Consider the following 72,089-nt stretch of genomic DNA (forward strand, 5'->3'; position numbering starts at 1 on the left):
CAAGGATCCATCCCTTCTTCTGATTACTCCACCAATGCCTCCAATAGTTTAGAAGGCAAGAAAACTCCATCAACATTGATTTTGAGCTGTTGTGTTATAGGTGAAGTCCAATATTTACCTGGATGAGCTGGTTTGTTCTGTTTTGACCTTTGTTGTGCTTGCAAGAACGGCTGATACCAAGTAGTAGTAGCAACAACGATCTCATGTGCACTCTTGTTTATGTCATTCCATAGCTTACTATTTCTATTCTTCCACAAGGCCCATAGAAGCATAATAAGTCGCTCCCAGTTCTCTAGAGTAAGATGTTGGCTCTGAAGTATCAACCAATCCTTGATACTGCAAGGTAAGCAATCTATGATCTGTATATTAGCAATTGCAATGGTTTCTTGAGCAACAGGACAATGACAGAAAACATGGCTGGTTGTTTCCCAAGTTTCATTACATAGCTTGCAATGCAACGAGCCTGAATATCAGTAGGAAGAATATTGTTGGCAGCCTTCCATATACATATTTTAACCGTGCCAGGAACCTTTGTTTCCAAATCTTCTTCCAGAGACTCTGATAAGGATCACCAAAGGATGTAGATGTCAGGAGATTGCCCATGACTTTCTCTCTTGCAATCCAGTAGGACGATTTCACCATATATTTGCCTCTCTTTTTTTTTTTTTCTAGCATCCATCTATATCTATCTATTCCAACAACTCGACTCAAATGAATGTTGAGGAAACATGTAACTACCTCCGGTTGAAAGTTTGCATTCAACACATCTTGCTTCCATGTTCTAGTTGCATTATCAATCAAGTCTGCTACATTGCTGATAGTAATGTGTACCGGTCTGTGTACAAGATACTTTGGGCAAGCAGGAATCAAACTATCCTGCCATACATCAATATTTTCACCAGTTCCCACCTTCCATTGAATGCCAACAACTAGAACTGGTCGGCTTTCTAAAATACTTCTCCAAGAATAGGATGGAGCATCTCCAAGTTCTGCATCCCAAAAAGAGTGGTTTGGATAGTAACTGGCCATTTACATTTTAGCTATCAATGAGTGAGGATTAGAGATCAACCTCCATGCTTGTTTTGCTAGCCTAGCAAGATTATAAGCATACAAATTATCACCACATATGACAAAACTTTTTTGCTAAATAATTATAGGGGATTTGATAAAAAAAAAGGGTTATTTATAATAATTCAGGTAACATAAAATATATCATGATAATTAATGTCACATCTTAACAACTTGCCACTAAAAATAACAATAATTACAAAAAGTGCCACTCGCTTTTCCTCCCGTTACCCAATCTCGGGTTCATTAGGACTCATTCATCTGATGCATATAAATATCAAATTTGATGCAATTAGAAGCTGGTGATGGGTATTGGTGGAGGTGTGGATTGGATGATGATGATGATGATGATGTATATTAGTGTTCTTATGCCTATGATAATCAAGATGATAATTAATATTGTTTCAGCTGCTTTAATCTTATTTTCCTTGATGCTTTTTGTTATTACTGATTTTGATTATTAATGAATGAATAGCTCATGGTGGTGTGTACCGCATCATCACATTATAATCATAGTCCTCTCGCAGTGTTCTGCTTCCTAAAGTCATTGCTCTGTTGTTAGCCTAGCATATGAAAATACATTGTGGTCATGTTCGATTTCATATGCTTTTTAGCTTCGTAATTCTGTAAAGTAGATTATATTTATATACACATGCCTATATGAAGTATGCATCCACTGTTAGTAGACTATATAATCTACTATCGTCTTGTCAAAGATTAAAGAACAGTTCATCTTTTTAGGTAGCATGGGATCAGCCAGATCTGCTCCAAAATGCGAGGTGTGATAGTCCGTGTTTGGTCGAATTGCTATCAAGCATGACAACTATCGATCTATCTCCCTACTCGCCTCCAAGAAAGAAGTTGCGTGGCTTCAACAAAACGAAGAATCTTTTCTTACTGGCCAACTACCAATGTTGTCTGTTTAAGGCTCTCTCTCTCTCTCTCTCTCTTTTTTTTTTTTTTTTTTTTTTGGCTACCTTGCTAGCACCCAATAGCTTGTATCCTTATTCAAATTTGTAAACACATCTTCAATTCACTTTGGCTCGGGTCACTGAAAAGAACAACCAAGACTGGTATGGATTTCTAATATGGGGCGGAGGGAAGTAGAAGGCTATATGGGCTCAAGTCTAGACAAAATTTTGGGCCAAAAACCCTTTAGTGTGTATATATATACACACACACACACCTTCAATTAATTTTGAAATTCCATCAGAACTAGCCAATGTGGAATTTCAATATGGGAGAGTAGAGGTTGTGGGTTTCTTTTTTTTATTCTTTGGGTTTTTGTTGTGGGTGTAATACGATGAACCCCCAAAAGTTCCAAATCTTCGACTCTGTTCTTGCCTAGCTACTCTCTCTCTAACCATGGCAAAGCTCATCTACCAAGTCTGGGAAGGAAGTAATGTAAACATCTGTTTTTTTTCTTAGGGCTCAAATTTGGATCTTATACTGGAATTCATTTGGATTTGTTGGGTTTCGGAGAATAATAGTAGGGTTTTGTGGATTTAAGTGATTTTTGTTTAGGGGTACAGTGGGGAATTAGGTGAAATTAGGTTTTTTCTTTTTGAAATTTCCATATCTGGGTTTCAACTTTCAAGGTTAGCACAACTTTTGGAATTATTCTGTTTAGGTTCATATCTTTCATGATATATCGCATTGGCTTGAAGCTGTGAGTATATACCCATGCACTTATAATTCAATTTTGTACAGAAAGTTGTGAGCTGTCGTCATTGTACCCAAAAAAAAATCTATAGAGAAAGTAGTCTAATTTAACTGATTGTCTAATTAGCCTAGACAGGTTTTGGATCCTGGATCCGCCACTGTTTCTAATGATAGTACGTGCATTTTGTTTTGTTAGTCTGAGGGTTTATGTAATTTTGTGATCTGAAAAGATTGGGGTTTTGTGTGCAACGGTTTCTGGCCGTCTGATGGTGAAGTTTGAGAGTGGGTGTGGAGATAGTGTTTTGATGGAAGCAAGCTTCGTATTGAGCCTCACACTGTTGAGGTTTTGCAAAATGGGGAGCTTTTGATTTTAGACTCTGCCAATGGTATCATTTATAGAATGTCTTCATCTCTATCTATATGCATGTGAGTATTGTGTAGCTTGGATATTACATTTATTAGCTTTGAATCAATTTTGCAGCTACACTCAGTTACAAGTTACACTTTTAAATTGGTTTTCTATAAAGTATTTTTTCTGCTTTTAATCGTTTAGGCTTTAGAAGTTTGTTGGGTTTGACATTATTTTACAATCTACAACTTCAGGTTCTTCTTACCAACTTTAGAAAGTTGGCAAATTATGCAACTGGTTAGCTCCACTATAAAAACTAATCAGCTATGAACTTGTGATTTAAAAGATAGCAAAGCATATAACACATGGGTTCTCAGTTTCATTTTCTCGGAACTTTTGGAAGTAGAATAGTCCACTTTTGGCTATATCACTGGCTAAGTCACTAATAATTTCAAGTCAATAGCTATGTCATTGGCCCAGTTTCTGGTCATTTCACTGTCAATCCCTTGTCAAGTCACTGGCTAAGTCATTGTTAACGTCAAGTCACAGACAATGTCACCGTCAATCCCTGGCCAAGTCATTGTTAAACTCAAGTCACTGACCATTTCACTGTCAATCCCTGGCCAAGTCACTATTAACCTCAAGTCACCGGTAATGTCACTAACCATGACATTGTCAATCCCTATCAAAGTCACTGACCATGTCACTGTCAAACCTTGGTCAGGTCACAATGCATGTCACAGTCATACACATGCCACTGTTAATCTCAAGTAACTATTAACCTCAAGTCACTTGACATGTCACAATCAAGCACATGTCACTGATCATGTAACTGTTAAAGTACGTCATTGATAATCTTCTCATTTTCACAATTTGTACATGATGTACAAACAGAAGACATGTGCTAATTTAACATAAAGTCGTAAATTTATGAATTGTTTTAACATAAACTCATAAACTTATGGACTGTTTTAATAGAATAAATGACTTTAACTTTGACAATAAAAAGATACAAAAAGCTAATTGATTTAGTAAGTTAGAGTTTACAATTGGTCAGTGACTTGCATCCTAAGCCATAAAGTCGTAAATTTATGAATTGTTTTAACATAAACTCATAAACTTATGGACTGTTTTAACATAATAAATGACTTTAACTTTGACAATAAAAAGATACAAAAAGCTAATTGATTTAGTAAGTTAGAGTTTACAATTGGTTAGAGACTTGCATCCTAAGCCATAAACAAATTTCTAAAATTTCTTCTGTCCTTGCTACTCTTCTTCATAATCTTTTTCTTCCTCGTTGGAATTGCTACTTCTTCTTCATAACCTTCTTCACTTTCTTCCCTCTATTTTCTTTTTCCCCGACCCATGTTTTATGTTTGTATATCCTGTATAAAATTATGAAAATGAGAAGATCATCAGTGACTTTGACAGTTACATGGTCAGTGATGGTGATTAACTGTAACATGGCTAGTGACATAGCCAGTGACTCGAGGTTAACAGTGACCTTACTAACTAGGGACCATCCCTGGCCAATGAATTCACTGGCCAGTGACTTGTGTATAGCAGTGACCTGGTCAGTGACATGCAATGTTGACTTGCCCAGTGACTTAACAAGTGACGTAACCAGTGACATAACCAATGACTTGAGGTTAATAGTGACTTGAGATTAGTGACTTGGTCAATGCCTTGTGTATAACAGTGATATGGTCAGTGGCATGCAATGTGCCTTGCCTAGTAACCTGGCTAGTGACTTGAGGTTAACAATAACCTGGCTAGACTTGAGGTTAACAGTGAAACGGCCAGTGACATGTAATGTGACTTAACAAGTGACATAGCCAGTGACTTAAGATTAACAGTGACATGGCCAATGACATGTAATGTGAGTTGCCCAATGACTTAACAAGTGAGATGGGTGAAACAGTGACATGCAATGTGACTTAGCCAATGACTTGGTCAGTGACATGTGCATAACATTGACATGTTGATGGCTGAGACATGGCGAATAACATAGTCAGTCACTTGATGTTAACAGTGACCTGGCCGTGTCACTGGTCTGAGTTAGCCAGGTTAACAGTGACATGGCCTGTGACTTAGCAAGTGGCATATCACCTTACGTGAAATATACGTATCACAAACATGTAAAGGCACGTCCAAGTCTGATATTTGCAGGTTCAGAGACAATGCTTTAGCTGAGACCCCATCCCTAAATTGCAACACGAAATTCAATATCAAGAAAAATAATGATCTTGTTTGTCCATAGCATCATCCTTGTCCCCAGGAAATACTTGTACTACTGTACAATGAATACCAATAAGAGGATGCTCCTCGAAACCAATTTTTCAAGGCTCAAATGTTGGAACTTCATCTAAACGGGAGTATAGTGCCCAATATACTGTTCTATTAATAAGATTCCTGTAAGGATCCTCCTCTCGCTTCTTGATTAAGTATGCTAAACTTCATTCAGTTTCAGATTGTATCTCCAAATACAATTTGTTTGCACTGTCTTTGTCTTTCAGGATCTCTTCCCTCCCTTTAGTTTCTATCGGTTTCCCAAACAAATGGTAATAGCGGCCTGGTAAGTTGGGCAGAATTCCTGGAAAGAAGAGGTCTTGGGTGGCAACTTATCCACTTGTATCCTCCCTATAACCAGACCACATTTTTGTTACGTGAACGATCAGAAGAGAATTTAAACTTACATATAAACATTAATATAGATTGTCTTTCAGGATATCTTTACCTCAATTTTATAGCATCATCATTAGCATCGGTGAGATCGCGACGTCACGTACCACAGGGATCTTCTTTATGTCATTGTAGTCGAGAATCAACTGCCAAATGCAATACAAGAACCAAGTTACAATGTGTTAAATTCAAAATTGTAGCTCAAGACAAAAGGAGCTGATAAAGAAATGATATTTCATCACAGATTCCAAAGTACATCATAAGATGTTAAAATTTGAGGTAAAACATAAATGTCTATTATATTATTCTTGGTAAAGAAGAAGATATGCCTACATATATGGCCACGGAAGAGACTACTAAGATGGAGTTAGGCTCTATCTATCAGAAGCAGAACAAAAAAGTGAACATCAAACAGAAGGATTGACAGAACTGTATAAATGATTTATACAAACATGTATTTTGGTTGAGGGATTTAAACTCTGCAAGGTACAAACCATTACTACATTGGTGATGGGGATGATACTCCACAAAGCACGGGTCTAAAGCAAAGGAACAACACCACACCAAAAACAAAGGAACAACAACTATAATATGCTGCCAAAGCTGCACTTTAATATTCAATATATCGATGAGCCCCAAGGGCTTACAATTACTAGGTTAAATAGAACCAACGTTCTACTTGAAGGGAAACTAATGAAAGCAAAAGATATCCAAAGATACTACTTCTATCTAAGCAATTAAAGACAAAATCTGCTATGAATCAAAACAATAAAATAAAAGATATCTTGCACTACTTTCTAACATAATCATTAAGATAAGGTGGGATTTTAACACTTCTCTTAGGCCTGCACGTTGCATCAGTAGATGCTCCTGCATCAGACTCCTGGGGTTGGAAAGGACTCGACCTCGAGTCAGAACTAGCAGTTGTGTTCTCACCATGGTAAACTTGCAAATCAGCCACATTGAATGTTGGTGAAACTCCAATATCACCTGGAAGGTCTAGTACATAGGCATTTTTACCAGCTCGCTTCAACACCTTGTAAGGACCTCCACCTCGATCATGCAATTTGCCATAATTCCCATGGGGAAACCTTTCCTTACTAAGATTAACCCAAACTAAGTCTCCCACTTGAAACTCGACATGTTGACGGTGCTTATCGGCAGCTTCTTTGTATTTCTTATTGTTCTCTGCTAGTTGCTTACGAACCTGCTCACGTGTCCTTTGTATAAACTCAACCATATCCTTTGCATCCCCACTGAATCGATCATTAATTGGTAAAGGGACCAAGTCCAAGGGGCTGCTGGGGTTTTGACCATATACTGCCTCAAATGGGCTCATGCCAATACTTCGGTGCTGGGAACTATTATATGCAAACTCTGCCTGTGGTAATGACACACTCCAGCTTGCTTTACTACCTCCTACTAGTGCTCTCAACAAGTTTCCCAAGGTCCTGTTCACCACCTCTGTTTGTCCGTCAGTTTGGGGGTGATTAGCACTACTAAACTGGAGTTTTGTACCCAACTTCCACCATAATGTGCGCCAAAAGTGCCCAGCAAACTTAGTATCTCTGTCTGAAGTAATGGTGCAGGAATACCATGCAATCTTACGATCTCCCGAAAATAAATATGAGCAATATGACTAGCATCCATTGTCTTCTTGCAAGGCACAAAATGCGCCATTTTTGAGAAACGATCCACCACCACCAAAATTGAATCATATCCCTGCTGTGTTCTTGGTAAGCCCATAATGAAATCCATACTCACATCTACCCATGGAGCTTGAGGTTCAGGCAAGGGTGTGTAAAGCCCTGTGTTTTGACTACGGCTTTTAGCCAAATGACAAACTCTACAACGTTGAACATACCTTAACACCTCTTTTGACAACTTAGGCCAATAGAATTTTTCACTAACCAGGGCTAGAGTTTTATCTCGTCCAAAATGGCCTCCTAAACCACCATGCTGTTCCTCGATGATCCAAAGCCGCAAGGAGCAATCAGGAATGCATAGACGGCTTCCCTTGAACAAGTACCCCTCCTTGACATGAAAATCATGTGTAGGATTTGATGCTAAACACTGTGCCCATATACTCCCGAAATTAGGATCTTATATAGCTCCTTTAATTGCTCAAACCCAACTACTTGAACTCCCATGATGGACAGCAAGGCCTCCTTGCGACTAAGTGCATCTGCTACTTTATTTTGAACCCCAGATTTATGTTTGATCACAAAGTCATACTCCTAGAGCTCTTCTACCCACTGTGCATGCCTTCGGTTTAGTTTATGTTGGCTGTTAATAAACTTTAATGCTTTATGGTCAGAGTAAAGAACAAACTCTTTGTAGATTAAATATTGTCGCCACTGCCGAAGAGCCTGCATAATTGCATAAAATTCAACATCATAAGTGGAGTACCGTCACCTTGTCTCGTTGAGTTTTTCACTGAAGAATGCTATCGGCTTCCCTTCTTGACTTAAAACTGCCCCCACTCCAATTTTTGATGCGTCACAATCCACCTCAAAGACTTTCTAGAAATCTAGTAATACCAAAATAGGTGCTTCGGTGATAGCCTGTTTTATTGCTTGAAAACTCTTCTCCGCTGCCTCGGTCCATTTAAATGTGTTGCTCTTCAAACAATCAGTCAAGGAGCAACAATGGAACTGAAGTTTCTAATAAATCTGCGATAGAAGGAAGCTAGTCCGTGAAAGCTACGAACATCGTGTATGGATTGTGGTGTTGACCATTCTAGAATTGCCTCAACCTTTTTTTTGTCTACTTTAATACCATCAACAGAAATAACATAGCCAAGAAATATTAAGCTCTCAGTAAGGAACTCACATTTCTTCAAGTTGGCATAGAGTTTTTGCTCCCTGAGCACTTCAAAAACCTTCTTCAAGTAGTCAATATGTTGAGATGCATCGAGGCTATAAACAAGAATATCATCAAAATACACCACAACAAATTTTCCGATATATGGATGAAATACCTGGTTCATCAAGCGCATGAATGTGCTTGGGGCATTTGTTAAACCGAATGGCATGACCCACCATTCAAATAAGCCATCCCGAGTTTTGAAGGCTGTTTTCCACTCATCACCAGGCCGCATCCTTATCTGATGATAGCCGCTCCTCAAATCAATTTTTGAAAATATTTTTGCCCCTGATAAATGATCCAACATGTCGTCCAAGTGAGGGATGGGAAATTTGTACTTCACTGTAATTTTATTGATGGCCCTACTATCGACACACATACGCCATGTCCCATCTTTCTTTGGTGTGAGCAATGCTGGGACTGCACATGGGCTCATACTCTCACGGATCACCCATTTTTGTAGCAATTTTGTCACCTGTCTGTTCAACTCCTCATATTCCTGCGAACTCATACGATAGTGAGGTCTATTGGGCAAGCTAGATCCTGGGATAAGGTCAATATGGTGTTGGATATCTCTCATAGGGGGTAACCCTGCAGGTAACTCATTCGGAACAACATCACCAAATTCCTGTAGAATGGAAGTTAACTCAGAAGGAATATTGCAATTATCTAGACCTGTGTCTTTTACCATTAGTAAGTATAATTCTCCACCACTTTCTTCTTATTCTTCAAGAAATTTGCTCATAGATAGGAAGTTGCTATTCTCCTTTTTGATTGCCTTGGGGTTGTTCTCAGACTTTGATGGTCCCAAGATTACTTTTACATCATTCTTGACGAAGCTATAAGTATTTTTATATCCATCATGCATTGCTCTTCTATCGAACTGCCAAGGACATCCCAACAACAAGTGACAGGCATCCATTGGAGCCACATCACACCACTGCACATCCTGATACTTGTTGCCAATAGAAAATGCCACTAAACATCGCTGGTTGACAACCACATCATTCCCTTTTTTGAACCATGAGAGCTTATAAGATTCTGGCTTTCGCTCTGTCTTCAAGTTAAGTTTATCAACCATCTCTTGTGACACTATATTTTCACAACTTTCCCCATCAATAATAACATGACATACCTTCCCATTAGCAGTGCATTTAGTATGAAAGATGTTGTGCCTCAACCAATTGGGACTGTCTTCTACTTTTGCTGTATTCATCACTCTTCAGATCACCAATGACTCACCATGGTCACTCCAGGTGATTTCTTCATCAGCTTCTTCATTGTAGTCATCATACACAGGTGGTCCATTCATTTGATCACTTGTCTCACCAAATTTGTCTACTAAGCTGACAATTCGTCGATTAGGACATTCAGATGCAATATGTCCTAGTCCATAGCATTTAAAACACTTGACATTCTTCCTACCTCCATCCTTAATAGCGCGGCTCTCTTGGGATATATGTTTCTGTACTTCTGCTGGCTTTCCAAGCTCTACACCTGCTGTCATCTTTGTGGCCCCAAACCTTTTGCTCTAAATCATCTCCACCAGGACGCTTATAGCGTGGCCTTTGTTGTTTCTCTATTTGAATCACCAACTTATACACATCATTGTAGGACCAATATGGATGCAGCACCAGAACATCATGTATTTCTTTCCTTAAACCTCCGAGGTATCTTGCAATAGTCTGCTCTTCAGTTTCAGTCACAGCACATCTCATGGTTAAGAGATCAAACTCTTCTGTAAAGTCATCAACAGATCGTAGACCTTGCTTCAAGCCAGGCAATTTTAGAAAGTTATCTTGAATATAATTGTCTGGTAAGTATTTCTCCCTCATTGCTTTCTTCATCTTTTCCCAGGACTTGATCTTTGGTTTTCCCAAGCGTTCGTATAACGTCCTGAACCTAAATTCACTGGTTTACTAGTTGTTGGACAGTGAACGACAATTTGTTTTACCTTTACTCATTTTCGGTAACTTTAGTGGCCCTAAATTGTTGACTTTTGTTCGGGTCAAAATTTGAGAAAGTTTTCTTCATGAAAGTTGTAGAGGGCGTTAAACCGAGCGTGTGCATATGTGGTACGTAAAAATCGGAGTTCGTATGCGAAAGTTATCAGAGAAAAGGTAAAGTTACTGTTCATGGTAGAAATTGGTATAAATAATGAAAATTTACTGTGGTAGGTTTCCAAATCCGGAAACCCACCTTTCTCTCTCCTCTCCCCCGATCTCTCCCCTTTCCTCTTCGGGTGATTTCTTCTCCCCTTCGATTCGCCGCCGTCCGGCCATTAACCGGTGGGCAACAGGCCACCACGTGATCGCCTCTTCCTCCTCTTGAAGCTAGTGCCCTTGTGTTTCGGCGATTTGGCCGGAAAACTCCGGATCGAAGCAAGTAACCTCATGGGGCAGTTTGAGCTTTTCCGGCGATTCAGCCATTTCCGGCCGTCTCCGGCCACCAAACCGGCGTCGAAGGTGGGGTTTTTGCCAAGGATCATTTCCCCCCTAGCCTTGAGCTGCGATTTGCAGCATGGAAGGAGAATCAAGGAAAGCCCGATCCTAGGGTTTGGGATTTTTCTGGAAATTTTTCACCGGCCGAATTGGAGCTCTTAAAGGTAAAATTGAATTGTGTTGTGGTTGAGAAAAATGTTGGGTCTGATGAGTAGGTGGCGCTGCTGAAATTTGGTGACCATTGGAGGTGGTGGCCACCGGCGCGTGAGCCCCACGCGCCGCCACTGTAGGTGGAGCTTGAAGGCGCGTAAGGCAGTGTTTTAATTACGGTTTTTAGCCCATTAAATCCTATAAATTGTGTAGAGCTTGTAAGTGAAGTTTGATAATTTTTGGAGAAACTTGGAATTATTTATGAATTTTGAAGTTTAGGGTTTCGATTATCGAATTACGAGAATCCGACCGTCGGATATCTCTCGGTTCTGCCTTGGAACCTTTAAATTAACGAATTGGTATTAGTGGTATAATTTGGGCTAAATCTGAGGAGAATTGGGAGGTGAAATTATGAGGAATTGATTTTAGGAATTGTATTAAATTATTGAAGAATTATTCACGGAATATAATTGTGTACAGGACGACGTACCGAGCTATTGCTCGATGACGGAACACGAATGCGTGATCGTCGGAATAGTACTGTGAGTGGACTTTTATTTTTCAAAGAATGATGCATGCTTTTATTTAATTGGTTCCGAGGTTATAATTTGTTTATCGTATTAATTTCCCGAGCATATGGTTAATTTCAGGAATGGTTTTGGATATTTGATTATTTGAAGGTTTTATGGCGTGCGGGGTCATGTCATTGGATTATGCTTATTTTCTTTTATTTATTTATTTCCGATGTGATTTCCGGATTTACACTATTTATATTATATTTATATTCGGCGATTTGAGATTTTTATGAGATTTTCGAAATGAGATTTCGATGGAGTAAATCTTTATATTTATTTATCTCCTATTTATTTTGAACTTGAGATTATCTTGGCGTGTGGGACACGTCGTTGGAAATTCATTTACGAGAGATGGGGAAGCTTTATGTACTTATGGATTTACTTGGTTTTCGGATTTTCTGTTGCCATACTTTGGGTGACTTATCATTGCTAGCATTGATTTTTCGCCTTTGTGGCGCGGTGATGGGATCACCGTAGCCCTCCGCCTTTGTGGCGCAGGTTACTGTCTATGTGACAGTAATTCTGTAGCCCGGTATCCTATCGCTACACTTAGTGGCGTAAGGGTATATTACGGGAGTAATGGGAGTATTTTAGCCTGGGAGGCTATCACCCGAGCCTGGGAGGCTCACTCGTATGGCTATCGCCTTCCCCTACTCACTTTACTACTTAAGCTAGCGGGGCTAGCTGATTTTCGTTTAACCAGCGGGGCTGGTCTTATTTTCCTTGAGTATCAGAGTTCCAACTTTTCTTTTAATCGTTTGTGACTAGCGGGGCTAATCGGTTTTCATGAATGGAATTCCTCTTGTTTTATTTTCGTTAATCCTTGCATGCATCGGGAATCTTTTTTTTTTTAAAGAAATAAATGTGGGAAAGTATAAAATCCATTGGGTTTAAAAATTGTTTATTTTTGTCCACTCACGCTAACGTATTTTATGTACTTTCCCCTGGGCCCTTCGGTTTCAAATGCCCAGTTTGCAGGCGAATTGGTTGAGGTCGGGCGTACACGGAGTTGAGGCATAGTTAACAGCATGGCTTCCGCATCTGTCTTTGAATTAGGTTTTCCTCTTATACCTTTCTAGTAGAATTGCTCTGATTACCTATGAGATTTATGCTATCCGAGTTGAGATGTGTGTTTTGTGAATTGGAGACTGTTGTTGATTTGGGGAGCAGGGTGGCTCCAGGAGCATAAGGATGAATTGATTGAGAAGTGTAAATGTTTTCTACAGGTTTGGGTAGCCCATTTTAGGGGAAGTTCCGCCAAATTTTTGATAGAATTTCTTCTAAGGTGGGCCCCGCAAGGTCACTTCGGATTTCAGGGTGAAATCCGGGGCGGGTCCTGTCAGTTCGTGTCGACCTTTCAGCTGTTCCCACCATGCAGAGGCATTTTTTATTAGTTTGATTACAACCATCTTCACCTTGTCTTCATCAGAGACTGCTTTATAGTCAAAGACACGCTCCACAATATTGAGCCAATTGATAAACACATCTGGCTGGATCCTCCCTTCAAATTCTGGCAGGTCCACCTTCATGTCAAAAGGTTTGTTGCCATGTCCCTCTTCACCCGGCTCACCCAACGGAGCACGGCGGTGAAAGGGGTTTTCCTCCCACTCCCCGTCAAAACGCCCTCTGTTATGGCCTTGAGTTTCGATGCGAGCCATTCGATCCGTAAGTTGTTGAAGCACCCTTTCAATCTCCTCCATGTCGTTGTTGTCATTGTCATGACCCTCCACTCGGAATCCTCCCCAACCACGCCTGTTGTGAGCCATGGAATCCACCACCTCCAATCGAGCTTTGATACCAACTGATGGGGATGATACTCCACAAAGCACGGGTCTAAAGCAAAAGGAACAATACCACACTAGAAACAAAGGAACAACAACTATAATATGCTGCCAAAGCTGCACTTTAATATTCAATATATCGATGAGCCCCAAGGGCTTACAATTACTAGGTTAAATAGAACCAACGTTCTACTTGAAGGGAAACTAATGAAAGCAAAAGATCTCCAAAGATACTACTTCTATCTAAGCAATTAAAGACAAAATCTGCTATGAATCAAAACAATAAAATAAAAGATATCTTGCACTATTTTCTAACATAATCATTAAGATAAGGTGGGATTTTAACATTTCTCTTAGGCCTGCACGTTGCATCAGTAGATGCTCCTGCATCAATTGGTTATCCTTGTTTTTCCTATTTTAGAGAATCGCCCCTGATACCAATTTAATCCTACATATTGGAAATGCAGTGCATATCTACTCTCCACGAACACCATTGGATTGGTAACATTACTTTTGTTATCTTTTTCAGAGATTAGAAGAAAATTATAAGAAATATTAATGAGAGCCATATACCCTGTCTGAGATTCCATAAAACTGTCATAAACCCTGAGAAAAGGTCCTTAATTTTACCACGAAAAGTTTGGAGTATAACAGTTACAAAAGCTTACTTCGAGTGAGTCATCTTCTCCTACAGCTGCAAATGGTACAATTGTGGCCCCAACAAATTCAGGTTGATCAGGCCAGAATAAGTTGTATTCTTCACCCTGCCAATTATAGAAGCACCCTATCATCTTGGGCAACAAAAAACTATGACATCTTTGATTACTCTGCAAAAACAAAGAGATTCTGTATATTGTGTTTGTATTCCTTTGCGACCCTGAATGTTCTAGTTTGGAGTTCCTTTGTTTTTCCGAATAAGCTGAAAACAAATTTACATATGCATATGTACCTTCTTTCTCCTTTCATGGTTATCCTTTACATAATAAATCTAATAGCTATGATAGGCACAATGGCCACTTTAGCTCTGGCTCAAAGATATCAAAAGAATATTATCTTATTCTTTTCTTGACCAAAGAAGCTTAGCTTATTCTAAATAAGCTCACACACAAATATGCAGTCACACACACACAAAAGTTTGTGATGGAATTTTTACATTTCCTATAATGAACATCTCATTAGTTCTAAAATACTTTCAAAGTTCTAGCGAAGCTTTTATTCATTGAATCCAAAGTAAGTTGATTGGGATGTCAACACTTCAACAAATGTAAATAATTAAATGCTTGATCATGAATCATGGCAACACACAAACCCACTATGCACAGTAGATGAAAGAACCTACACAAAAGGCATACTGACAATACTGATACACAGGAGAAACAGCTTCATATAGGCATAGCACAACCAAGCTGTTTCAAATTTCATGTCAATAGCTTCAAATTGAACAAGTTTTTACTAGAATTGAGTACTAATCAAAATATCAACCAAATCGATTTCAGAGAACATCTCAACAGCCTCATGTCATATAATAGGTCATAAAACACCAAAGTTCATAAAATGATTTTCACGAATCTTCACCAGAAATTATGTCCTCCACCACCTCTGTTTTGCTTTTCTTAAAAGCTTCTCTATCTTTACCCAAATCGATCTCTTCCTTCTTGAAACCCTTAAGGGCAGAATGGGAGAAGAAGAAGAAGAAGAAGATAGAGAGAGAGAATTGGCTTTTAAGGGCAGAATGGGAATCACAAAAATTAAAAACTGATATTTTTTAATATCAAATCATTATTCTTAACTACTAAATTAATATTACTAATATTTCATTATGAACTTTTTTATCAAATGAGAAACTATCTGATATGACACTGTAATATGACATTTTCCATCAATTTCTATAATTATATATTTATATATACTTGTTAAATGAAACAAAAAATATCTGAAAGGCAAAATTCTTTTTTTTTCTTTATATTTTGAAAGGGGCGAAAGACCAAATTCTTAAGTTATGAAAAGAGTTTTAAATTTTTTCATGATTAAATAAAGGGTGGTTCTAGTTTGACCTCTAAATTTGATATTTGGACCTCCAACTTTTTTCAATTATTAATAGACTTTATCAAGTCAAATGAAAAGACAAATAAGGACAAAGAGAGCAAAATGGAAAAGAAAAAAAAATACTCTTCTTACCTCTTCAAATATAACATTCAATTAAATTTTTTTTTCTTTCCGAAATTTCCTTATATTGCCATATAGTTTTATAATTTACCTAAAATAATTAAGTAAAAATAATAATTTCTATGCATGGCCCATCATTTAATAAAAAATAAATTCAAAACAATCTGATTTGGAATTTTCTTAAACTAAATTCATTGAATATTATGTGATCTCGATCTTCCAACCTAAAACCCTTAAAATCCTTCTTTTAGCAAATTCAAAGGGATTCCAACAACATATCAAGATCGAGAAGTAACCCTCTAATTAATTTTGGTGGAGGAGAGACCTACTCATAAGAGTAATATCATGTGATTTTGATTCATTCTTCTTGTCGTGATTGAAGATAGAGATAAAAAGTAGAGTAACTGATTGTATCTCATGTTCAATGGTGTTTTGGTAAAAATAGGGAGGTCTACTTAACTTTTCAAGTATTCTAAAAAGTAAATTAGAGGTGTACTAAGTATGGGAGATTCAAATAGCAAATTTGGAGGTCTAACTAGAACCACCCTTAAATAAAACAAGTTTCAATTATAAATAATAAAAACTAATTTCAAAAATATTTTAAATCGGGATTAATTTCATCACAGCTAGTCTATTGCCTCGGCTCGAATGTGGAACTCTCATAATTCAGTATGGCGAAGGTTGTTAGTGGTCCTCTGACTTCGTTCCATTCAAGTTTCATGATGTTGTGGCCCTCCTAGTTGGTAACTGTTTTTGTTTTTGTCTTCCTAGTTGGTCACTTTGCCATCTTGTTTTCCATTACTGTGCCTCTCCTCCACATTTTGTAAGACACAACTCCTCATGCTTCATTGCACTTTCATGCTTCATCCAAACATGAAACCAGCTCTAACAAATGGTCTCATCTACTATCAAAATCTAAATTCAATATCAATCTCAAATGTTGCATCGTGTTTGCAACCTTCAGTACAAAATTGAAGCGTCATATATACTCTTCCCGTAATCTGATCAAGAAAACAAGACTTAGAAAGTTTATTTTTCATGTTATAAGTCGAATCGAGTCAAAAAATATGACATATTCTCTAACTAGGAGTTTTGAATTGTGTCACATACAGGGGCGGAGCCACGTTGGGGCACGGTGGGTCCTGTGCCCCAGTGCGATTTTGTTATATATATAACTGGTTTCATCTTTAGCATTGAATACTGTCTTGATGTAGTGGTTGAGGCATATATTTGTGTGAGGGTAGTCTCAAGTTCGAATACTATTAGCAGCAACGAGCTATTTTTTTTTTCTAAATTCTTTTTTTTTTTCATTAATACTGTTATTTCTTCTCAATGTGCTAATATTTTTTTTTTAACATTAATATTTCTTCTTAGCAAAAAAAAAACATTAATAGTATTCTTTCATATAGTTTCAAAGTTCAAAGATAAATTATATTTCCATTATGAAAAATTGTCTAAAATCTAAAAACTATAAGTTTGATTAATAAAATATATAATTTAAAAAAATATTGATCTTTCCCTAACCTTATTCTAATTTTTATTTCTATTACAATTTTGATATATTTTAAGTATAAGTTTCAATTTAAAAAAAAAAAAAAAAAACTTTTGAGTGCACCAGTTGAGATCAATTTCTGGCTCCGCCACTGGTCACATATGAAATCGGGAGTAGAAACATGTGTTACTCCATTCAATTGACCTACAAAATGTTCCTTGACAAAAATATATATGAACTCATTTTCAATGCTTTCCATCGTATCATTCTAGAAACCAGACAAAATGTATACTAGACTGTCTAAAATGAAAACACTGCAGCATGTTTTCAGTTTAGAATGTTTTCTAGCTGTCTAAGCTAGGCTCTTTCTTTGCTTTTCTTTCTGGGCCTTTGGCTCCCAATGTACCCAAAAAAAAAAAAAAATGAAGTCACTGCAGCAAAAGTCCTTGGACTTTTTTATCCTAACTGTGGGATTTCAATTCTTCAATTAGCTTATTAAAATCCTCGTATGATGATCCTCCTTCTTCAACAGCCCTCCTTGCTTGCTTTCCAAGCTCCCTAGCTCTGCTTCTCCTTACCTCTGCTTCTTCACCCACCATGATCTGACTCACAGCTTTCACAATAGCTTCCTTCTTCACACTATCCCCAATAAGCCTAATCCATTTCTGAGCCCCAACCCCAACTCCAATCTTCAGCACTTGGGTCACCAATTTCTCATTGTAAAATTGCTCAGCAGACACAGGCCATGTCACCATAGGAAGCCCTGCAGAAATTCCTTCCAACGTGGAATTCCACCCACAATGAGTCACAAACCCACCAACACTTGGATGATCAAGAATCAAAACCTGAGGAGCCCAACCTCTGATGATCAATCCCTTGCCTTCCATCCTCTCTTCAAATCCTTCAGGCAACCACTCATCCTGATCCACCTCATCTTTGCCTTTCCTCACTACCCAAATGAAGTCCTGCCCGGCAGCTTCTAGAGCCATAGCAATCTCCTTGAGCTGAGTGGAATTGAATTTGGCCACACTCCCAAAACAGACATACACAACTGAATCTGGTTTCTTTGAATCAAGCCATTTCAAACACTCATGCTCATCAATTGAGGCTTCTAATCCTCTCTGTACTTTCTCCTCAGTCTCTCTATTGCATAGAGAAACAGGGCCTATATGCCATGCCTTTCTCCCCAACCCATTTCTGTAATAATCTGCATAAACCGGTTCGAGCTCATAGAAACTGTTAACAACAATTCCATAGCTCTTCAACTCCGATGCCTTAGCCTCTTTCAGCAACTGAGTCAAGTCATTTAAAACATTGTTCTTCATAAAATCAGGCACCTGGGATCTTGTCAATTCAATCTCACCAGGCAAATTGGGGATCACAAAAGTATCAGTTTCACCTGAAACCGTATTGTAAGGCTCATAGAGCCTCACACACTCTGAAGCACATAGAGAAAAGAAGCTCGTCCCATGAAAAACCAACCTCGGAATACCAAATTTCGCAGCGGCTTCAGTTGCCCAAGGAAAGAACATGTCAGCTACAAGGGAAGTCGGTTTGAACTCGTTGAGAAGCTCCTCGAGCGGTGCTTGAAGCAAGCGTGTGGCTTTGAAGAACGTGTTGGCTAATTCCGGCTTGGGTAATGAGTCGAGATTCTCACAACCTTTTGGTAGACCAGCCTCTTCACTTGGGAACTCGATGGCCTTGATTTGGATGTCGTAAGGTTTCCCCGATTGGGTCGTTTGAGAGAATCTGATGGCGTTTTGAGGGGTGGTGACTATGGTGATCTTCACGCCATGTGAAGCAAAGAGCTTGGCCATGTCGGAGACTGGGATCATGTGGCCGTGAGCCATGAAAGGGAACAAGAATATGTGAACAGAGTCATGGCTTTCGCTACCCATTTTGGAATTCACGACTTAGAATGAAGATGAAGAAGCAATAGGTTAGAGGGGGTAAGATGTGATTGTGATTATGATTCTATGGAGGTGAAGAGGTTGACTTATATATAGAAAATAGTAGGATCAATGGTAACAAGAAGACGAGAAGAACTGAAGAAGTTTTCTTCCTGCGCACTACTTTACTAAAAACAGAACAGACGGAGGGATATAGAAACCATGGTACAGGCCCTGTACTACAGGGGAAGAATCCGTGTTATTACGCAAATAAATTTCCTTAATTATGGGATTTTGTACATTGAAGTATAATCATGTATTAGTAAAATTTAAGAAAAGTAAATAGTTTATTACGGTAATGCCATTATTGCTCTTCTAAGTGGGAAAATTGAATTAATACAAAGAATTGAGGAATGTTAATAGTCAAACAAAATGGACCACTCGGGGTCCAACAAGGAGTCCAAGAAGTCCATTGAATTTGAACCTTAACGCACACGTAATTTAGGGATGTACAATCAATGTGACATCACGGCTTACGTTAGAACAATGGGATATTTTCTGGGAATCAAATCATGCGACAACTGACAAGGAAAAAAGAAAACAGAAAGAGCTGAGAGTGTTTCCCAAAAAATGAGGTAATTTTCGGCAGAATAGGTTAGTTTTAGACACGAAAATATGATGGAAACTTCTACAATTATTTTGTCATTCCTATAAATCTTTGAAAAATCATACTCAACTTATAGCACACAACATTTTGATATTTCTGTATGGAAATTTGAGTGTTTGATATTATCTTTGCTCTGGTTGTGTTTTTTAATATTTTGAAAACTTAAGTACTTAGTTTAACGTATAAAGATATTTTAAACTAGGCTTAATCTTTTGTGAGACTATACAATTTGAACATATGTTGCGATAAACTAGGCTTAATCTTTTGCGGCTCAATCCTATGAGAGAGTACATGTTTAAACTAATATTTTCAGTGATGCTTTAGCTGTAATGTGAAAAAAAAAAGTTGCTCTTTTTTCTCAAAAAAAAGTTGGCACTTCATTTTCTTGACCATTGAGTCCATTTTGTACCTTTAGAGCAAGTTCACCCATAGTCAAGAAATGTCAAGGTCGAAAAGTCAAGAATTCGACCAGTCAAGGAACTGTTCACTGCCACTGGACGTGGGTTTCCACCCGTTTTTTTTCTTGACCAGTCAAGACTGTTCATGGTTCATCAATTTTTAACTGTTCATTTTCATTGTTTATTGATTGTTTTAATTGTTCATTTGCTGTTCATTTTAATGTTTTTTTTTTAAATATTTTAAAATTAAAAAATATTTGATGTAAATAGATGATACTAATGGATAATTAATGTTATAATTATGCAATTTACTAAGAGGTGTGTGCTTTAATAAGAGGAATTTTCAAATACAACTTTTATTTCATAAAATTTATGCTTACATAAATGAAAAACTAGGAATAAGTACAATACAATTACACAACATGCATAATCACCTGATTATTCAAATCATGATCCTTATCCTCTCTAGAAATCCAATTAGCTATTGGTTTTTCAACTTTTTCTTAGTTGTCAGTGGGTTCCAAGTGATACACTAAAATGAGATTCATTTCACATTATTTTAGATTTAAAAACCCACAAATCAAAAAAAAAAAAAAAAAAAAAACCAACAACAAAGTGCACACAAAACTTATTCTCTGCTTTCCCCACATAATTTTGGTAAGTAGACTCGATATCACAGGTAAGCATAAGGCAGACTCACAGTTTAGTGCAGCAAATTCATGTCATCTACAAATTCTTGGAAAACCTGGGACAACAAGAAGGCAGAAGAATTTAAGTGAAAATTTAAGATTGACTGCAGCACACTAATACTAGTTTTTGAGAATTTCGACTAGGCCTCCAGAAGGTGGTTCAGCTCTCCAACTAGAGCAGATAAATCCAAGAAAGATGAGCCACCTTCTTCAACAGCTCTCCTTGCCTTCTCTCCAAGTTCTTTGACTCTGCTTCTTATTTCCACCGCTTCATCACCCACCATGATTCTAATCACAGCCTCCTCTATGGCCTCCCTCCTCACACTCGCTTCTGTTTCCGCACTTACATCCGCAAATGATAAAACCCATTTTTCAGAACCAACAGGAACGCCAATCCTATGTATCTCAGTCACCAACTTCTCATTGTAAAACTGCTCGCCGAACACCGGCCACGTGATCATTGGAACCCCGGCAGACACTCCTTCTAGGATAGAGTTCCACCCACAGTGAGTCACAAAAGCTCCTATTGCTTCATGCTCAAGAATCAGAACTTGGGGAGCCCAATCTCTTATAATCAGTCCCTTACCTTCCATTCTCTTCTCAAATCCTTCAGGCAACCAGTTTTCTACATCCTTCTCTTCTTTCTTCACAACCCAAACGAAGTCTTGTCCAGAAGCCTCAAGGCCCATTGCAATTTCTAGTAGCTGGCAATCAGCAAATTGGATCAAGCTTCCGAATGATACATACATAACCGAATGGGGTTTCTTTGTATCAAGCCATTTCAAGCACTCATGTTTCTCAGCAGTCGAGATTTCTATTGATCCCCTCTCTGCTTTATCCTCTGCTGCCTCATTGCATAACGAAACGGGGCCGATATGCCATGCCTTCCTCCCAAACACCTTCCTGTAATGATCTGCATAAGCTGGTTCTAGTTCATAAAAGCTGTTAACAATAACCCCATAGCTCCTTTCTTCGCTCTCTATGGATACTTTGACTATCTTCATGAATTCTGACTCACCATCTAGATTGGGAAAAACTGGTAATTGACTTCTAGGCATCTTGATCTCATCGGGGAGATTAGGAATGACAAAAGATTCTGAATCAGACGACGACTTCGTGTGAGGTTGATACATCATCACACTCAGTGAAGCACACAATGGGAAGAAACCGATTCCATGAAAGCACAGCCTTGGAATTCCAAACTTGGCTGCAACATCTGTAGCCCACGTAAAGAAAGCATCAGCAACAAGACAATGAGGACGATGTTCGTCTAAAACCTTCCCAAGCTGTGGTGCAAGTAAAAAGGTGGCTTTGATAAATTTTTCCACCGTGTCTTGTGTTCTAATCAAGTCTGCGCTTTCGCAGTCTTGAGGCAACCCAGCTTCAGTAGATGGGAACTTGATGAGAACAAGTTCAATCTCACCTTTTTGGATTGCTTTGGAGAAGAGCGGGGCATTGAGGGGAGTAGTTACTATGGTGCATCTTGCACCACGAGAAGAAAATAGTTTGGCTATGTCTATAAGGGGTATGCTGTGGCCACGAGCCATGTATGGAAGAAAGAAAATTTGAAGCTGTTGACATGAGTTGGTTTCCATGGCCATGGGGCTGCAATGCACTCAGCACAGAGTCTCAGATAATATATGATAATATTGGTGTTGAAGACGCTGATGACAACGAGTTGGGATAATAAAAGGCCAAAGTTTGATAGGAATCAAGATGCATATATAGACGCATCTCAAGGCCGCAGACACGCAGTGGTTTAAGTTTCAAAATAGAATTCCAAGTAAAACCTCAACAACAACCTACATCCAAATTATTCAGAAGAAAAGTCTGACAAATAGAAAACTCGGAACCAACTTTGAGCTTTAGTTTCTACGTCATGCCTTACTACGTCTTTTCTAAGTCTTCTATTTTTTATTATATGGTTTTAGTTAGGAAATATCATTACATATTTTGTGGTTTCTGGGCTCTGCTTTCATTTTAGTATTTTTCCAACACTTTCCGTACGTTAATTCATACACACCAGATTCTCTAATATTAATGTTGAGACTGCTGCTCATTTCTAGTGATCATTCACATATTTTAGCTCGGGTGGTTTTACCCCACCAGATTTCCCCAAGTAGGAATAATTAATGAGATCTTTAGGGATCTGCTTTAATTCCACTCTTCACTAAGTCAACTTCAATAATCTCCAAGACTCCAACAATAAAAGTCAATTTAGCCAAATATATATATATATATACAGATCCTATCCAGAGCGGAGCTCCGCTTTGAAAATTAACGTGTGAAGTTTGAGTTTTGGGTCACTTTTCGGTCGCATATCCACATCTCGACCGTTCAGTTTTTAGGTACTAGTGTATAGATCATCTCTGCAAATTTTCAGCCAAATTGATGATCGTTAAGGTATCTAACTCACTTAAACCAATGGACGGACTGAATCTGTCAACCTGAACCGTACTAGCTTTAAGGAAGTTTTCAATGCCTTAACGATCATCATTTAGGCTGAAAATTTGCAGAGATGATCTATACACTAGTACCTAAAAACTGAACGGTCGAGATGTGGATATGCGACCGAAAAGTGACCCAAAACTTGAACTTCACACGTTAATTTCAAAGCGGAGCTCCACTCTGGATAGGATCTGTATATATATATATATATATATATATATATATATATATATATATATATATTTAGAGAAATAATCAACTAATAATGAAGTTCAGCAAAATTACACATAGTGACCCGCTCAGTAGGGCTGTCAGATAGAGTCACTATCAAAATAATTTGACTTTTTTAAGGAATTAATAAGCACATCCAGAAGCTACCCAACATCAGCTATGAAGAGATAAAAACGCAGGCTTTGTGGGTAACCCTGGCGACAATCCTCAAACCTTAGGACCTACAGACTTCCCCCTTAAAAAATGAGAAGTCCTTACAAAATTAAGTAACAAAAAATAAAACATGCCAACTGGAACCCAAATCCAGCCCAAGAGAACCAAGCCTAGAAACCCAAGTCTCCAGCCCATTGCTCAAGGAAAACCCCTAAACCAAACAACTGCTAACACATTGGCATCAGCGCCGTAGCCTCCTTGACGCCGCTCTGGTCGCCAAATTTGCCAACCATCCATCGTCGCAGCATTAGCGGCCGCCTAGCCATTGATCACCTCCGGGTTGGCATCCTCAACTACTCCCATCACCGATTCGCTCAATCCAAGCCACCAAGATACACCAAGCATGATAGCCGATGCATAAGCACCACCGTGCAATACCACCAGCAGCCATTGATCACCTCTCGGCCACCAATCCCAACGCACAACGCCTTCCCGAATCATCGGGTCTGAACCCCATCCAAACCACCGAGACACGAGCAGCTTTCCACCAAAGACTTTGGGAATTTGCAATGAGAAACCACAACACCAGTAACCCCATCACCGATTCCCCCCTACACAATCAGGAGAGGGGAGTTGATCCCCTGCCCCAGCCTCCCATGCAGGCCTGACCGGAGATAAGTAGAAGCCCTCCCACCGCCGCCAACCACAGCCTCTCAAGTGAGAGAAGAAGTCATAGCATTTTTAGTTAAAAGTTAAATATACCTAGTTAATTTTGAACTTTTACTCTAGTAGTGTTAGTTAATTGCAAGTTAATATTTTTTCTCTAGTAGTGTTAGTTAATTGTAAGTTAAGAAATCGAACATGGGAGTATTTATTTTTTGTTATTTTTATCTCTTCTCGATCTCTATTTAAATATAGTTAGAAATTTTAGTAAAAGTTAAAGTTAACTTTCAATTTGATTTTCTGCTAGAGCAGTAATTTATCTCAATATTAATTAAGTATTTAACTTTATGTCAAATTAGCTAGTAATGTTCTAAATATTGTGTAGCATTATTAACGTACGTTACTATGGTAATCACCTACATGAAACCTTCTGGTCCTAACTGAACACAAAACAAAGGTCTGGTCCCAGAGAGATTATTCAGAGCACCGCCGTGCACTTGCACCAACATAAATGAATGGTTAGATTGCATTAAATACACTTTTTGTTTATTAAAAATAAAGTTGATAATAAATATCAAGGGTTGAGATTATTTTATGAGTGTTGGGTCACTTACACCGTCGGTGCATAGAATAATTTCCACTAGTCCCAAACTTCATCAGAGAAAAGAGCAGGTTTCTTTACTCCAGCATGTCAATCATAGTTGACATGAAATTAATTGGAGCTTGCATGGTTGGTCTGTTGGCCAGCCGCCAGGTAGTAGATATCAATCTGAAACGAAAGTCTTAAAATACATTGAATAGGTTCAACTCTATCACTATCACGGTCTGAAATTAGAGATGACTCATAACGACAAATGTAACACCATTGGTATGAAAATTAATGATCGCGTGGCCGGTAAACCATCAATCGTTAGAAAAGAAAGAAAAGAAAGATCTACAAACGTTGTGAGCAACCTTATCCAGCAAGGCTCGGTCTGAGGTGAGCTAGAAGTCAGAAGAGGTGGCCTCCTCAGGCCCGGGTAGTTTTCAATCAAATTAATGGGCCCAATTCTCTAGTTTTGTCTTCATATATTGTGCTTAATGTGAAAAATCGTCGTGATGCTTATCAAGTAGTGCATTTTTATTTTAAATTTTTTTAAAATATATATTAAAATATGAGCCGATTAATTTTAAGGACAGAAGAAACTCTCGATAGAAGTTGAACCTTGGAAAATTTTAAACGATAAACAGTCTCCTCTCTTTCTCAAGTAAAAAAAAAACATGTATATTTGACTTTTTTATAATGAGTTCTAAATATATTAAATCTCTAGTTTACTCGCAATGTTCTCCGACTCTAACGAAAAAGTAGACAGAAGTATTATATTTGACGTACATAATTATATATTCGGGCATTATTTGAGTAATTTGCTAGTAGTAAGTACGAAAGCATAACCTTTGTTGATATAGGAGAGTCTTCAGCAATTGTTGTTTGGCATCCGAGACTTTTGACTGTCTAATTTTACACCATTACAGGCAAAGTGAGTACGTAATTAAGTACAAAATCCAAGATAGCGGAGTATCTATGGTAACTGTATAGCTTGAAATTGGCTTACTAATGTATATATGGGTGACTCAAATTGCGTGGGTTCTTCTTCTATTGGAAGGTTTTGGAAGAAGACATACATGCATTTCAAAACTCACAAGTACATTTGCATGGTGACTTCTTCATGACATTCTGCCCAGTCTTTGTAATCTGGCCAAGAAGATGATTCTATTTGAACATGCATATCTATGTACTTTGTAGGTGTGCCTATGAAACAAGCTTTTGTTCTGTGACTCTGCAACGTCTCTGCTTGTACCTGGTTTTCTGCTTGTACCTGTTTTGTCCTCTAATGTTTTGTTTCTTTTACGGTGGGCAAACTAAAAAGAAGATTCTCTTAGTATTAGTCTAGCCAAAAAAAAAAATTTCACTCTAAATTCCAAGATTTTGTCTCTGCTTTCTCCACATAATTTTGGCAATTAGGCTAACTATCACAGACAAGCATAACACGGACTCACAGTTTTGTCTCTGCAGCAAATTCATGTCTTTTCTTCCGTTATACAGATTCTTAGAAATCTTGGGACATGGAAGGCAAGATAATTTAACCAAGGGGAAATGATAACTAAAGAAAATCTAAAATATAAAACCCCAAACGAATCTAAAAGGAAACCATAAAACTTACCCAAGTGAAGAAATAAGATTATTGCAACGATCATGAGTGTTGGGATTTCGACTAGGCCTCCAGAAGGTGGTTCAACTCTTCAACTAGAGAAATTAAATTCAAGAAAGATGATCCACCTTCTTCCACGGCCCTTCTTGCTTTCCCTCCAAGCTCTTTAACCCTGCTTCTCATTTCCACTGCTTCATCACCCACCATGATTCTAGTCACAGCTTTCTCTATGGCCCCCCTCCTCACACTCGCTTCAGTCTTTGCAGGTAGATCCACAAATGAAACCCATTGTTCAGAACCAACGGGAACGCCAATTCTAAGTATCTCAGTCACCAACTTCTCATTGTAAAACTGCTCATCGCTGATCACCGGCCACGTAATCATTGGAACCCCGGCAGACACTCCTTCAAGGGTAGAGTTCCACCCACAATGAGTCACAAATGCTCCTATTGCTTCATGCTCAAGAATCAGCACTTGGGGAGCCCAATCTCTTATAATCAGTCCCTTACCTTCCATTCTCTTCTCAAATCCTTCAGGCAACCAGTCTTCTTCGTCTTTCTTTTCTTTCTTCACAACCCAAATGAAGTCTTGTCCAGAAGCCTCAAGGCCTATTGCAATTTCTAGTAGCTGACAATCAGCAAAACAGATTATGCTTCCGAATGATACATACACAACCGAATGAGGTTTCTTTGAATCAAGCCATTTCAAGCACTCATGTTTCTCAGCAGTCGAGCTTTCTATTGATCCCCTCTCTGCTTTATCCTCTGGTTCCTTGTTGCACAACGAAACGGGGCCGATATGCCATGCCTTCCTCCCAAACACCTTCCTGTAATGATCTGCATAAGCTGGTTCTAGTTCATAAAAGCTGTTAACAATAACCCCATAGCTCCTTTCTTCGCTCTCTCTGGATGCTTTGAGCATCTTCAAGAATTCTGATTCACCATCTAGATTGGGAAAAACTGGTAATTGGCTTCTGTTCATCTTGATCTCATCATCAGGGAGATTAGGAATGACAAAAGATTCTGAATCAGACGACAACTTCGTCTGAGGTTGATACATCATCACACTCAGTGAAGCACACAATGGGAAGAAACCGATTCCGTGGAAATACAGCCTTGGAATTCGAAACTTGGCAGCAACATCTGTAGCCCAAGGAAAGAAACCATCAGCAACAAGGCAATGAGGACGATGTTCGTCTAAAACCTGCTCAATCTGTGGTTCAAGTAAAAAGGTGGCTTTGACAACTTTTTCCACCATGTTTTGTGTTCTAATCGAGTCGGGACCTTCAAAGTCTTGAGGCAATCCAGCTTCAGTATATGGGAACTTGATGAGAACAAGTTTGACTTCACCTCTTTGGGTTGCTTTGGTGAAGAGTGGTGCATTTAGGGGAGTGGTTACTATGGTGCATCTTGCCCCACGAGAAGAAAATAGTTTGGCTATGTCTATAACGGGTATGCTGTGGCCACGAGCCATGAATGGAAGAAAGAAAATATGAAGCTGTTGAAGGGATTTAGTTTCCATGGGGCTGCAATGCACTGAGCACAGAGTCTCAGACAACGATAATATTGGTGTCGAAGAAGAATTGACAACGAGTTGGGATAATAAAGGGCCAAAGTTTGATGGGAATTGAGAGGCATATACAGACGACAGCTCAAGGCAGCAGTTGTAGTAGTTGAAGTTTCCACATCTTTTCTTTTCTTTCTTTTTATATGACTCATCATTCCTTGCTAGTGTATGGTACTCTCTACTTTTTATTTTTTATTTTATCCGATTATTGTATTCTTTTCTTATTATTATATAGTTTCAGCTAGGAAATATCATCACGTATTATAATGGCTTCTAGTAGGCCTCATCAACGGGACGGGACGGGTCGGGCCTTACGCTATTTTTAAATAGTAGCGGGCCGGTGGGCTTTATTGAAAATTGAAGGATCTAAGCTCATTCATTTAATACGGGTCTTGCGGGCTTTTTCTGGCAGGGCCGGGCTAAGCCTTGCGGGTTTTTTAGGGGCGGGCCTTGCGGGCTTTATTTACAAATAAATCTTTAAAGATAATATTTTTTATAAACTTATATTTATATATCATACACTCCAAAGAGAAACCTCTATCAACTTAAATAAAATGGGAAAATCGACCGTTGGATGAGATTATTATAATAAATTATGAGTGTGGTAAAAAATTTAGTCAATTTCACCATATTTTCGAATCCGATCGAATTGGTCAACCGTCGTTACTTGTATGTTTTCTTGGTTGACCGATGGCATGACGATCACAAAACGTGCTTATTTTTTCACATCATGTCTGTAAATATTCCATCGATGGATGTGCGTGGACATAAGATAAAAATTTCAATTTTAATTGCAAGGATGTTGGCCTATATCAATTTGCCTCCTAAAGTTGTATGACTTGTATATTGCATTTAAATTGTTGAGGTTCATTATAAAGCAACCATGAAGTGGAAAATGAATTTAGAGAAATCAACCGCTCGATTGAGAGATTGTAATGTTTTATGGTGATTGTAAAAAATTCAGCAAATTTGATTCTCGTTTCGAATTCGATCAATTAGGTCAAATTTAGTTACTCTTATAAACCTATATCTATATATCATACACTCCAAAGAGCAACCCCTACCAATTCAAAGAAAATGGAAAAATGGACCGTTGGATGAGATTATTACAATAAATTATGAGTGTGGTAAAAAATTTAGTCAATTTCACCATATTTTCGAATCCGATCGAATTGGTCAACCGTCGTCACTTGTATGTTTTCTTGGTTGACCGATGGCATGACGACCGTGAAACGTGCTTATTTTTTCACATCACGTCTGTAAATATTTCATCGATGGATGTGCGTGGACATATGATAAAAATTTCAATTTTAATTACAAAGATGTTGGCCTATATTAATTTGCCTCTTAAAGTTGTATGAATTGTATATTGCATTTAAATTGTTGAGGTTCATTCTAAAGCAACCATGAAGTGGAAAATGAATTTAGAGAAATCAAACGCTCGATTGAGAGATTGTAATGTTTTATGGTGATTGTAAAAAATTCAGCTAATTTGATTCTCGTTTCGAATTCGATCTACTAGGTCAAATTTAGTTACTCTTATATTATATCTATATATCATACACTCCAAAGAGCAACCCCTATCAATTAAAAGAAAATGGAAAAATGGACCGTTGGATGAGATTATTACAATAAATTATGAGTGTGGTAAAAAATTTAGCCAATTTTCACCATATTTTCGAATCCGATCGAATTGGTCAACCGTCGTCACTTGTATGTTTTCTTGGTTGACCGATGGCATGACAACCGCAAAACGTGCTTATTTTTTCACATCACATTTGTAAATATTTCATCGATAGATGTGTGTGGACATGAGATAAAAAAAATTAATTTTAATTACAAACACATTTGCTTATACCAATTTTCCTCCTAAAGTTGTATGACTTGTACATTACATTTAAATTGTTGAGGTTCATTCTAAAGCAACCATGAAGTGGAAAATGAATTCGGTGAAACCAAACGCTCGATGGAGAGATTGTAATGTTTTATGGTGGTTGTAGAAAATTCAGCCAATTTGGTTCTCGTTTCGAATTCATTCCACTAGGTCAAACTTTGTTACTCTTATAAACCTATATTTATATATCATACACTCCAAAGAGCAACCCCTATCAATTCAAAGAAAATGGAAAAACCGACCGTTGGATGAGTTTATTACAATAAATTATGAGTGTGATAAAAAATTTAGCCAATTTCACCATATTTTCGAATCCGATCGAATTAGTCAACCGATATGTAGAATATATATATATATATATATATATATATATATATATATACACGGAGGCGTTCCAAAGAGGACGTCCGCACTTTCGTTAAAGTGCGGACGGCGCTGCTGCAGCTCGGCTCGGGGCGCGACGGAGCGGCGAGGGTTGCAGGAAGGACGCCAGGGGTCAGGCGGAGCCGTCTGCAGTAGGTGGAGTCGCCGGCGACGTCGTTGGAGGGCTACCCAGAAAACCTGCAGTTGCAGGTCGGGTTGCTGCCCAGAACCTGCAACCCCAACCTCCTCCGACCGTGAACACTGCCCAGAACAGTCCAAGATGCCTCCGGCCTCCCTCCTGCAAGCCGCGCGCCGCCGCCGCCGCCTGGAACGCCTCCGCTGCATCGCCGTCCGCACTTTAGCGAAGTGCGGACGTCCGCTTCAGAACGGGCCTCTATATATATATATGCACTAATGCACATATTCTATATAGAAATATAAGAACTTCCACACACACACACATATATATATATATAAACACACACACACACACATATATATAGATATATATATATATATATATATAATATTTTACTGGCTTTTACGGGCCAGGCCTAGAGGGCCTTTGGCAGGCCGGTCCACTACCCACCGAGGCCGGCTTTTTAACGGGTCGGGCAAGGCTTTTAGCCCTCAGGGCCAGCGGGCCTCCATCAGCCCACTTGATCCACCAGCTTTTTGATGAGGCCTAGCTTCTAGGCTCTGCTGCTCATTTTAGTGCTTTCCAATCCGTACGTTTTTTTACATATTAGTACGTCTATTGAAATTAATGTTCCGATTATTGTGTAGTATTATTAAGTATTAACAATTGGTATGGTCTTCACCAACATGAAAGCTTCTGGTCCTGACTTTGCGCAAAACAAATGTTTGGGTCCCAAACTTCAGCAGAGAAAAATAGGTTTCTTCAATCCAGCATACCAGTTATTTGGAAGAAATTAATTGGAGCTTGCATGGTCGGTCACTTCTTAATTGGCCGGATCGTGCCTCCGATGCTATTACTTTAAAGCATTTAAAGTGCTCAAAGCAAGCCTACGCTCTTAATACATTTTTTTTTAGAGAGAAAAGAGGTCATAACTTTATTAAACTTTTGGAAATTACATGGAAATAGATTCAACTGCTAAAGCAGCTAACAGGAAAGAAGGAGAAGAAAAATAAAAAAAACTTATGCAACTCAGTACAAGCTCTTGCTGTCATAAGGTGTGCAACCTTATTTGCACTTCTTTTAATATGAACCAACTTCATATTAGATTGACTTTCAAACACCAACCCAAGATCCTCATATAGCCGACCCAAGACAGATGTATTAATTCCATCCATCTAGACAATTGGCTCTGCATGATTTGACAATCTGTTTCCAAGAAAGCTGGAACAAAATTATTTTCAACTGCAAACTGCACCGCCATAAAACAAGCTAACACTTCTGCATGTTCAGGAGACAAAAGGCCAAACAACGGTCGACCTCCCCCAGCAAGCATCAAACGCTGATGATCCCTAATAACAAAACCAATGCCACCATTCTTTGTTATGTGATTAAAAGACCCGTCAATATTGATCTTATACTACACCAATTTTTCAATCAGACAACAGTGAAACCTCCCCCAGCAAGCATCAAACCCTGATGATCCCTAATAACAAAACCAATGCCACCATTCTTTGTTATGTGATTAAAAGACCCGTCAATATTGATCTTATACTACACCAATTTTTCAATCAGACTACAGTTTTTCACCGTCATCTGAATATAGAGTCTGCTGTTGTCTATCTCAATGCCGTCTGATACATGAATCAGACAATACCAGAAAACTGTCGTCTGATAAAGTTTACTACAACAGCGACTACTATACTGTCTGTTGTCTGAATACCATGAAGAACAACAACAATTGGTACCTTAACTCTTGTGCAAAGTAATTTGAGTTGACAAACCTTGGAAGAATGTTGACGTGTAACGAACATTTAGAGAACATTGATTTGTCAAAAAACTGTTGTCTGAAGGAAGCTTGTAGATCAGCAAAGTAATTGAATACTATTGACTAACTTTGAACAAGACAACAGCAAAACTATTAAAGCCATTGTGCGTCATTGCTTCAGACAACAGTTTTTTCTTTCTTTTTTCTTTATGTTCATTTGTTAGACAATAGTTTTTTATTGGTATTGAATTGTCTGAGATAGGAGAGAAGACATACATTTTGTACAATTAAACAACACATCCTTGATTCCAAAAACCATTTCATTCCATCAACAGTATTCATCCCAACATTTACACAGGAATTAACCTTGCCCAAGTGCCTATATCTATTTCATTAACTTAACAGGCTTTCAAGTTTCATGAGCTTTACATGATAATAAAAAAGAATACAATTTGCCCCATCTCTCAAGATAGTTGTAAGCAAAATCACTGCAAGCTTGAAGCTCATTCCTTTGGTATTGTACCACTAAGATAGTTGTAAGCAAAATCACTGCAAGGAAAGAAAAGTGGATGCAATTAATAAACTATCAGCGTATTGAGAGCATCATGATCAAATACTAAAGATCTTATAAAAAGTAGATTGACACAAGTCAATCAAATAGTTTACATACACTCGGGACTGATAAACTGGGGAAATCATATAAAAAAAATAACACAAAAGCCCTTGATAGTAAAATGCTTATCAGTTTGTGCTAGCTGCCTGGCCATTTTGATAATCACTTCCTATCCAGGTGCAAGCTTTGATACAAAAGGGATAACACCAGAACTGCTTGAACAGAATGGGCAAAAAGGGCAGTGTTTTTACACATTAGGAAACATAAGAAACATGAAAAGAAGCAAGTGGTGGTGTGGATTTCATCTTTTGAGGAAAAATTATTGAGATGCACCGACATTCACATAAGTTGACAGCAACAAACTGAAAAGGGAAATATTGAGGAAAAGAAGAGTCTACATAAAGGATAAAGAGAAAGCATAATTAAATCATTCATAGACCGGAGTACAAGTAGTTCCTAAACTCAACTTTCATAAAATACCCCAGAATTGGCTGGCTTTATAACTACCATAAATGGTAACTTCACACTTGGCATCCCGCAATGTTGCTGATTTTACCACCTAAACGAGGAAAGTTTACTTGTTTGTAATATATCTGAGTTGCCCTTAGTTAAAACTGCTTACAGAATCAGTAAGACATGCCCAATAGATCCATGAAAATTTAGGTTTTTAGTCCAATTGATGTCAAATGTAGTATGCAACTGTATCTTCATCATCCTATAAAAAGTATGACTTTCTTTAGAAGGATAAAACCAATAACCAACCTTTGGAAGATAATTATCAATTATACGGTGGAGGAAAACACTATGTCAGCACAAAAAATAGATCCAAAGCATGATGGAAACAAACAACTGCGTACAGGGTTCTATTACCTGTCAAAAGTTGCAAGGACTGCAGCAGCTGGCAACTTGAATAGATTTGAGCTACCAGAGCTTCCAGTTTGAAACAATGGGGCAACACCTTCAGAAGAACGAATAACTCCTACATCTCCTGGCACCAACAAATCTCCACAACCCTTAATGGTATCTTCTGGTGCACATAAAAGAAGCATATAATCACCAAATACTAAAAGCCTGAAAATTTTCAACCTCCTAATGCAAATTAGGCAGTGCATCCAAAATTAAACTCTAGTGCTCCAAAAGAGAATGAATAATTGTACCTTGCAGATAGGGGAAGGACTCTTCGGGTAAATATAACAGATCCGGACAAGACAGCTAGTGCTTCTTTAGTTGCATTTGAATCTAAGAATGCATTGCCACATAAAACAAGTGAAGAACGCTCAATATCAGCAGCAATAAGTGCATTATCTCCTTTTAATTCAAGGCCAATAATGTCACCAATGTCTGGACTGCATGATAAGATCAGACATACAAATTGGCTTAGGAAAATGTAGGTAGCAACAGTAATAAATTTCACAAAAGAGAGGGATCTTGTAAAGGTTGGCATTTCGACCACTTAATATATATATATATATATATATTTATATATCCTAGTTGACATAAAACTATATGTCAGTAGTTGTGGCTATCATATCATGTACATAAAAATGAGAGAATGAAAACACACCTTATAGAAGTAGCCACATAAACTGTTAAAGGACTAGAATCATGAGAGACTGCACGGGTGGGTGTCTCCAACTCTGGTGAATTTTATATCACATAAGCCGTTCGATGCCAGCACCCCTTCTTCACTTATTATACATCATACCAAAAACATACTGAAAATCCAAAAAGAGCTGATGTGCGGCATCAGTAATAAACAATTGCAGGGGGATTAAACTAACAGTTTACAGTTACATAGACAACCACCAAAACAAATGTCGACTGATCGAAGTCATCTTTTTTATGCAACTATAAGTTCTCATTTACTTACCTAACTACCTTGCTCACTTCAGAATAAGAGCTGATATTGAAGCTAAGTCGTTCCCTCCAAACCTTCCTCACAATTGATCAAATAAATGGGTTTGTGACAAAAAAAAAAGGCATAGAAGCATCCCAAAATTTCGTCGCTGCTCATAATAAAAAAAGTAAGTTGTAAAAATTTACGTTGGCTCTTCCATCCTCTAATCAATCAATAGAGAGAGAGAGAGAGAGAGAGAGAGAGAGAGAGAGAGAGAGAGAGAGAGAGAACCCTAAAAACAAGAGATTAGAGTTGATGAAACATTGCTTCACCACTGGGGCCTACAGAGATCAGTGACCAATAGGAAGGATCAAAAGCCTTCTGCGGAAATCCTGCAAATATATTTACTGGAATGTCATAAATGTTCACAAGTTAATATATTCAGTCCCCAAATCCTGAAAATTAAGTAGAAAAACCACCAGAAAAGTTCAATTCTTTTCTGTCCCCAATCACAGATATATCAAAATTATATGAAGCAAAACGAAATGAAAACAATTTAGATCTCCTTATCTTCTTAAAAAATGGAAAACATTCTTAGCAAAAACTCAGATATTACCCATCAACAATCTAAATCCAAAAATAAAACAAAGTAAAGTCACTGCAATATTCACAAAGTCACTGCAAAATACAATTGAGGGAGAAAGAGTGTCAGTACCAGGCCTTTTGATTTATACAGCCAGAAACGAAAGCAAGGAAATGTTCTTTACCTAATTTCTCACAAAGAGAAGCAATATGGCAAATTTCAAGCTTCAAATATTGAGAGTTTCCTCCTAGTTGAAGACTCAGGCATGACTCCATCTCCAAACCGTTTTCCATCTTCGAGTCCATCTCCAATTCGACTTGGCAAGAGTGCAAAGCTAAGCTTGTGTTCTAGTTGGTATTCGATATGAAATTTTGGGTCTCCTAATTAAAAACCCCCAAATTATAAAACCCACATCAGAAATCTAGGGTTTGGAAATTTACTTACATCGGGAGTAGAGATCTTCAACCAGTTTGTTGGGCTTCTGTATTGACCCTTTCATCTGAAACATAAATTGTTGGGGCGGCGGCGAGAGAAAGCTAGGGTTTTGCAGAAAGGGGCGGAGAGAAAGAGTAAGAGAAATTTGGGTTTCAATTTCTCAGGCATCATCTATTTGGCGCTATATGTTTTCTTCTTCCCACTTTCTCTGATTTTTGTAAAGGCGAAGGAGAAAGATAGGAGCTGTGAGAAGAGAGAGGTAGTTTTGTTGAGTGGAAGAGAGAGAAAGCTGAGGGGGAGAGTGGAAGAGATAGATGGCTGGTGAGATCGGGAAAATGAAAAGTGATTTTGAGAGAGGGAAGCACGAGCTCGGGTTTTGGTCGAAGGAAGTGAAAAATTGAAAATTTGGCCGAGTGTTAAAGTCAATTAAGAAGGGCGCCAAGCATATATTGAACCCTAAAACTTAGACAACATCAATTAAAGTACATTTGTCTGAAGGAGAGTGGCACAACAGATAACTAAAAACTATTGTGTGAATTCAACAATCAGACGACATCTTTTTCAACAATTGTGTTAATAGTAATTGTACAACAGAGAAGTAATAACTGTTGTGTGATTTAAAACAATCAGACAACATCTTTTCTCTACCATCGTATTAATCAATCTTGGACAATACCAAAGTAATCACTATTGTCTAAATCGATTGATTCAGACAACATCGAAAAAATAACCATTGTCTTAATTACAATTGCACAATAGCAATGTAACAACTGTTGTCTGATTCAAAAATTAGGACGACAGAAAAATTCTTGTTGTCGTCTGATTATTTCAGACGACAGTTAAAATGTTTGCTGTCGTCTTATATGTGTTGTCTGATTGATTTTTTGGCCTAGTGATATTATACCATCCCTCAGGTGGAGCAGACCAACGCTCTAGCCTTACAGTACGTACAACCCCCAATTTCACATTATAAAATCTGAAGGCATTCAACCTAGTCATGCACTTGATTAACACATCACAAGCAAGCAGACTTTTATTTTCCCAAACTCTATAATTTCGTTCCTTCCATACTCCCCAAAGCAGATAAACCAAGTCGCCCAAGTCCTTCAAAGCTAGCTCAAGAACACAATAACCAAACCAATCTAGTAATGCGTAATTGGCTATATGAGGATTAAAACACACCTGAGTCAAAACTCCATTAGATTGTAGCAGTTGCTTAGTGTAAGGCAATCTCTACAGATATGCAATGTTGTTCCAAAGCCGAAGAGCACAGTACACATACTTGGGAGTCCAGTACTACCCTTTTTTATGTTAGCCTCTCCATTGATGGTAGTATATTATGACAAACTCTCCAGACATGCACTTGGCAGAGTTAGGTATAGTAATTTTCCACAACTTTTTCCAAAAATTCACACCAACAGACAATTGGAATGGGCTTCTAGAGTTAGAAAATGAGAAATCAAACCTGTAAGCTGTTTTCACGGTAAACTTACCATTTTTCTCCAACCGCCACACAACTCTATCTGGAACAACCCTTCTACTCAAAGGGACACTCAAAATAGCTTCTGCCTCAGCTAAAGGAAACAAATGTTTAATCAAGGTAACATTCCATAGCCCTGCAGGAGTAATGAGATCTCAGACCTGTCTAACCTCTTCAACTGCCCCATTATTCCCCACCAGTTTAAACTCTGGCACCCCTAGCAGCCAACAATCAGCCCATATATTAGTTGTATTTCCATCCCCAATCTGCCAATAAAAACCTTGCCGTAACAGTTCCCTTGTGGAAAATAAGCTTCTCCATAAAAAAGAAGGGGTAGCATGAGGAGTAGCTAACCAAAAAGAGGTATCCGGAAAATATTTGGCCTTGAAAATTCGAGCAACCAAACAATTGGGATTATTCACCACACGCTAAGCCTATTTGGCAAGCATTGCAAAATTAAAATTGGACAAACTTCGGAAACCTAACCCACCTTCTTCCTTAGGATTACACAATGCTTGCCAAGTTTTCCAATGATAGAATCTTTCTCTTATCAAGAGAGCTTCCCCACCAAAACCGAGCACACATCTGCTCTAAGTCATCACAAAAATTCTTGGTTAATTGAAAAACACTCATTGCATAAGAAGGCAGTGCTTGAGCCACCACCTTGATGAGTATATCCTTTCTAGATCCACTCAACAATTTACCTTGCCAATTAGCTAGTCTTTTTGCCAAGTTATCCTTAATATATTGAAAAGTAGAAGTTTTCTTCCTCCCAACATAAGTAGGCAACCCCAAGTACTTCTCGTGAGACTCCACCTCCTCAAGACCCGAAAAGCTAGAGATTTCTTCCTTCATGTACTCGAAAACATTCTTACTAAAAACCACCGAACTCTTGTCAAAATTAACTAATTGACCAGAAGCCCTGCCATAAGTCTTAATAACATCTTGAATTTGATAACAATCATCTAAGGAAGCATTTGCCTAGAGCATGCTATCATCTGCAAAAAGTAAATGATTAACAGTAGGAGCACCATCACATACCTCAATCCCAGGTAGCAAGCTTGGCTCCTGTTTTTGTTGAAGCAAAGCCGAAAAACCTTCCGCCCCAATCAAAAATAAGTAAGGTGATAAAGGATCACCCTGCCTCAAACCTCTACTAGGAACAAGAAGGCCCCGAGGTTTACCTCTCACCAAAAAAAATATCTCACAGAGCATACACACTGCATCACCATCTCAATCTAACTGAGATCAAATCCAAATCTCTCCATTACCTTTCTAAGGAAAAGCCATTCCATTCGATCGTATGCCTTGCTAAGATCAAGCTTCAAAGCCATAAGACCCTCACTGCCTCCCCTCTTGTTATGCACAAAATGGGCCACTTCGTTAGCCACAAGGATGTTATCTGTGATCAATCTTCCTGGTATAAAGGCACTTTGGAAAGGAGAAATCAAAATTGGCAAAATCACCTTCAATCTGTTAGCAATAACTTTCGAACAAATCTTGTAAATAATATTGCATAAAGCAATAGGCCTCAATTCTGACACATGTTCCGGATTAGGCACCTTGGGGATAAGACATATGTGAGTAAAATTAATTTGCTTTAGTAGCTGACCTGAATGCACAAAGTTTTGGACTGCTTCAGTAACTTCCATTCCAATCGTTTCCCAATAGTGTTGGAAAAATAAAGGAGGCATCCCATCAAGACTCAGAGACTTGGTGGGATACATTTGGAATAACGCACATTTTACTTCCTCATAAGAGTATTGAGCACACAATTCCTCGTTCATTGCATGAGTAACACGTGGTTGAATAGCATTTAGAGTTGTCTCTATAGCTTCAACATCTATATCCGAGGCAGTAAACATAGAGTCAAAGTATTCTGTTATCACTTTCACCATCCCCTCATCATCCTCACACCACTCACCGTCTGCATTATACAGACCACAGATGGTATTCTTCCTTCTTCTGTTAGCTGTTTTCTTGTGAAAATAACCCATATTTCGGTCCCCTTCTTTCAGCCAAGCCACTTTAGATCTCTGCTACCAAAAACCCTATTCATGAGCAAGGAGAGTTTGTAGCCGTGTGAATAGCTACTTCGATCTTCTCCAACTGTACCACCTCAGATAGCTGTACATCAAGCAACTCTTCTAGTCTTGCTCTGATCCCAAGCATTTGTTGTTGTCTTCCTTTGAAAGCCTTTTTTGGCCATTTATCCAACTCCAACCGTGTCCGTGTAATCTTCTCAGTGATTTGAAACATCGATGAGCCAGCAATGTCAGTACACCAAGCCTCTTTTACCACCCCATCACACTCACCGTGCTGCAGCCAGTAAGCCTCAAATTTGAAGCGACGGTTATGTCGTTGTTTTGGCAAAGGAGCCGTACTGGCTTGTAACAGAATCAGAACATGGTCTGAGTCTCTTGGTGGTAAATGCTTTAGACGAGCATGACTGAAGATGTCACACCAAGAAGGAGTACAGACTGCTCTGTCTAATCTGAGCTGTGTCTCCGAATTCCACGAAGTAGACTGCGGGCCAGAAAACCCTAAATCTAACAAGTCACCATAGCCTAGGGCATCCCGGAACCCACGCATTTGCTGTTCTGATTGGACTGGCCCCTCTAGTTTCTCACTGTTATTGAGGATTTCATTAAAATCCCCAATGATAGCCCAAGGCAACAAGTCAAGGTCACTCAAATCCCTTAGCAATTGCCATGATCGGACCCTATCTGCTGTGCGCAAATAACCGTAGAAACCCGTCAACCTCCAATTAGGGTTTCCGGCTCCACAATCAATGATAAGGTCAATATGATGTTGCCTTCACTTCGTCACTCCAAAACATACCCATCCCTCCTGAATTCCCATCACTTAACACCTCACAAGAATTAGGAAACCCTAATGCAGCATGAAGTGCCTTGAAGTCATCTAAACGATTGATCTTGGTTTCACAAAGGAAAATAATTTGGCGACGATTCTAATTGATCAAATCCTTCAGCGCCCTCGTTGTCGTGTCATTGCAGATCCCTCTGCAATTCCAACTAAGAATCTCCACATCCATGGCAAGAGAAAATTTTGCTTCCTAGAAACCTAGAAAGTAAACCCTAGCAGAGCAATACTAGGTCACAATCAATCTAATCAAACTTAATTCTTACGCTGTGAATACATTAACATGGGATCATATCAAAATGCTATTCATTATTTATATTTATGTATTAATTTTTGTTATGTCCTCACTTTACCGAATCCCACCGTCTCTAATAAAACGTCATTCATATTTTATGTTTATGAATTAATTTTTTGATGTCCTCAGTTTACCTAATCCTATTACTGTCATGGTATATTTCTAACTCCACCAGACCACTACTGTCATCACTTTACCTAATGTATAGATCTGATAGCTAATATGATTTTTTTTTTTTTTGGTTAACTAATAGAAAAACGCTTGGGATTTCAAATGTTTTTATCAAATTGAATCACAAATGATGTAGCAGTTGCCACGTAATCATTTCCATCCCAATAGTCTCTAACATGTCCACTTTCATTTTTTGTTCATTAAAAAGAAGTTATTAATTTCTTTTCATTTGAAAAATCTTTTTTTTTTTTTTGAAAGGAAGACGACAAACTATATTAAGTGAAAATTTAGGATTACATGGAGTGATGCATAACACATCAAAAGAAAGCAATAAAACATAACAAGATGCACAAACGCATCTGTAATGAAGAAAAAACAATAAAGCATAATTAGATGCACAATCACATCGAGAATAATAGGTAACCAGGTAACCAGGTAACCATGTGACTTGATGCCGTAAGGCATTGCTGCACTGCATATGTCACTGAAGCAGTGTAAATAGACAAGTAACCGTAACTGTAACTGATGATATGACCACCTAGGAAAGGCGATTCGCTCACCAAGAGATCGGAAGCGACCAAGGGTGTCAGAACCTCGGATTTAGGCAAACAAACTCTGAAGAACCAGAACCAATACCAGAACAATATGAGCAGCTGTTTCGGATCCAAGATCCGGATTTGTAAGCGACCAGGATCCCAAATACGGATCCAGATTCGACCTAAGCCCAAAGTCAAGTCTGCCAAAGCCACCTTGATTAAAGCCCAAGCCCATTTGAAATTGATTAGGACACCCAAGCTCATGGGCACCCTAGCCTCATCTCCACTCCGGGCAAACAAAATAAGCCCATAAGCTGCAACCTTAGGCAAACCATTAGGGCCCAAGTCCAAGTCAGCAAAAGAGGCCCAAGCCCTAGCCCACTCAGGGTTGTCCTTTCCAGTCCTGTCGCCGCACCAAATGGCTTGAGATCTGGCCACCACGCCTCCGGTCTCCCTGCACTATGGCACCAGAAATCTCCTGAGCTCCGTACCACCAGATGACCCACGTAAAGAAAGGACGCCGTCATCCATCGTGCCGTAAACCTGTGGGCAATGAGGAAGTGAACCAATCCGTCCATCCAAACCAGCGCCGACGTCGCGGAAGTCAGACCACCCAAGCAGATGAACCAATTGCCTCCAGACAATCAAGGGATGTCGAGAAACCAGAAAACGTCCTCGATGGAGGTGCTGCCAGATAGAAGACCCAAACCGAGTGTGACCCCTGATCTCACACTCCGATCCCTTCCGCCATGATCGAATCGAAATTGCCTCACCCTCTAGCAACGCACCCTGATCTTTGAGCCTCGCCCTCCTTGGCCTAATCGAGCCACCACCATCAATAGGTAGAAGATCCGGTAGAACACAGGCCTTCAGGCCTACCAGCAATGATGGCACAGACAGAATCTGCGACAGAGAAGACACGGTGATAGCCGGTCTTGATTTTGGAGCCCCTAGAGAAGACGCCATAGATGCACTCCATACAGGACGGAGAGAGGTGCAGAGAGGCCAAACCCGAGGGCGGCGCTCTCCCAACCCTAGCAGAGCTCTGCTAGGTCGAGACATTGAGACATTTGAAAAATCTTCAATGTTCAGATTTAGGGAGTTACCGAATATTGATTCATTGAATCCAACCTAAGAGCACGTTGGCCTTTTCTCAAATTAATAACATTTATCTTTGCTGCATAAAAATGAAACCTAGCTCAATTTGAGATGAGCAAGTTTTTTTACCAGATGCTTAATCTTTGAAGAGGTAGTTTTGCATCTCCTGCCCATCAATTTTCTACCTAAAGATGTTTAGAATTTTTTATTTGTTCAATTAGAGAATGAGCATATCGGGAAGATAAGATATATGGAACCAATTAGAAAATTATTTTTCAATATTAATCGCTACAAGAACATAGTCTTCGATTCTAAACCCTGCATATGAAAGAAACTCACTAGGTTTCTGATCTTCAGTTGTTTCCCTAAAGAAGAATTTTTAGGTATGGCAAATGTACTAGCCCTACCTAAGAATTTAGTTAAAAGTGGAAATAATAAAAAAAATAGCCAAAAAGTGGAAATATCAAGTTAAGGTAATTATGTGGCAGTTGAGTTGACACATCACTTGCCACATCATTTGGGATCAAATTTTGGTAAATATATTTGGGGTATGTAGGCATGTAGCATCACTCAAACTAATATGATATCATGTAACAAGAAACTTGCCTCTTTTTTTATTTTTTTATTTCCTGCACATCCCTAATTTCAATCGTTAAATATAAATACAGTATCGTCTATAAAAATTATTTTATGCACCGACCAATGCAACTAACCCAACACTTATAAAGAGTACAACTTGAATGACAGAGTCCCATATTTCAAAGAAAAATCTTGGCCGACTAATTCTTCTCCTTCAGTGACTTGAGCTCTGAAATCAGAGCATCCACTTCTGCATATGATGACCCACCTTCTTCAACAGCTCTTTTGGCCTTCTCCGCAAGATCTCTGGCTCTCTTCCTCATCTCCACCGCCTCATCTCCACCACCCACCACCCTCCTCACCGCATCTTCCACCTTCTCTCTCCCAATCAACTCCTTCCTCTCCATATTCCACGACGCCCACTCTTTGCTCCCAACCTGAACACCAATCCCCAACAAATCAGTAATCAGCTTCTCATTCGAGAACTGCTCCGCCGAGAGCGGCCACGTGATCATCGGCACACCGGCGCAGACACTCTCCAGTGTCGAGTTCCACCCACAGTGACTCACAAACCCACCTACAGACTTATGCTCCAGCATCAAAATCTGAGGAGCCCATCCCCTTATCACAACCCCTCTTTGACTCTCCCTCATCCTCTTCTCAAAACCCACAAGCCAATTTTCCTCATCTTCATGATTCTCATTCTCAGATGTAAACACTTTCCCAATAACCCAGACAAAACCCTGCTTAGAATTCTCAAGCCCATGAGCGATCTCAATCAGTTGCTTATAAGACAATCGAGCCAAGCTTCCGAAACTAATGTACACAACCGAGTTAGGTTCTTGAGAATCCAACCAATTCAAACACCACTTCATGTTCTCCTCATCAACAGAAGCAGCTTGTCCCCTCTCAGATTTATCAGCTTCGTCTCTGTTGCATAGCGAAACGGGGCCGATCCCCCACGCCTTCTTCCCCAATTCCTTCTTGAAAAAGTCAGCATATTTCGACTCCAATTCATAGAAGCTATTCACCACAACCCCGAAGCTCTTATCCTCCAATTGCCCAAACTTATCAGGCCCAGATTTGTTTCTGGAGAAAATGGGCATCTGGGATTTCGTCAGTTCGACCCGATCAGGCAGACCCGGCACCACAAACGGCTCCGAATCGGAACCCAGTTTCTCGTGAGGCCGAAATCGGCTGACATTGTGCATGACGCACCGGGAGAAGAACCCATTTCCGTTGAAGACGATCCTCCTGATTCCGAGGGAGTCGATGAGGTCAGAGGCCCAGCGGTGGAAGATGTCGATGACGATGCAGTCGGGAGGGTATTGGGTGAGGAATTGCTTGAGGGGCTGTTGGAAGACGGAGGTGTCGGTGAAGGGGGCGGCGGACATGGAGGTGTCGGGGGGAGCGGCGTCGTTTGGGAGGTCGAGGACGTGGATGGTGATTCGGCGGTTGAGGGTTTGGTCGCGGTGGATGGAGTTGCGGAAGCGGAGGGCGTTGGAGAGAGTGGTGGAGAGGATGGTGGACTTGGCGCCGTGGGAGGCGAAGACTCGGGCGGTGTCGATCATCGGGATTTGGTGGCCGCCGCCGACGAAGGGGAAGAAGTACATTTCAACCGGAGGTTCTGAATCCATGGTGGGAAACTGAGAGAATGAGAAACAGTGTGGAAATGGGATTTATGTCAATAGAGTTTGAATTGGTTTATATAGGGGTCAGATAGAGACACAGTAGTATACAATTGTGATTCGAATTCTATACTCTAGAGAGGTTACATCAGATAATAACAGGAGAGGACCAGAAGGGTGTGCTTCATGCCCTCATGATTGTTGAAGATAATACAATAATGGCCGGTCGAGTAGTACAGTGGATATATGGATCACTTGCAGAATCAGCAATAGAAGTGTTGGAGGATAAATTTCTGAGGGTGATAGAGACAGCATTGGATATAAGTTTCACAACATAATAAGCAGTCGCCGCTTCAAATTTAGAATAATCTGACACTATAGAGGTTACATGAGTGAAGTGATAATAAAAGGGGGGTAAAATTCGCACACCCCTATTTGCAAATGGCACACCTTTTAATTTTTTTATTACTATTTCATCTCACAATTTTTGACACTTCCTAAAATACCCTAAAGCCAGATTTTTTATATTTTTTTCCCCTTTTTGGGTCCTCTCTCTCACTCCCTTCCCCTCCGACCATCTTATCTCTTTCTTCTCCATGTACGAGCTCAAGCTGGGTTCCTCTTTCTAGCTGCGAGGTTAAAGAACAGAGACTCATTTGCAGAGCATTGGAAGAAATCCAACAGCCATGGATCCGAGGGCGGCGTAGACGGCTTCGATTTGGGTGAATTCGACGTATCCAAGACCTAGACCCCATTTGTGAATCTTCTGGCAGAGGTTGAATTATTAATTTCACAACTGGACATAGCTATTAAGGATTCATTAAGGTTTACCTCAATGAATTGGCCAATTACACCTCCAGAAGCATTTGCCAAAGCCTCTCTGGTAAACTAACGATTGTGACTTGCAAATGTAGTTAGTACTTACTGACCACCTGCAGCAAATTCCTAGAATCCCTGAATTGAAAGAAAAACTCTAAAACCACCACTAGAGAAAAGAAAAATTAACTGCTTTAGTCAAACCCAAATAATATTTGAACCACTCATTGAATTGACGACCTGTTTCAGATATGCCTCAATATCTTCCTAGTAGTAACTGCTGGCACATAAGCTGGGTTTCTTCTCCAAAAGTCATTTTCTGTTTGCATCACAGTCACAACAAGACAACCTATCCAGTCACAAACAAGGTTCAAACAAACAGTCCCACATGCTATTTTCTTTTTCTTTCAAGATTAATTCAACCCATACCCGATTTTGGCAGAGATCGGATTCGAAGTACCTCAAAGACGATCGACCTTGCAGAACCAGACCTGCCGACGTCAAGCAACAGATTCTGAACAGAAGCTTCAAGCCGGAGCTTCAGAGATCTGAAAAACCCAGACAAGCGCGTCGACGCGGATGACATCGGTTTCTTCTTCGGACTCCGACCGTCCCAACTCCGACGACCAGGACCAGCGACCTCTGATCATTCCGATGCCAGACCGTTCAATCAGACAACCTCTAGACCAGAAGTAGAAGCAACCATTTCTTATTAGTGTTCATTCATTCTGGGGAAGAAATGAAGAATAGAAGTTTATTCATATAGATGAACCAAGTTGCTGAGGGCAGAAAGAGAGCTGGAAAACTGATTGGGAAGTGTTTATTGATACTCATCCTAGTTCTAACCAGCTTGGGCTCGTACATGGAGAAGAAAGAGATAAGATGGTCGGAGGGGAAGGGAGAGAGAGAGAGAGGACCCAAAAAGGGGAAAAAAAATAAAAAAAATCTAGCTTTAGGGTATTTTAGGAAGTGTCAAAAATTGTGAGATGAAATAGTAATAAAAAAATCAAAGGGTGTGCCATTTGCAAATAGGGGTGTGCAAATTTCACCCCCCTAATAAAATTGTTGTTTCTACCTTAAAAAATAAAAATAAAAAATAAAAAACAATCGTCAAAAGATAGGTAGCATTTATAACAACCTTGTGCTAGTAGACCTGAACACTGGTTAGTTCACGTTGAGTTTTTCAGAATGTGGAATATGTTAGGATTGTGATCAAATATATATGTTGAATATTGTAGCTTTTCTGCTATAAGCTTAATAAGGTCAGTTAGCAATCAGTTTCTTTGTGGCCAGTTCTCTTACACGTGTACCTCATATGTTCTTTTCAGCTAGTATAAATATGTACTCAGCTTTCATTTTGTAATCAACCTGATACGCAATACAATTTCTCTCTCATTTACTCTGTATTTTCTGGGCTTCTCTATTAGAGTTTTCATGGTATCAAAGCCAGGTTACCCACGTGTGCATGCCTAACAGCCACACGGGCTCCACGTCACCAAAAAATTGTCCACGTGTATGGCTTGAAGAATTCGCCACATGTGCGGGGGCGTGTTGAGAATATATACATCCCACATGGGAAAAATGGGACCTTGCCTATGTGTTTATAAGGGTTTGGGCCACTCCATCCATTGCCAATTGGTTTTGGATGTGAACCCCAGATTATTTTTTCATGGTATCAAGAGCCAGGTTCGATCGGGATCAGATTTTGTGCCTAGCAATTGAGGTTCATGGAGCTATCATTCTCTTCTAGTTCTTCCTGCTAGTGTTGATTTCTGCAAAATCGAAGATTTCAACCTTGAGATAAGTTCATTCTTTAGATCTGGAATTATGAAAGTTCTGATAGTTGATATTTGTTGCTGATTTTTCTTTTTTGTTTTTTTTTTTGGTTTCGAAGCTTTGATTCTAAGTTTGAAGTAGTATGCTACTGCTCTTAGTCCAAATTCATGAGATTTGTTGAAGTTTGCTTCAGATTGAAGTTTGATGAAACCCTAGTTTTCACTTGGTGAAGTTTCAATACTTACTTTTGTGCAATTCTCGTTGACTTACTGTGAATAGAAGATTGTGGAAGATCTAGTGTTGATTTTGGAAGATATGGAAGTCTACAAATCCTAGCTTCTCATCAGAATTTGTTCAAGATCATATTAGAAATTATTGAAGATCATAGAGCTATTTTGTTGGAATTTATTTGTTCCTAGTGTGAAGTTGCTATACATTACATAGGCTGGAAGTTGTTAGTTTTTGGTTATGTTCATCTGCTCATCATTGGAGATCATCAGTGGTGAATTTTGAGTGTTGATCTGTGTTGCCTATCATCATGAATACCGATATTTACTTAAGAAATTGTCTACTGTCCAACTTCTGCAATTTGATTCCGGTTCACTTAGATGGCTCTAACTATGTCACATGGAAGTTTTTGTTAGAGACAATGTTAAGAGGTTGTGACCTAATGAAATATGTCGATGGATCATTTCCTTGTCCCTCACAATACATGATCACAAAAGAAGGTGGTGTCTTATCTCAAATGACAGCAGAGTACCTTACTTGGAAACAAAATGATTATGCTGTTATGACTTTGCTTGTTGCTACTCTATCCAGTGGTGTACTCTCTTTTGTTGTTGGCAGTAACACTTCTAGAGACCTTTGGTGTTTGCTTAAAGAGAGGTATGCCTCTACTTCTTGGTTTAACAAAGAGCAACTAAAGAGCAACTTTTACAAACTTAAAAAAGGGTCAGATTCTATTGACAACTACCTGGATCGAGTGAAGATTGCTTGTGATCAGTTGGCTACTGTAGGGATTCATATGACAGATGAAGACATAATTGTTTCTGTGCTACTTGGTTTGCCATCAGCCTATACTACGATGAAGACTATAATCAGGGCTAAGCATAACCCCATTTCAATGCAAGAGTTAAGGTCTCTTTTGCTCATTGCTGAAGCTGAACTTGAAGAGGTTGACAAGTCTCTTTCCTTGCCTTCCACTACTGAAATCATAGCACAAGATGATAATATCAAAGGGTCTACTCCTGCACCAACTCTTATTACAAATGCCAAATCTGATGTTAATTCTATGATGCCTACAAGTAGTGTTGCCTCTTCTATTGGATATAATGTGCATTCCATGTCTAATTCAAGTCCTTCACAATCTGCTGCTAGTCCTGGACCTCAGCCTCTATACATGACAGATGCTTCATCACCTTGTACTCCCACATTTGTTGATTATTTGCAGACATCATATCTGGGATTTCCTCAACCAAGTGCAAATACATGTCTCACCCAACCTACTGATTTCTTTGCTCACAACAATGGTGGTATGCTTCAACGATTTGGTGCTCATATGCCTCAAATGCAAACCAATAGTTACTTATTGCAGCTTGTAGCTCCTTCTACTTTCACTCCTTGTCATGCCTCAAATGATTATGCTGTCATGCCCTCAGTTTCTATCAGTAATGGTGCACCTCATTCAATGCCTAACCCTGGATATGGGATGATTAATGGGACTGGTAATGAAAATTTCAATGGAGGATGCATGGCTCAAAATAGTGGTTACAATCATGTCCCTCAGTACAACCATTCACAGCAGCAAGGGTTCTTTCTCAACAAGGATTCCTACAATGGCATGCCACCTCAGCAAGGTTTTCACTCATTGTCAACCAATATTACCTACTCAGCTGCAGGGTACACTGAAGACAAGATGAATTGTCCTAACTTTTCAAACAGAGGTACAAACTACTTCAACAGAGGTTGTGACTACAAGGATGACAACAACAAACCAAGAAGCAACAACTCATCTCCTCACAATCCCATTGTGTGCCAAATCTGTGGAAAAAGAGGACATTGTGCATACAACTGTTATCAGAGAAATTCTCAGCCCCATAATATTGCTTTGAGCTCATATGTGAAATGTCAAATCTGCAGGACTTCTGGACACATTGCTAAACTTTGCAGATACAAGCAGCAGTCACAAACCTCCTCTCAACCCAAGTCTGCTTCCATTGCTGCTCAACCAAGTTCCTGTTCTTCCATGCCACTTATTTCTCCTGGTTGAAGTACACATATGGTGTGATAGCTCCCAGGTTTATTCACCATGGTTTTCTACTCTTCTTAACAATTATACATATGTTCCAGCTTGATGATAGCATCCTCCCATCAAGCTGAGGAGGGGTGTTAGGATTGTGATCAAATATATATGTTGCATATTGTAGCTTTTCTGCTATTAGCTTAATAAGGTCAGTTAGCAATCAGTTTCTTTGTGGCCAGTTCTCTTACACGTGTACCTCATCTGTTCTTTTCAGCTAGTATAAATATGTACTCAGCTTTCATTTTGTAATCAACCTGATACGCAATACAATTTCTCTCTCATTTACTCTATATTTTCTGGGCTTCTCTATTAGAGCTTTCATTGTATCAGAGCGGCAAAATGAATAGGTTAGGTTTCTTCGCATTTTCAAGTGTTTTTTTTTTTTTTCATTTATGCAAGTAGTTGAGGTTGATTATCTCTAAACTGATAAAAAAAAAATTTAGCTACCCTCCCTAAACTATTATGTCAAGGCCAATTTGATATCCAAACTCTCAAACGTACCAATGTGATACCCAAATTCTTATATTGATATCAACGACGTACCTCCGTACAATTTCCGTGACGGCCCCGTCAAATTAATGATGTGGCAAGTACGTGGAGATAAAAAAAAGAGGTAAAAGACCAAAATAACCTCTTCTCTTTTTTTTTTTTTAAATTGAATTTCTCAACCAATCTCTCTCTCTCTCTCGCTCTGGCTCTGCCGCACTCTGCTTCTTTGGCCGGAATCCGCTGCTTCTCTCCCCGTACAGATCATTGGAGCAACATTTGCATATTGATTTCTTCACATAATAAACACCTAATGGAAACTAAAGCCACCAAGAGTTCATCAGTTGCTTCTTCTACGACTTAGTTTGGGAGCTCGAAGAAGACGGTGTGGGTTTGGACTGAGAGCAAGCGACGGCCGCCATGGAGAGAGGCTGGATCACCTTCGTGTTTCAAACTCAGAAACTTGCCGATGACTGGTCTTCAATTGCGTTGATAGATCCTCTTTTGATCAAAGAGGGAGGGATTTTCGAAACCGGAGGTATACAATAAATCACCAAATTTCATATGGTACGTATACAATCATCAGGCCACGATTTCAAGCCTTCGTCTTCTCTGATTCCAAACCAGGTATGGAGCTTTCCAAATTCCCTAATTTCAGCCCCCAATTATGTTCATTCTATATTGCTTCAAATTTTTGCGATAAAGATTAAAGCTTTAGAACAAAACAGTGGTGAAATTCTAGTTTGTGAGTAATGTCGTTTGCTTTTAGCTTCATAGTGGTGATTTTCTGTTCCTCCCAAGGAAAAGGAGGATACTTGAGAGGATATAGCAGTTTATGGTTTAGATAGTGCTCGAAAAACCGAGAATAGTGGGCTGGATGATTCTTTTCATTCTATGGAATCTGGACAAGTCCAGGAAACAATTGATAATGGAGGAACTGTACCCGAAAAGATGGATATTGAGATGACAGCAACTGATGAAGATAATGTAGTAGAATCAGGAAAAGGGGGTGGCTGAGAATGTTGTTGTTGATTTGCTGGATTGGCAGGTGATACCGACGCACAAATTGTCTGAATCGATTCGATAATGAGAGAGTTGGGTGCTTATTTACTTGAGCATTAAGGATTCATGGAATTGCTTGTTTGGGTTGATTCCCTCTGCTAATTGCTCTAGCTGTTCCATTTATGGTATAATCATTCCAATTCCAGGTTCTTTATTCATTTCCTCATTGAGATTTGGAGGATTTCTAATGCTTGGATGAGTTACAAACAAAGACACCAATCTCTAATAAATGGTTCTTTGCGAGTCTGGGTTTGCCTGATCTGGGTTGGATCCCATCAATTGTGTTTTTGACGATGACCAAACTCCGCCGAGTCAACCTTCCTAATCGTTCACAACTGCGGTGGACTCATTCCCAAAATGTTCTCTTTCACTTAATTGCTACTCAGCCCTTTTCATTTCTTTTGGTTGTTGTTCCTATCATGTAACATCGTCGTTAATCCACAGGAGTGCGAGGGACATGGATTTGTAGTAGGAAGTGGAGAGGTTCTCGGTGGAGTTAGTGATGGTTTGGGCGGAGGAGAAGGAGAGTAGAGAGAGGAAGAGTGAGGTTAAAGAAGAAGAAGCCATTTTACTTTGATTTCTTGGGAGAGAGTCACCATCGTCATCGGACTGGTCTTGGGCTAGAAAAAAATCTCAGAAGAAGAAGAAAAAGAAATGAAAAGAAAAAAAAAATGAATTAACCAAAAAAGAAAGGGTAAAAAGTCTATTTTGCCCTTTTTTTTTGCCCGCGTGCTTGCCACGTCAGCAGACAGACAGAGCCGTTAGAGATTTTTGACGGAAGTATCACGTTGATACCAAAATACGTGTTTGGGTATCACATTGATACTTTTTAGAGTTCGGGTATCAAACTGGCCTTGGCAGCATAGTTTGGGGACAGTGACTGAATTTTTCTATAAAAAAAATAACTAATGTCTCTTATTGCCTCTTAACCCAGACAAAAAATTATATAATTCCAGCCTTAAATCCTTGATGTTTATGGTGGTGTATATGATGTTAGGGGTTTTGCCCTTCTATGAGAAAAACAATTAGGAAGAGGCAAAGAAAAAAAAAGAATCAATGAATGATTAAGGGTGGTTCTAGTTGGACCTCCAAATTTGATATTTAGACCTCTCATACTTAGTACACCTCTAATTTACTTTTTAGAATACTTGAAAAACTAAGTAGACCTCCTTATTTTTACCAAAACGCCCTTGAATATGAGATCCAACAATTGGTTGTTCTACTTTTTATCTCTATCTTTAACTACGAGAAGAAGAATGAACCAAAATCAGAGCAATCTTATGAGTAGGTCTCTCCTCCACAAAAATTAATCAGAGGGTTGATTCTCAATCTTGATATATTGTTGGAATCCCTTTGAATTTGCTAAAAGAAGGATTTCAAGGGTTTTGGGTAGGAAAATTGAATAATAATTATATCATAATATTCAATTAATTTAGTTTAAGAAAATTCTAAATCAAATTGTTTTGGATTTACTTTTGTATTAAATAATGGGCCGTATATAGAAATTATTATTTTTGCTTAATTGTTTTAGGTAAATTATAAAAGAGTTTTTATCGCCACTAGGGTCAAAACTTTCTTGCACCGGACAAAATGATACCTAACTTTCAAAAGTGATCAAAATGATACCTAAATTTTTAAAAACAAATTAACTTGATACTCAACTTTCATAAGTGATCAAAATGATACCTAAAGTTTTAAAAACAAATCAACTTGATACCTCGGTTTATTTTTTGTAACTTTTTGTTAAAATTGATCACGTGTATTGCGATGTTTTGTGGGGTTATAACAATATTTTACACAAAACTTGTTTTTCAATTATTTTTTATTTTACTTTGTTAATTCTCTTCTTCTATCTCTATCTCTACCTCTCTCTCTCTCTCTCTCTCTCTCTCTCTCTCTCTCTCTCTCTCTCTCTCTCTCTTCCCAGTTTTCTTTGTTTCTTAGAAGTTGGGAAACATCCGAATTTTATTTGTTTCTACGATCGATGGTAGAAATTGGAATTGAATAGAAGATTTTTTTTTAATTCTATTTGTTAAAAAAAAAAAAAGAGTTTGGAACCCAGCCTAACTGGGAGACTCAGCCCTACGCCCGTTATTATTATTAATAGTAGTAGAAATATTGTACATCGAGGGGGACATAAAACCTAAACCTCGAGTACTAGTACATGAATCCTCGTAGAGAACATCCCGGATAATCACAGGAGTCTCCTCTAACCAATAGTCGTCTAAATAGTTAACACTAGCAAGGTGTGCCAATCTATGGGCAACAACATTTGCTTCACGATAAATAGATTGTAAATTTAGTGAAGAGATTACATGCAAATATACCTTACAATCCCCCACAATACAACCTATGTCAGAGAGATCCTCCACATCACTCTTGAGTGCGGTCACCACAGCGGCACAATCGGTCTCTATATCCACATTGTCCCAGCCTTTATGAATAATTAACAAAAGGCTAGCTCTCATAGCTTCTAGCTCCATCTGCAGAGCTGATCTAACCAAGGAAAATGGCCGTGCAATAGCAGCTAAGCACATACCAATATCATCTCTGATTACGGCACCAATTCCTCCTTGCCCAGTAGATTGAAAATAAGCACCATCGACAATCAATTTGATTGCCCAATAGATGGTTGACGGCCCTCTGACCACAAATCACTTCAATTTTTGGGCTTTATTTTGCATTTGATTTAACAAAGAAGTTAGAAAAAATAAACCGAGGTATCAAGTTGATATGTTTTTAAAACTTTAGGTATCATTTTGATCACTTATGAAAGTTGGTTATCAAGTTGATTTGTTTTTAAAAATTTAGGTATCATTTTGATCACTTTTGAAAGTTGGGTATCATTTTGTTCAGTGCAAGAAAGTTTTGACCCTAGTGTTGATAAAAACTCATTATAAAACTATATAGGCAATGTTTCTGGTGGCTTTCTCCGGGTACCTCACACAGAATGCTATACCGTATGGGGTACCGATCCAACTCCTAAATCATGTATCAAGAAGACAACGTTAGAGGGTAAACCGTACCGGACGGTTTACACCTCTCCAATGCCTGAGTGAGAAACTAATAGATGTGTATCAAGTAAATAGTGGACAAAGGAGTTATTACCCGTAAAAGGTGGTTGTGCTAATGTCTTTATACTCGAGCATGGGAAAGGAGTCTCCCCTGTCTTCGATATGGGACACAGGTTGTTCTTCTGATGCCATATCAGCCCTCTTGTTGTGTAAATAGATAGGATGTGCTGGCCTTGCCTCGGGCCCTGGGTGCCCGGGGTGGCATCCCATATGAGCCCCGCCATGGTGGGTCGTGAACCCAGCCCATGCCATAGTACCTAGGAGTACCGATGGGGCCCAGCTGATAGTGCCAAACTTAGTTGAGACTTCCCCAGTATGTACAAGTCCCCAAGTTCCCGTTCAAGATGTTTCTTGGGTGGGGACTTATTATTATTTGGTCTCAAGGTTTGGCACTAGTGTGCCTATAGGGAGTCCCCCAAGTTCCCGTATAAGAGAAATCTTGAGCGGGTTACGCTGTAGGTAGGTAATCTACGCGCTAGGATAGGATGAGGGTTGAGTCTCCGGTACCAGATGGGGTGGAGAGGGGACTTGGCTCTGATACCCGAGGGGATAGAGAATTTGAGCCTCCGGTACCCAATGGGGTAAAGAGAGAACTTGGCTCTGATACCCGATGGGGTAGAGAATTTTGAGCCTCCGGTACCCAATGGGGTAGAGAGAGAACTTGGCTCTGATACCCGATGGGATGCTGAACCTGTCACCGGGGCAGTTGACCCCGAATGCTATTCGACAAATATATAGTATGATGGCCATGTGGGACTTGTGCCAACAAGGGTGGCCTTCCATAAATGAATTCCGCGCGGTACACAGGGTCTTGTACTCAAGGAAGTTGTCCTGTGCGGGTACGGTGACATTTGCCGCTAGGGATTACGAACCACTAGTTACCGACATGCCTTCCTCGATGAGCAAAAGGTGGAGGAATAAAGTATTTCTAGCTGGGGGCAGTGGCAAATTAAAAATAAGAGGTGGCAACTGACCGGTACCTTCCAAGCTATCGGGGACCAGGCCTATACTTTATCCGAGGTAGAAAGGAAGAGGATAGCCCGGGTATATGATGTTTGGACAGAGAAAGAGAGGAGCTCTTATAGATTCATCCGGCATTCTATACTTTATAGGCTAGGGCTAGGATGGCTCCCCGGTAAGGCTTAAAAAAAATTTATTTTTGCATGTCACTCGTCCTTTTTACCTTTGACTAACCTTGGAACTGATTGCAGTGAAAGCGCCGAAGAGGAAACCCTTGAAAGGCAAAGAGGAGGACAGAATGGATGATGATCAGTTGATGGATATGCTGATGGGCCAGGGAGAAGACGCCCTTCACATTGATGTCGACCTAGGGTCGAAGGGTATGGGTCGATCCATTGAAGAGACCCTACTGGAGATCACTGATACGGGATATGGGGAACCTGATCTTGACGCTCCAGTGACCCAAGTCGTGCAGCCTTCTACTGCTAAAGTCATCCCGATAGCTGATATCAGGATGGGAAAGGTACCTGGCCCCTTGTCTATTTCTTCTCGCTCCACTGGGAGCGATGAGGATTGCTTCCGGGTGAGAAGAAAAGATCACATAGGCACCGGCACCGAAGTGATAAGTAGGAGGTGACGTATACCGGTCGGGATGTTAAGGGATCCGGTGCGAAGAGGCAGAAGAAAGATCACCCGGGACCAGAGTCATCGCCTTCGCTTGGCTTGTTGTCTCCTGCCATTCCGGTAATCCCCAAGAAGCCTATCAAGCAGCTGTTGAGTGAGTATGGGGTTGCTAATGCAAAGTTCGTGCGGTCCATGCTTAGTGACCTGAAGAACATTGACCTCGACCGGGTGCGGGCCAAGGACAATACACCTAAAGAGAATCGTCGTCTCGCCCGGGAATCCATGATGCGGGTATGGTTTTGCTTTACCCTTGCAACCGATTATTATTGTATATATATTTTAATCGGTGTGTTTGCAGGCACTCTTCAATGTGTACGCGATTGATGCCAGCGAGGAAGATACTCATCTGAAGGAGGAGGTTAGCAATCTCTTCGGGCAGGTGAAGTATCTGCATGGCGAGAAGGCCAAGCTGGAGAAGGAGCGGGACTCAATGATTGCCGAGATGGACGCGGCTAAGCAGCGAATCGTGGAGATTGAGGGTAAAATCTCTGAGGCGCGAGAAGAGGTGAAAAGTGCTCGGGACTCTGAAAAAAAAGTTACGGAGTCTGCCATGTCATGGAAGGAGAAGGCAGACTACCTGGAGGATCGCCTTCTCATGGAGAAGCACGAGGCCGTGGAGGAGTACAAGTCCTCCCAAGAGCTCATTGCTATGCTAACTGCTGCTCAAGATAAGGCTGTCATCATGAAGTTCAAGGAGTGGGTGGCGGCCGGGTACTTGGATGAAGCCAAATTCAAGCGGGCTCTTCTTGAGAAAAAGAAGAAAGATCGGGAGGCGGTGGTCAAGTCTGGTGCCGGTGGATCCCAGAGTACCGGTGGCGAGCAGTAGTAAAATTTTTTTTTTTTTTTTTATGTAGAAATTATCCGTTTTGAACAATTGTCTAATTCCTGTGCCTGGTAGTCCAGGCTTTTTGTGAATGGAAATTTTTTGAATTTGAATGGGAATTGGAAAGGAATTAAAATTTCTAGGATTTTGTACCTTAAGCGTTTGCTTGCATCACTTATTACCGGAATAGAGTAACTGACAATAGCTATGTCCGGGAATGTCCGGGGTAGGTAAAAAAAATGCTAGAAATGGTCCGAATAATTCATTTTTCCATTCAAATACCACATGGTGGTTAAATACAGAATGAGTACCCAATGGGTAGCTTGCCATAGCTGTATGGTCAAAAAGCAAAAGCTAGGACAAGATGCTCCCGGAGCTACTTGTAATAGTACCGCAGGCGCTGGGTATTCCATGGATGCCTGGAAACGACCCCGTTCATGTCCCAGATGAAAAAGGTTGCGGGGCCTACCTCTTCAATGATCTCGTAAGGGCCTGTCCAGGATGGATCCAGTCCCCGGGCTCTGGGTAGACTTGCTTCATGACCCAGTCCCCCAACTTCAGTGTTCGGGATTGTACCTTGGCATCGTAATAACGAGCTATCCTCCGCTTGTTTGCCAAGTTATGCATGTGTACCACATCCCTTCGTTCCTCGAGTAAATTAGCATCGAGGTGTGGGCCTTCTGAGTTGGTACCCACATCGAAGTATTCGATCCGGGGATTCTGGATTTGTGTTTCAATAGGGAGTACCGCTTCTGATCCGAAAGCCATGCAGAAAGGGGTCTCTCCGGTGGCCTTCGTTGTCGTGGTCCTGATAGCCCACAACACCTCCGGGAGTTTAGCAGCCCAAAGACCCTTGGCTTCGTCAAGCTTCTTTTTCAGTATTTTCTTGATTATCTTGTTGACAGCCTCGACCTGACCGTTGGTCTGGGGGTGAGCCGGGGAAGCATAGAGGATCTTGGTGCCCAGGTTCTCTGTGTAAGCCCTCAACTCATCATTGTCAAACTGGGTACCATTGTCCGTGACTATGGTGTCCGGGACTCCAAACCTGCAGTAGATGTTCTTCCATAGGAAGTTTTTGACCTTTTCCGTGGTGATGGCGACGAGAGGTTCTGCCTCCACCCACTTTGTTTGGTAGTCCACAGCGACAATGGCATATTTGAACTGTCCCACTGCTGTGGGAAGTTTACCGATCAAGTCCAAACCCCACTGACAGAACGACCATGGTGCAAGGAGGATGGAGAGGGCAATGGGCGGTGCCCTTGGGATATTTGCATACATTTGGCACTTGTGGCAAGAACTGGATATTGTTTGGGCTAGGGCCGACATGGTTGGCCAGAAATATCCTGCCCTTAGGGTCTTATGTGCAAGAGATCGGGCTCCGGCATGGTTATCGCATACACCAGCGTGTATGTCCTTTATTATTTTGTGACCTTCCTCTGGTGTTACACACTTCAGATTGGGAAAGCAGTGGCCTCTTCTGTACAATTTGCCATTCATGATTGTGTATCAAGCTGACCTTAAATGTAGTCTTCTGGCCTCGACCTTATCGTCCGGTGCTAGGCCGTCGACCATGTATTTCAAAATTGGGTCCATCCATGAAGCTGTGTGATCCACCATAAATATTTCTGACACCGTTTTAGAAGTGCTAGGTCTTTCGAGTATTTCGACCTTAGTGGCCCTATAGGTAGGACTTGGAGAAGTTGATGCAAGCTTAGCAAGGGCGTCTGCCTTGTCGTTTTCTGCCCTCGGTATTTGGGTAAAAATGTAGGAGGTAAATCTCTGAACTAATGCCCGGGCTAAGGCCTAATAAGAGGACATGTGGGGCTCCTTTGCCTCGAAGTTACCGCTAACCTGGTTTACGACTAACTGAGAATCACTGAAGATACTAAGGTGCTGCACGCCTAGTTCCCAGGCGATTTGCAGACCTACTATGAGAGCCTCGTACTCTGCGGCATTGTTGGATGCCTTGAAGGCAAATTTGAGGGCGTACTCGTAGACTTGATCGTCCGGGCTAATTAGCAGGATACCAGCTTCACTGGTTTTCTTGTTGGACGCGCCATCAATGTATAATCGCCAAGTGCTTGGCAGAGGTGGATCTGGGGCTAGTGGTTCAGGTGATTCCAGGGGTGGGTTATAGGAGGGAATTGACTCGGAAATAAAATCTGCCGCTGCCTGGCCCTTAATAGTTGTCCAGGGCTGGTACTTGATATCGAACTCCCCCAGCTCGATGGCCCATTTAATTAACCTGCCCGATGTCTCTGGTTTCTGCAAAACCTGCCTCAATGGGTGATTAGTGAAAATGGTGATTGAGTGTGCTTGGAAGTAATGTCTAAGCTTCCGGGCTGATACCAGGAGGGCCAGTGCCATTTTTTCAATATCCGGGTACCTAGATTCTGCACCAGTGTAACCTTTTCCAACATAGTACACCGGGTACTCACAATCGGAGTCCTTCCTAATCAAAACTGAGCTCACAGCTGTTGAAGATGCCGCCAGATATATGTAGAGCATTTCTCCTGGAATAGGTTTGTAGAGTAGAGGTACCTCTGACAAGTATGCCTTCAAGCCAAGAAAAGCAGCCTCGTGCTCAGCTGTCCAGGCTATTACCTCGACATGCTGGGTTTTTAGCAATTTGAAGAAAGGAGTACACTTGTCCGTCAGCCTGGAGATGAATCTTGACAGGGCGGCCACCTTGCCTGTAAGAGATTGGACCTCGTTCCGGTAGGTTGGGGATACCATGTCTAATATAGCCTGCACCTTCTCCGGATTGGCCTCAATTCCCCTGTGGCTAATGATGTACCCGAGAAACTTTCCTACCTCGACCCCGAAGATGCACTTCTGTGGGTTAAGCCTCATACCATTGCGCAATATGATGGTGAAGATGATTGATAAGTTGGTTACGTGATCCTCCGGAGTTAAACTTTTTACCAGCATATCGTCCACGTATACCTCCATGATAGTACCGATAACTTCCTCAAACATGGAGTTGACAAGTCGCTGATAAGTGGTGCCTGCATTCTTTAACCCAAAAGGCATGACCTGGTAGCAATAGAGACCTTTGTCTATGGTAAAGGCAGTGTGCTCCTCGTCTGCCGGGTTCATTCGAATTTGGTTGTACCCACTGAACGCATCCATGAAACTGAGTAACCGATACCCAGCAGTGGAGTCGATTAATTGGTCAATTCGCGGGAGCAGGAAGCTATCCTTAGGGCACGCTCGGTTGAGGTTTGTGTAGTCCACACACATGCGCCATGATCCCGGAGATTTCTTTGGAACCATGACCACGTTGGCTAACCACCGGGGGTATGTTACTTCCCTGACAAAGTTGATGGCCATCAACTTCTTTACTTCAACCTGGATAGCCCGGTACTTATCGTGTGTGAAGGCCCTTCGCTTTTGTCTTACCGGTGTCGAGTAAGGAACAATACTAAGATTGTGCGTGGCTATCTCCATTGGTATACCGGCCATGTCCTCGTATGACCAGGCGAATGCAGATGTGTTAGAGCGGAGAAACGAGATCAACCCTTCTCTGACAACCGGAGACAGCCTAGTACCGATCTTAACAGTCCTGTCTGGGAACTGCTCTGATAGCACCACCTCTTCAATGTCTTCTACGGCACCGGGCCGTTCGTCGGAATCGGTATCATCTCTGGGATTCTCGTACCTATCCGTCAGAGGGTTAGTAGCTACGTGCAACATCTCAAACTTTCCTCTACCGCGAGATACTGTCAAAGAATAGCATTTCCTCGCAGCGGCCTGATCACCCCGGATCGTAGCAGTGCCGGCCGGGGTTGGCACTTTCATCATCAGCATGTGACCTGCAATGAAGGTTTTCAGACTCTAGAGTGTCGGTCGACCCAGGATAGCATTATAGGATGAGACGCAGTCCACTATGATGAACTCTGTTTTGGTGGTTGAACAGTTCGGACTTTCGCCTACCGTGATCGATAGGTAATCTGATCCGAGTGGTTGGACGATATCTCCTGAAAAACTAATGAGGGGCTCATTATCTTGTGACAGCTTGGCTCTTCCTCTGTTCAAAGCTTTGTATGCATCGCGAAATAATTCGCTAACTGAGGCCCCGGTGTCCACGAGCACCCGGGACATTATATAATGGTCCATTTGGAGCGTGATTAGGAAGGGATCATCATGGGGCATCTTTAGATCGGCTTCCTCCTCCTGCAGGAATGTCACCGACGTCCATCCGGTGACACCGTCTTACTACGGGGCCCTGTGGAAGTTGAAGACTTCCGGACGGCCGAAACTAGAATTTCGTTTCTTCCTCTGGGGAGGCAACTCTTTCGGGCCCCACCGTGGATCGTGAAGATCTGGCCGTACACGTCTACAGCTCCTATCTCCTTAGCAGGTAGGTATCGTTGAAGCTTGCCCCTCTGGATGAGGGACTCGATTGTATTTTTTAAAGCAACGCAGAGATTGGTATTGTGTCCGGCATCCTCATGATAAGTGCAGAATTTTCCGGTATCCTGCTGGGTAAGTTTACTCTTCGGGAACTTCCTTGGGGGTGGTCCCGGTATCTCATCCTTGTTTTCGTTCCAGATAGTCTCGTATGTAGCGTTGAGGATTGTGAACACCTCATACCGGGGTGGTGGTGGTGTCCGCGGGGCCTGCTGTACCCTCGGCTCCCAGTGAGGGTGAGTGGTCCCGTAACCGTTAGACTTGGACGAGGACTCTTTGCTTCTTTTGTTCGAGGTATGGGGTAACCTATCATGACTATGGACTCACTCCCTCTTTCGTGGCTCATCCTGACCGTCGAGGCCGGTGTGGAAAATCTTAGCTCTGGTATGGGGGTGTCCCCGTACGTTTTGAATTCGGCCTGGGCGTGTCTGATGGCAGTGGCCATCAGCTCGTCGTAGTTAGCTGGAGGATTATGGTCAATGTTCTAAAAAACGGCCTAGGCGGCGCCTAGGCGCCAGGCGGCAAGGAACCGCTCCGATTTTGGCCTAGGCGCTGAGCTACTAGGCGGGCTAGGCGGTGCTAGGCGGGGACTAGGCAGTGCTAGGCGGGGACTAGGCGGGCTAGGCGGTTCTAGGCAGAGCCTAGGCGGTCATAAACCCTAATTTATTCTATATTTTGACTATTTTTATATTTATAATTAATTTTTAGACTTTAAATATTGTCATTTATATTATTATATGTCATTAAAATAATTTAAAAATTTTTTAAAAAAAATGCCTTGCCCCTAGGCGCTAGTCCCTGGGTCACCGCCCGACTAGCGCCTAGCGTTTTTTAGAACCTTGATTATGGTTGATCCCGTAGAGAAATTCTCCGCGTCTTAAGCCCCTCCTGAAAGCCAGCTCAGCCAGTTCCTTATTAAGGTCCCGGCATTTAGCGGTAGCCGCCTGCCATCGATTTACAAAAGACTTCAAAGTTTCATCTTCTCCCTGCTGGACCTTTAACAGGCCCCTTGGTGTGTTTATCCCATCAGTGCGTAAGATGAATCGAGCTACAAACTTGTCAGCTAACTCCTTAAAATTCCCTATAGAACCGACCGGCAGTTCGTAGAACCAACTCAAAGCCTCCCCTGACAAGGTCTCCTAGAACATGTTACAACACACTTCATCCGTATATCCCTTGGCGCTTGTTTGCGATCGGAAAGCCTGTTGTACCTACATGTGCCAGAACGAGCATAATTAGCTATAATGAGCCACGCTCATGGTACCGCCAGAGGTACCGACTCCCACCAAGGGGGTAACCTGCGAAGGCATGGCCAGACAGGCTACTGCTTGAGTCCTGGACCGCCCCCAGATCACCGCTGACGCGCCGCGTCCAAATAGCATCAGAAGCTCCAGACGCTGGGAATCAAAGCACATCAGTCCAACATCGGAAACAAGAAGAAGACGAACCTCTTCCTCAACTATAAAAGGTTCTCTCCTCTCTCCTCATTAATTACGAAATTACACTACACCAAAAACGTTAACAGACAACACTTTTTGCACAACGTAAAAAAAAAAAAGTGTTGTGTGATGAAGAAAAGTGAATCAGACAACATGTTTAGTAAACTTACGTTGTATAAGGTGGTTGAAATTCTGAAGTTTTTGTTTAGAAGGCCATTGCACAACGGTTACAAGAATAATCTGTTGTGTGAATCATAAAAAAAATAGCGGCAGATTTCCCTCCTAGATCGACTCAAATTTGGCTCCAAATTCGTACTGCATCGTACAACGGTATAGTTATATCTGTTGTATGAGTGTAGTTTGCAAAATATCATACAACTGTTTTTTTAGTTTCTGTTGTGTGATAAACGTAGATATATTGGAAAAGTTTGGATGTGTGTAGATTTGATCCAAAATGGCACTTATTCCCCCTTAAAACCTACAGATTTTTTATTAAGATATATCTAGTGATTGCATGCTCCCACAACCAAATTACTTATTTGTGTTGTGTGAATGAGTAATAACTAAACCTAGCACCACCCTACATGCAATCAAAGCATATAGCGGGAACTTTCCCTCTTTGAAATCTCAATTTAAGTTTAATTTTTACATAATCAGACAACATAACTTGTCTTTCTGTTGTCTGATTCATAAAAACAAAAGAAAAAAGAGCTATTTCAATCTATCTTAGACGAAATATTGGGTCATTTTCAGCACTTCGACAAAATACTGAAATAGAGTCTTGCGCAATTTTCTTTGAGCCATCTCCTCAAAGGCTCAGACCCATTTCCTCAAACAGCCTTTCCCCAATTGTATCAGTTTGAAATCTCCAATTATCAAAAATCCAGACGTCTTCGTCTTCCCTTTTTAGCTTTCATTTTCGTTTCAATTCACATAAATCCAATGAAAGATTACCTCCATTCCCATCTCCAAACCCTAATTTCCCCTTTCTCCCAGTTTCCTTCAGTTTCGAACCACTCCCTCATCGTTACCGGGCCATCGTCTGACTCCAAACTCTCGCCCAACGGCGTCAAGGTTATAACCGGCTGTCCTATCTACCGGCGTCAATGTCATTACGACGAGTTCAGACCAAAAGAGGGAGAGAGAGCTCCTCCCGTCTCTCTAATCACCTAAAGCCCTAATCTTTTCTTAGTGTTAAGAGTTGAATTGAAGTTTGGAAGTGTTTTGAGTTTCGTTTGATGGAAGAGAGAGGTGGATATTGGCAAATCCTCTATCCTGTAATGGTCGGAGGGTGGCGGCGGTAGTGAGGAAATGACCCTGAATTGGCAGCTTGGATGGGGTTCATTAACAGCGTTAAGAAGCTGGGGGCCGATTACGAAAATCAGGGCTTTGAGCCTAATTCGATGATTCTTCGGTTTCAGTGGAGGTCGCCCCCTTCTGCAGCGAGGCCTAGTTTGATCGGGTCGTCGCTGAGGCTCAACAGCTCTAGCAGTCGTTCGTCATCGTTTGGTACATTTCTGGGTCTTAATGGGTTTTTCAATTTAGTTTTGGGTTTTTCATTTGTGATTAGAAGTGATGTTCTTCATTGTAATTCTGTATGGAATCAGAATGGTTAAGTGATTCTAGTTAGTTTGATTTATATGGGACATGTAGAGAACCCTTATTTGATATGAAGCTTCTGTTATTGAAATGGGTTTTATGTATGTGTAGGATGGCAAGCAAACTGGTGCAGGAAATGGATATATTTGAAACTGAAAGTGGAGAAGTTGGCAACCGAGTACTGTCCAAGGTAGTTTTGTCACTTGATAGTTACTGAACTTCTCTTAATCTTATAAACAATGTCATATGGGAACTGCAGAACATTGATATTTCACTCTATTGCAGTTGTTCTACTTTGTGAGTTACTATCTTTGTATGCATTAAAAGTAGGTTTTCATTAAGCTGTTCCACTTGTAATTTTAATTTGATTATGTTACCTTCAGGGTCTAAAGGTGCTGATTTTGAAAAGAATATACGCATTAGTGGTTCCACTATCTTTATAGGAACCAATTGATTGGTCTAACGCTGAAGACAGTTGTAATTATTTTGGCAATGAACTAAAATTGGAACATCTACAATGTCTCATTCATTGTTTGTTCAAAGAGCTAGATAAGCTGCTTAAATTCCTATTCTCTGCTTTACCTTATGCCTCTGCAAATAGAGCTCACAAGCACACTAACTCTGACAAAGATATGGCGGTCGATGTTGATGAACTAACCTTGCTTTTAAGATGCTGTGTATCTTTGAGCATGGTGGACTCAAGTTTAGTAATGGAGAATACCCAATTTCTTCTTTCGGTTCTTGGGAAATTGATTGCTTTGGTTACAAGTGGATGCAATGAGAAGGAGCCTGTCAGCTTTTGGAAGTCTATTTCTTGTGAATGCACGTGTACGGATGCTGGTGGAACCTATGTTTCCGAAGACTTTGTTGCTTCCTTATGTTTCTTACAGCCTTCTAATCTGTGGCACCTGGTTCTCTGTGCATTTCTTGAGGTAACATTCATAAAATTTGAACTCTTAATTTGTGCTTTCAAGTTTATGTTTTCTCTCTGAGGATATGTCACAGCTATGCTTCCAGACATACGGTAGTTTCCTGCATGTACAGTTACAATCGTATACATATTATGTCTTTGTAAGATTATCAGTTTTACAGTTCCCAAGTACATTTAGTAGTAATAAGGTTCAGAATATTGAATTATATATTAATTAGCTTTTTCACTCTTGTTTTCTGTTTGAGTAATGTGAAGTTTATCCTGAACTTACAAGGCTAGAATAGAAATGAAGTGATTATTGCTTTCAGGAAAGTTGTCTAAGACATATGAGTTTCATTTCAAAGGTCCTTTTCCACTGAACTATTTAGTAAATTCAAGATAATTACGTTGAGTACTGTCGTGCGGCGGTCGTTTTTCTCTTTATATTCAAAATGGACAGTGCTGCCCCCTATTTTAATAATAGGTATTGTTTGGCTGGTTAAATTAATAATGCGTTGGAGGTGTTTTCTCTAAATCATTCAGCTTCTAATTATGGGCTTCATTGCTTCACAATATCTTTACAAGTATGGTGATGTCCAGGTGCGTTTGATCACTTTGTCATGCTGTTGGTATCATGTTCTCTCCTTTGTATAGCCATTTCAATCAGCAATAACATATAATATTGTTTCTCTTCCATGAGTGTATTTGCTGTGACATATTTTGATCTTATACTTTATAACTTTTGACAAGTTCTGGTTACCTCCATCATAAGTATTTTGTTTACTCCTTAGTTTTAGTTTTTTTTTTTACATTTCTTCCATGTAACTATTCACTATTGGAATTTTGATAAATTGCCTTAAGAAATTTGCAGACGAACTTTTAATGCAGAGACTGTTAAGAAAGTACTTTGTGGCTGTTGATTCTGCTTCTTGCACAAATGAAAGGTTATTTAATACAAAGTGATTTATGTTCACTTTATTTTATCAGTTTATGATGAACCAGAATCTGAGAACTTTCTCAAAAGACTAGACTTGCAATTCAGTAAGCATTTTAGAGGTCCTGAACTGAGACTGACTGCAGCCTTGCTTTCTAGCTTTTCGTTATTGCTAACTCTCGTGCCTTGGCTGTGTTATTATTGAGTCATCCGTTGATACATTTGTTATGCCTACCTATAGACTCCCCTTTGATTCTTTCTTCTTGATTTTCTTATACCTTCCATTTTGTGTGTTTGATTATAAGTATTTCCCCAAGCCAATCCACTTTATTTGTCAGTTTGTGTGTCACCTATAGAGAAATCTTTATCCTCCAAAAGGTCATGTAAGATACTTTGGACAAATGGTGAATTAGTTGAATTTATAAAGATTCTTCACCTGTGTTTCTGAAGCAAGATATATACCTATTCCTCTAGCTCATGCTTTACAAAGAACTTTTGAAGCCAAAAGTTAAACGAAAAGGATACCAGTGATTAGAATGTCCATACACTTCTCTCATAGACTGTTGCAGTTGGTTGGAATTGGGTTTCTGCTATAATCACTCCCTCCAGACACAAAGTTATTCATATGCAATTGTGCATTGTGTGCACGCTAGAGCATAATCCTCGTCTACAGATGTGTATGTAAAGACCAGTACAAGTTTAATTATAGGGCTTAATCAGTATTTCTTTTTTCTTTTTTTGAAATTGTATGTGGCTTAATGTTTTTGTTGTGTTTTATTTTGATATTTGTTTATTCATTTATATTTTCTGTTCTATTCTTTTGATATTATCAGATAGAAGCAATAGTGCATGAAGCTGCTCAAGGAACCATATGTAGCAGTGACGCTCTTAATCTATGATTAGAGAATCAGGTGTGAAAATTTTTGCTCACTAACTCTAATTTCCAGTAAGCTTTGTCTTTGCATTGCATTAACTTTTGTATAAAAACTTAAGTTGATAAAGTAGGTCTTGTTTTTCCAAAAAAGTGAGGACGAAATAGATAGGAAATTATTTGCCTGCTTGGCTACCTGTTTTCCAGTTTTACAAACACAAAATAGGAGAAGTACATTTAAGATGACTGTAGTTAGTTGAGCTAGGACTTATCCAATAAGGAAGTTCTCAAAGTGGATTATTGGTGGTTTAGATATTTATAAAAAGCTCTTGATAGAAACTGAACGCTAGAACTTTAGGTATATATCCACTTTCTGCTCAACTGCAAACTTGTATGGGTGTCAGATGTGGTCTCCCTCATTCCGAAAGAAAAAAGGGTTGATTTGGCCTCCTTAGCTAATTACTCTGATCAAGTTAGCCTGAGTGATTAGATATAATATGGTGTCTGACATGTATATATCATATGAGACCAAACAAAAGGCAGCACACAACCCAACAACTGTGTCTTTGATTGAGGACTAGTAGACTCGTAACCCAAATATAATGTAAAAAGGTCTTGTTTATCCGAACTAAGCTAAATATAATGTGCCACTCTCTAAGATTAATGAGGCTGCAGAACTAAAGAAAGGCCAAAAATAAACCTGAATTTGAGACTAAGGAATCAGAGTAAAATCAAAGGGATGCACTATTTAATACGCAAAGGTTATTACTCTTGTACATGCATGCTTGATAACTCTGGTGGTCTTTCTTTAGGTTAACAGTGGTACATCATCACAATCACAAGGAGATTCACTTCCTATCCCTACTGCATTGAAGAACTTTTCAATGTCCCAAAAGGAAAAAACTCTTGATGAATTTGTACGGGATAAATGGCTTTCCTTCACTGCTGAGGGTCATGTTGGACTTGGTGTCAGATCCTTCCTTGATCTGCGAAATTGGTTTCGCAATAATGATGTTCCTTCATGCGAAGTGTGCAACGAAACTGGCGTGAAGGTTGTCTCTTGCTTTGTCTCACAATTGTTCAATTCATAAGTTGTGATTTTCTACTGCTCGAAATTAAATAATTCAAGTTATAGCCTTGCTCTTATGCTTCTTTCTTCCTTCCTAACCATTTTAATTCCAGGATAATTATTACTAGTGCAACTTGCCAATAGTTTGCTGATGTTGTCGTATATGACAATTTGGTGGTGTATTATGTCTGGCAGGCAGTGTTATGCCAGAAAGAGGGTTGTTCGGTTCGAATTCATCAGTACTGCCTAGGAAAACCGTTTGCTAAGAAAAAGGTATATTATATTGATAGGGCAGTAGATTTTGCACTCCACATTTAAATAGATCTTAACATTGCCAAAGTCTTCACTGATATTGATTAGCTTATTGACTCCCCTATTGATTTACTTATATGGTAGTAAAGAACAAAAGAGCCTAGTGCTTAATCAATCTGCTTGATGAATTTCAGGGTGAGAGTTTGTCCAAGTTGTGGTACTCAATGGCAATAAACAGGACCAAAAGCAGAACCTGTAGAAGATGATGAGCCAGATTGCACTACTCAGAGCCAACCACCTGTGGAACCCAAGAGAAAGAAGTTGAGAACAAGCTGAATTGGTGATGTCCCAAGTAGATGGGCATGCACTAGAATGTTTTTCTTGTGTAAAATGTTGGTTTCAATGATTGGGAAATGCATCCCTTTTGCTTTTGAAGTTTAAAGCAATGGTTATATGAATCATTTGATGGTTTGCAATGTTTGTATTTGATAGAGTACTATTCATTTCGTAAATAGACCAAATGAATGCATAATCTAATTCAGGAATGGGATGTTCAAATGATCACACAACAGATTAGATATAATGATCACTGCCTGTTGTCTGAATGGCCAAAAATGGGAGAAAAACACATTGTAATCAATATATCACACATCGGTTTTTAACGAATCAGTGTCTTCTGATTTATACTCAGACAACAGAATTAATTGAACTCTGTTGTCTTAAAAGCTAATCACACAACAGAACTAATTAAACTTTGTTGTCCTAAATGTTAATCACACAACAGAATTAATTGAACTCTGTTGTCTTAAAAGCTAATCACACAACATAACTAATTAAACTCTGTTGTCCTAAATGTTAATCACACAACAGAACCAATTGAACTCTGTTGTCCTAAAGTTAATCACACAACAGATATAGTCCAAGAACTGAAGTTTGAAGATCAATCAGACAACAGATAAAATAAAAAAATGTTGTCTGATATGCTTAACATACAACAGCTTAAAACTGGCAATATTGTCTGAAGACAGCACCTCAACTGCTGCGCAGCTGCTATTCGCATCTGCCGAGCCATCTGCCGAGCTATCACACAACAGTTATAACACAAACCTGTTCTCTGTATGTTTATCACACAACTGTGTTCCACCGTTGTCTGATTTTTCATCAGACAACGGCTCACTCTACAACGGTGGGACTCCAAATCCCACATCGGTTTTCTGCCGTTGTCTGATGCGATTTTTGGTGTAGTGTTACTACTCATTTATTGTTATGCTGCACATATATAATGACTGACTTAGGCATCGGAGAAGTGAAGACCGCCCAACGCGGTCTCCCTCTGACTCCCTATCTCTCATGTTGCAGTAAACGGAGATCATCTAATCCTCGGAGTAGCGGTCCGCCCACCGGACCCGCGTTAAACAAGGATCCGGCTACCGCCTGACCTGAGCATTAACATTGGCGCCGTCTATGGGAAGCCTTGAACAAAAGGTCATCCCGCCACAATCACCATGACTAATGATAGCGGGGGGTACGCTGAAGAGCAGGCAGATCAATCCGCCATCCCCCAACCCACCAACCCAGCGGTAGGCATCAACCGCGCGTTATTCACCACCCCGGTCAACCCCGGCGGTGAGACAAACCCGAGTAGCAGCCGCCCGCCAGGCCAAGACCTCGCCTCTCTGTATGAGTTGGCACTGGCGGATCTTCATAAAGCCAACAGAGAGCATGAGCAAGAACGCAAGGAAAAGGCCGAGGCCCAAAGGCAAGTGGCCACGCTTGTGTCCCGCTTTGATGAGCTAAAGAAAACGCTGGAAGCAACCGCCAACCCAGTGCGAAGCGAGCAGTCACGAAGCACCAGGCACAGCCGACCTGGTACCGGAGCATTGGTACCAGCACCAGTCGTGCATCTGCAGGTCCCGCTACACCCACCAGAGCTAGCGGGAATGGGACCACCCCCTGTACCCCAGCTAATGTTGGAACAGGAGGCAGAGTCATAAATGCACACTCACCGCTCGAGACCTCGGGCAAGAACAGAGGGAAACCCACCCGCTCCCAGGCGAGGATCAGTTCAGCGGAGTACCAGGCTAGACCCCGCCGGCGATGCAACAGCTCAAATATTGGAAAGGATGTAGTAGTTGGAACAAAGGTTAATCCGGGCGGAATCAGGCACCCCAGCACCAACTTCAAATCCACTTTTCGCGTCTAGGCCAGGACCATTTACCGCTGTAATTTTGCTGGCCGTCAGACCGGCGTATGCAAAGACTCCAAAAATGTCACATTACAGCGGTAAGACTGATCCCTTCGTCCATATGGACACCTTCAAGAAAGTCACCAACAACAAGGGATTCGATGACGCCACCCTGTGCCACTTGTTCAGCGAAACGCTGGACAATGAGGCAATGAATTGGTTCTTCGAGTGCCCGCCGGGATCCATTGACTCATTCCAGGCATTATCGCACGCTTTCCTTTCCCGGGCACCACAATACAAGCCAACTGTTCAACGTCAAGTAGGGTACGGAGGAGACACTGAAGGCATTCGTCACAAGGTGGCGAGCGGCAGCATCTCAGTGCCGTGATCTTGATAAAACAATGGCTTCGGCGGCTTTTAAGCAGGGACTCCTCAAAGGGCCATTTCTCTATCACCTCAACTACAATCATCCAAATGCGGTATACGACCACCTCATGAGTGAGGCGGTCATTCATGCCCAAGCAGAGTTCATCACATATGGAGAGACCCCACCGCCACCAGCAGCATTGGCAAAGTCAGTACAACCTTCCTCCAGTCAACAGGGGACAGCTAACAAAACCTCCAACACACCGCCAACTGACAAAAAGAGGGAGTGGCAGCAGGGCCAGTACCAAAACAAGCGACAGAAGGACCAACACTACAAGGGGAACCGCCCATCCCATGGGAACAACCGCAACAAACATACGGAGTCTTCCCAGCGGTATGCAGTGTTTACGGTCCTCACGGCTTCGTATGAAGAAATATACAATCAGTGCAAGGATCAGATCCCACCGCCGCCACAGGGAAAATACCCAAAAACAGGAAAGCCAAGAAACACCGGCAGGTGGTGCAAATACCACGAGGACAGCGGTCATAATACCAACAGCTGCAACGCCCTTAAAACGGTCATTGAAACCTTGTACCGTGAAGGCAAACTTGAGCAGTTCAAGGTGCGCCAACCACCACCTGTGATCGCCGACATTGAGCCCATGGGCCGCATCAACACAATCGACGGAGGTGCTCCAATCACCAACATGTCTCACAGAGCTAGAAAGCGTTATGCGCGAGCCAATCACCCAAGGGAAGTTTGCAACATCCGCTACGAAAGATCTGCCAAACTCCCAAGGTCTGGTTGGGAACCTATTACCTTCTCAGAGGAGGAGGAACGCGGAGTACATCTACCCCATGACAATCCTTTCTTGATTGACGCTATTCTGGGCAAAATGTCAGTGGGAAGAATCTTGGTTGACAGCGGGTCCGCTGTCAACGTTATATTCAGTGGTTGTTACAACGACCTCAAGCGGAACAGAAAATTACTCCAAGATCATGAACCACTACTCAGCTTCTCCGGTGACTCCACGCAACCGCTGGGCTCTGACTATATGCGGCTAGTTATCGGTACCAGTCCATGTATGGCTGAAATACATACGGAGTTCATAATTGTCGATTGTTTCAGCTCGTATAACGCCATCATTGGTCTCCCAGCGCTCAACAAACTCAAGTGCATCATCGCCGGGTACATGCTGGTCATGAAATTCCCCACACCCAACGGCAAGGCTGTGTCAAGGGAAGTCAACAGTTGGCACGCGAGTGTTATTCTACTACTATAGCACAATCAACTCGCTGCCATGAGATCTTAGCGGTAGGTAGTCAGGCACTGCCACCAAACATTTTTGAGGACCCCAGGGAAGACAAAAAGAAGTACGTAAAGAAGGAGCCGGTCAACCCAGAAACATCATTGAGGGTTGTCAGCATCTCGGACGAGCACCCTGAGCGGACAGTCCGCATAGGCGCTCAATTAGACCCAGAGCTGGCTGCGGAGCTCACTCAGTTCCCACGTGACAACGCTACGGTCTTTGCCTGGTCATATGCAGACATGCCAGGTATCTCCCCTGAAATCATCTCACACAAGTTGAGCATCAAACCATCCTTCTACCCTATCAAACAGAAACGCAGAGCCTTCGACGAA

The 72,089-nt window shown here is 40.4% G+C and overlaps 6 protein-coding genes across 7 annotated transcripts; all 6 read right to left on the reverse strand.

The window, feature by feature from the left end:
• Nucleotides 1-9,320: 9,320 nt before the first annotated feature.
• On the reverse strand, nucleotides 9,321-9,873 carry LOC121050199. The gene has a single exon (XM_040509595.1). It carries the CDS (start codon nucleotides 9,843-9,845, stop codon nucleotides 9,351-9,353), a length of 495 nt encoding a protein of 164 aa, XP_040365529.1. The 5' UTR covers nucleotides 9,846-9,873; the 3' UTR covers nucleotides 9,321-9,350.
• A 7,560-nt stretch (nucleotides 9,874-17,433) lies between these two features.
• Nucleotides 17,434-19,392, reverse strand: LOC112172049 (scopoletin glucosyltransferase). Its single transcript, XM_024309216.2, has one exon. The coding sequence runs from the start codon at nucleotides 19,130-19,132 to the stop codon at nucleotides 17,696-17,698; it is 1,437 nt and encodes a 478-aa protein (XP_024164984.1). The 5' UTR covers nucleotides 19,133-19,392; the 3' UTR covers nucleotides 17,434-17,695.
• Nucleotides 19,393-20,903: 1,511 nt separating this feature from the next.
• On the reverse strand, nucleotides 20,904-26,715 carry LOC112170041 (UDP-glucose flavonoid 3-O-glucosyltransferase 7). Of its 2 annotated transcripts, XM_040508890.1 has the most exons (2): nucleotides 26,574-26,715; nucleotides 20,904-22,093 (listed from the first exon to the last, which is right to left on the reverse strand). In XM_040508890.1, the coding sequence occupies exons 1-2, from the start codon at nucleotides 26,605-26,607 to the stop codon at nucleotides 21,018-21,020; spliced, it is 1,110 nt and encodes a 369-aa protein (XP_040364824.1). In that variant the 5' UTR covers nucleotides 26,608-26,715; the 3' UTR covers nucleotides 20,904-21,017. The 2 variants fall into 2 exon arrangements, with proteins under 2 accessions (XP_040364824.1, XP_040364823.1); XM_040508889.1 differs by lacking the exon at nucleotides 26,574-26,715 and having other exon boundaries at nucleotides 20,904-22,846.
• On the reverse strand, nucleotides 26,392-28,212 carry LOC112170043 (UDP-glucose flavonoid 3-O-glucosyltransferase 7). Its single transcript, XM_024307190.2, has one exon. It carries the CDS (start codon nucleotides 28,080-28,082, stop codon nucleotides 26,625-26,627), a length of 1,458 nt encoding a protein of 485 aa, XP_024162958.1. The 5' UTR covers nucleotides 28,083-28,212; the 3' UTR covers nucleotides 26,392-26,624.
• A 14,588-nt stretch (nucleotides 28,213-42,800) lies between these two features.
• LOC112172187 (abscisate beta-glucosyltransferase) lies at nucleotides 42,801-44,646 on the reverse strand. The gene has a single exon (XM_024309430.2). It carries the CDS (start codon nucleotides 44,433-44,435, stop codon nucleotides 42,999-43,001), a length of 1,437 nt encoding a protein of 478 aa, XP_024165198.1. The 5' UTR covers nucleotides 44,436-44,646; the 3' UTR covers nucleotides 42,801-42,998.
• Nucleotides 44,647-52,931: 8,285 nt separating this feature from the next.
• Nucleotides 52,932-53,405, reverse strand: LOC112170820. Its single transcript, XM_024308111.1, has one exon. It carries the CDS (start codon nucleotides 53,403-53,405, stop codon nucleotides 52,932-52,934), a length of 474 nt encoding a protein of 157 aa, XP_024163879.1.
• Nucleotides 53,406-72,089: the final 18,684 nt, after the last annotated feature.

Source organism: Rosa chinensis, chromosome 6, assembly GCF_002994745.2.
Source record: "Rosa chinensis cultivar Old Blush chromosome 6, RchiOBHm-V2, whole genome shotgun sequence".
Classification (NCBI taxonomy): domain Eukaryota; kingdom Viridiplantae; phylum Streptophyta; class Magnoliopsida; order Rosales; family Rosaceae; genus Rosa; species Rosa chinensis.

What these genes read in the sequence shown, in the direction of transcription:
- LOC121050199 (XM_040509595.1), bottom strand. Translation starts at nt 9,845, where the DNA reads ATGAATACAGCAAAAGTAGAAGACAGTCCCAATTGGTTGAGGCACAAC.
- LOC112172049 (XM_024309216.2), bottom strand. Translation starts at nt 19,132, where the DNA reads ATGGGTAGCGAAAGCCATGACTCTGTTCACATATTCTTGTTCCCTTTC.
- LOC112170041 (XM_040508889.1), bottom strand. Translation starts at nt 22,478, where the DNA reads ATGGCCATGGAAACCAACTCATGTCAACAGCTTCAAATTTTCTTTCTT.
- LOC112170043 (XM_024307190.2), bottom strand. Translation starts at nt 28,082, where the DNA reads ATGGAAACTAAATCCCTTCAACAGCTTCATATTTTCTTTCTTCCATTC.
- LOC112172187 (XM_024309430.2), bottom strand. Translation starts at nt 44,435, where the DNA reads ATGGATTCAGAACCTCCGGTTGAAATGTACTTCTTCCCCTTCGTCGGC.
- LOC112170820 (XM_024308111.1), bottom strand. Translation starts at nt 53,405, where the DNA reads ATGTGCTTAGCTGCTATTGCACGGCCATTTTCCTTGGTTAGATCAGCT.